At 38.5% G+C, this 60948-nt stretch overlaps 2 protein-coding genes across 12 annotated transcripts; both read left to right on the top strand.

Annotated features, from left to right (window-relative positions):
- The first annotated feature begins 693 nt into the window (after positions 1-693).
- LOC149812935 (protein SOSEKI 4-like) lies at positions 694-20598 on the top strand. Of its 4 annotated transcripts, none has more exons than XM_089992035.1 (5): positions 694-862; positions 1228-1319; positions 1408-1477; positions 1723-1844; positions 19935-20598. In XM_089992035.1, the coding sequence occupies exons 1-5, from the start codon at positions 792-794 to the stop codon at positions 19997-19999; spliced, it is 420 nt and encodes a 139-aa protein (XP_089848161.1). In that variant the 5' UTR covers positions 694-791; the 3' UTR covers positions 20000-20598. The 4 variants fall into 4 exon arrangements, 3 of the variants coding, with proteins under 3 accessions (XP_089848161.1, XP_089848164.1, XP_089848163.1); XM_089992038.1 differs by lacking the exon at positions 1723-1844 and adding an exon at positions 942-1129; XM_089992037.1 differs by lacking the exon at positions 19935-20598 and adding an exon at positions 2656-3764.
- Positions 20599-24757: 4159 nt separating this feature from the next.
- Positions 24758-36970, top strand: LOC149812934 (uncharacterized). 8 transcript variants are annotated; one of them, XM_089992143.1, is made up of 12 exons: positions 25022-25280; positions 25396-25487; positions 25576-25645; positions 25890-26011; positions 30837-30874; positions 33750-33831; positions 33908-34037; positions 34117-34246; positions 34331-34657; positions 34740-34844; positions 34946-35296; positions 36685-36970. In XM_089992143.1, exons 3-12 carry the CDS (start codon positions 25614-25616, stop codon positions 36769-36771), a joined length of 1404 nt encoding a protein of 467 aa, XP_089848269.1. In that variant the 5' UTR covers positions 25022-25280; positions 25396-25487; positions 25576-25613; the 3' UTR covers positions 36772-36970. The 8 variants fall into 8 exon arrangements, with proteins under 8 accessions (XP_089848268.1, XP_089848271.1, XP_089848269.1 ...); XM_089992142.1 differs by lacking the exons at positions 25022-25280; positions 25396-25487 and adding an exon at positions 24758-25013; XM_089992144.1 differs by lacking the exon at positions 25396-25487.
- Positions 36971-60948: the final 23978 nt, after the last annotated feature.

Raw genomic sequence — 60948 nt, 5'->3', positions numbered from 1 at the left:
ATTCCTCACATATTGTAGCTAGGTCCGATGACGAATTTAGATCTCGAGAAACCATGATCCAGTATGTTGAGAAACGTCTAAGACATGCCGTATGTTGGGTGCCAAATCTATTGTTACAATTTTATAGGGGTGTCAACCCGTCGGGTTTGGTTCGGATCCAGGTGAAACGAGACTTGAACCAGATTTTTGGGTATGGTATCAGGCTTGGACATGAGTATAATCGGATTCATTATAAAAAAACCATACCCAGATCCGATAAGAACTACATGAACCAAAACCCGGACCATTGTCACTAAAACCTTTTTTTTATCATTTTTACATTGAAAAATTCTGGGTCTTAATCGAAATTTGGGTCAGGTCCCGGTCTGATATAAAATTTCACACACTATACCTGGATCCATGTATTAATCGGACCTTTGGGTCCGAACCCAGGTCTTAATCGGGTTTTCTTATTTGTCGACCTTTGGTTCGGGTCAAGTCCTGGTAAACCAGGCCCATCGACTCCCCTACAATTTTTCTTTTACCTTTTTTTTTCAAACAAAAGCCTCCTTAAATTTTCTAAAATAGAGTTCTTTAAACAATTCATGTTGGAAGAAAAACGATAAAAATCTAACTTTTCTTTTCTTTGGACAAACATCTGGCCCATTCTTTTAATAGCGGCAGCTGCTAAATGGTACTGTGGGCCAATGAACACAGACTTTTCTTCTCACTGATCGGAAACACATGGTCACAAGAGCAGCGATATCTTATCTGCTTCAAAATTATTCATCACCACCGCCTGTTCCAACGCCATGAGGAGCTCTACTAGCTATTTCTCAAACGCCTCTCGGATGAGATCCATCCATCACTTCTGCTTCAAACGGTAAATTCTGGTTGAAACCATCTCAAAGCCTATCTGTTCTTTCGTTTCTTTTTAATTGTCATAATCTGGCTCCTCATAGATGGAATATACGGTACTCCTGTTGGGAAACTGCCAGTCGGAGAGCGCGAGTTGATTCATTTAGAAAAGTAGCAGCTGCCAAATCCTTCGCTGTGATTAGGGATGGCAGTGGACCGGGGGAAAGCGGGGCCCCGCCCCGTTTGGACCAGGGATGGAGGACATGAAACGCGGATGGAGGCGGTGATGAAGGTTAAAATTCATCCCCCTGCAGGGATGGACTGACACTTTCCCCCACCCCGCCCCTTCATATTTTATCTTCTATTACTAACCCTAACCCTATTTATCAGTCAGAGCCATCGTCATTGCCTCTTTCCCTTCCCCATTTGCATTCTACTACCTCTGCAAGAACCGACATCTCGAACACCCGCACTTCATCAAGGTCCCCCTTTCCCAAGATGGGTTTCTATGTTTTTACTTTTTTTTTCTTTCAAGATTCCTGATTCTTACCCGTGGTTATCTTGTTTCAGATTCTGTAGACCGTCTGGATGTGCTAGGAGGGAAGGGGATGCCTGCATTATACTCGTGGTCCTGCAAAAGGTATGAAAATGAACACACATAACTGGGATTTCTTTGGTTGACACCATTTCTTTCTCCATTCTTTCATCTTTTAAATGTAAAATTCCCATACCCACTTAATGCTATTCTCAGACACCTCTATTTTCTTTGATTTTGTGGCTAGCATTGCTAATTAGGTATTTTTGTCTCTCTTTTTTCTCTATTAAATATTGCATTGGAAAGATTAGGGTTTTGTGAATCTTTCTCTTGTTGTTGTGAAAAAATAGAGGCTATAAGAACGGGTTCGTGTGGCACGATCTCTGTGAAGACGATTTGATCTACCCCACAAATGGGAACGAGTATATTCTAAAAGGCTCTAAACTATTGGAAGAGATTATGTCCGCTTCTGGTAAGAATTCTCATTTTTTTATCGGTTTAACTTATATGTTGTTTGCGATTCATCTTTTTTCTTCAAATTCTTGGTCCGCATATTCTTTTTTCCTTCAAAATTCAAACTACCAACATCATTTTTTTCTTCAAATTCATGACCTCCATCTTCAAAGTTTCGACTCTCTATTTCATAGATCACCAACAACACCCGCCACCCATTGCCCAGACGAAGCAACACCGATAATCCTCTTCCTCGGCATCCACCTCATCCTCCTCTCCCGACTCCAAAAAACTTATTAGATTACTTGTGGCCAACTTATTAGATGACTTGCAGAAGTAGGAGATGGGGACGGGGATAGGGCGGGGGCGGGGCAGGGACGGGGGATGAGGCGGGGGTGGGGCAGAGACGAGGCAAATGTGGGGACGGGGACGAGGATTAGTATTTTGAGATGGGGTGGGGGTGGAGGTCCAAAGTCTCCCCACCATGGGCATGGACCGGGGATGAAGGTTACATTTTAGAGACGGGGCGGGGGTGGAGACCTTGTCCACCGCCCCACCCCGGTCCACTGTCATCCCTAGTTGTGATGACTGCAGCTACCACCTATAGGAAGTGGTACTTTATCAAATCTAGGAAAAGTGCCAGTGGTTGCACGTGTTGGAGTTAAGGTGTCCTTATAGGATAAGCCCAACGAATTTTTTGAGGTAACAATTATAAATAAAAGGAAACTATTACCTAATAAATCTCTTTACAATATAAAAGGGGATGATGAGGAACCCCATATGGTAAAGCAAATATCTGAAAATTGATACTTACCTCACCTGGGATTCAGATCCTACTTACCATCGCTGGAGCGTCTGCACTCATCAAGGGTTGTGACTAGCTGAGGAGTCAGAAGTCTTAGAGCCGCAAGACCCCATTTGTTCAACAGCCATCTGCAAGCTACCATGGCTGCTACAGGTATGTTTTTGCTCTTTTATTATGCGCAGGCTCAACATTAGGTTATAGACCCACGCTTTCACGTTACGCGCTGAGTTTATGCCTTTACCGATTGCGGTTTTTCGACGGAACCGCCTTCTGAACGGCGATGCCCCCCTTACCGCCCTCATCTGGGTCATTTTCTTAAAGAAGGGAGGCACAAATGTTGTATTCGGATCAGACAGGCGATCCTCCACCATTTTTCTGAAAATTTGGCCGTTGAGTCGGCTGTTTTCCGAAAATGCCAAAAAAAAAATCTTTTACCACCAGTTGGGCGTTGATCGGGGCCTTCATCCGCCGGTTGGGCCATCCCTGTCTCTCTCCCTTGTGGGGCACTGCTAATCTGTCACTCTATCTTGCTGACGGTGTCACCGACATGGCAGTCGTCGGCATCTCTGCAGCTTGTCGGGCTGCCAGAGATGTCGCCTCCCCACCGTCGTCGGTCATGGCCATCGATTACAGACAAAGGTGATGGATGATGCCATTTGTTTTGCCGATGGGGACGCCGACGATTTTTCGGTTGCTGGACCGTCCGAGACGGTGGCGGCGCCCTCTGAGAGGGGAAAGAGAAAGTCAGAAGACGGTTTGGATTTTTTTTAAACCCTAACTCATAAAGAGAGTTTTTATACTCTCGGGTCTGGTCCATGTCTGGACCCGACCCTGCCCCATTCGTATTGATCCATTAAAAATGGATCTAGTCCAAGCTTTGGGACAAGGATTCAGTAATTTCAAAACCCGATCCAATGAGTTTTGGATCCAGATTGGGTCCTTATTTGGATCCCAACCCAAATTACTTGATTTTGATCCATAAAGTTTTACAGATCGGATTCAGGTTTCGAATAAGACTTCCAAGGTTCTTGTGACCCATATCTATTTTGTTTTGGATTCTGTTGTGGTTTGTGAAACCTAATCTGGGTTCTAGATCCATACTTGATCCACTGTGTTCTTTTGGATAAGGTTATTGTTCGGATCTGAATGTGTTGAACCGTACCAACTCATAATGATTACTGGGTTGGATCCGGATATGGGGCTACGGGTCTCAGAACCCGAATCTGAATAGCCCTGAATATCTAGATTAGATACATGTAAGCTAGATCCAATTTTGTCTGTGATAGATCCAGAATCTAGTTAAAACTAGATTATTTGGTTATGGATCTGATAGCATGACAGAATTGGGTCCACTGCACTGTAAGAGTGCCAGAGAACCATTTCCTCTGATTCAGATTAATTTTGAACAGATTCAAGTCTCTCTGGAACCGGTTTTCAGTCATCTAAGAGTGGCTCAGTGTTACAGGAACCGGTTCAGACTATTATAGACCCAATTCAGTGATTTTTTGAACCAATTCTGAGGTTTATTTCATTGATTCATACGTTTTAGGATCGGTTCAGGGGTTTAATAACCAGTTCATACAGTTTTAGGCTCGGTTCAGGGGGTTTTATCACCAGTTTGTGAGGTTTTATAACCGATTATGGAGTTTTGATCATTGGTTCATAAGGATTAAGAACCGATACAGTTAATTGATGATTGGTTCATCATATTTTTGATATGGATTGTTACTTTTCTTCAGTTCACGAGCATAAACATTAAGTTACAGCGTGTTAAAAGCTTTATTTTGTCATGTTCATGTATTTTATTTGTAATTATGCATGCATAAATGAATGTATAATATTGGCTTTAAGGATAGTTCGATAACTTAATAAATTCATGTTACCAAAGTGACTAAATACACGTATGTTGTCAAATTTTGTTCTTTCATAAAGTTTTAGCCAATACTAATATTGTACTTAAATTCATGAAACGATAAACGACCCAAAGAGAGTTTTATCGTGTTTGAAATTTAAGGTAAAATAAGGCAAGTGTATTGAGATACATCGCACATGTGTATCCAAAGGTACCTTGTGTTGATGGTTTAGCTTCACATGAGTCTTAGTTTTACCAACTATGGTCAGAAGGTGTAGTGGTTATGCGTATTGAAGTTCTTACCAAAGTAAGACTTTAATGACCCCCTTCACTCGCCCGAAAATAAGCATATCAAAGGCCTTTCATTTATTGCTTTTTTCATCAAGTTTGTCTCTTATAAATATTTTTTTATACATGTTTTTTGCCATGCAGTTACTAGTCCTGTGATTTTAGATGGCTTAAGTTCTATTCCTTTTCTTGACAGATCTAACTTTAGTGATTGAAAAAAAAACTGTTCTTTTCATATTAGGGTATATGGATCTAGATCTGGCCTTGAGAAAGGATGAACCTTCTGCCCTAACAGATCAAAGCACTGCTAAACAAAAGAGTGTTTTTGAAAAGTGGGAGTGCTCGAATAGGCTTAGCATATTGCTTTTGCAATCTAAAGTGAATAATAATATTCGTAGTGCTATATCGCAATGCAGGACAGTAAAGGATTTTCTTAGTGCTATTGAAGCACAATTTGTCAGTTCAAATAAGGCTAAAGTTAGTACCCTAATATCGAAACTCATAACTATGAAATATTCTGGAGGGGGTAACATTTGCCAACACATTTTGAAAATGAAGAACATAGCGTCTCAACTAAATGACATGAAGCTGGCCATTTCTGACTCATTCCTAGTGCATTTGATTATGACATCCTTACCTTTACAGTATGGATCTTTCAAGATCTCTTACAACACATATAATGATGAATAAACATTCAATGAACTTATGTTCAAGTATGGTGAAGAAGAAAAAAGATTGAAATGAGAGAAGGTGCAAAGTGTACATATGGCTTCTCATGGATCCTAGGTAGGACCAAACAATTTGGACGTGAAATTTTGGATAATTTTTTTTTATTGAAACAGTAGAAGTGAGAAATTCAAGTGTTGGGCGAATTACAGATGAGATAGAGAAATACTGAACAATTCATTACTTAATCAAAAGTATCAATTACATCACATAAGTGAAAATCAAAACAACTAATCAGAGTCAAAACATAAAATACTGAAATAAATGAGATCTCTTAGCCACATCCGTAAGTGACATCCCGATGCTCCATTTTACTTGCTACCTGAAAAGATTTAAAGCAAAAGGGTCAGACTCCCCTATTTGCGTAAGAAGCATTATATTTATATGTTGTGTTCAGTGCCCCGTGTACAAATATGTGCAATAATTTAAGTTCTGAGCTATCATGTAATCTTGGAATATTCTATTGAATTACGCATGCTTTCTACATCATTATACATTAAAGAAAATAGTGATATAGCTAAATTCATTCACACAAGCATGATCTTATTTCTATCATTTCTACAGATTCCATGTCACTAATTTTCATGTTTACACAGAGACTATTTACTAGAACAATTCAACACTTTTCTTTTGTTTATTTTACTCTTACCTTGTGGGTACGCACAAGCATTCAACATCGTATCAGACCGACACCATACGAAGGTCTATTATTTTGTAACCCGTATGACTAGCCGTACAAATATCTAAAGGATACGGTCCATGATCGAGAGAGGGCTCCCCAGAGGCTAGAACAAGAAAATTAGGATGCACCCCTTGACACTTCTGCAGAAGACTTGGATCTACCACCTAGGACGCATTGGTAGTTTTGCCTCCTAACTTCGTGGACTGAGGACCGGGTGAGACGCCTAGCTCTCACAAAAACTCGAATGTCCCACGGAGCTTGTACCACCTACCCATTCCAAGGTAGATCATGGGTCTGGTAACATACATCATCTTTCAGGTGTACCCAGAGCACGGAGAATCCGGTAACATACACCTTCTTTCAGGTGTACCCAGAATCTTGAAGTTTTTTTTTTATATTTATGTTTTCATTTAACCTTTTCTTTATAATCATGTGCGAGCCATCGCACCACGAGGGGTCCAGTAACATACACCATCTTGTAGGTGTACCCAGAGCCTTGCAAGCCTTATGATTTTGCATACATTTTTACTCTTTGTTTATTTTCCTGTGCAAGTCATCGCACCAGAGGGGATTTCTAAAATCCCAAACCTGGCCCTGGGTTCACATATATTATATGCATTTTTATAGCCAGGGTGCCATAAGCACCACCAAGGAGTGAACCACCCAGAACATGGCTCAACTCGAAGCCCACATTCACATTGAAATCTTGAGCGAGGGTGTATGCACCCGCACTATGCCATCCACGTGGCACACATATATTTCTTTCTTTCTTTTTCCTTAGGTGCGCTCATATTAATGTTGCATGGACCTCTCCCATCACATCGGGCTGCCATAAGCCCTCCCATAGTGTAGCCGTGTGGTTGCCACCTAACTAAGGTATGCGATCCTCTTCTTGGTTGAGGTTGATCAATTAGGGCTGCAAAATAATTAACCACAGCTAGGAAACAAATCAACCACAAGGTCAACTCGGTTCGCAGTCATGGGTGTGACCGGAACAAGGCTAGGGTCAAACCGGCCCCTGCCCAAACTCATGTGTGGGGTTCTGCTAGCTATGGCGGACCCACACAGGGTCACAATCGGTAAACATCAGCATCCCACTGGTAGCAGCAGCAACATGCTTGCTGCTCCAACAACATGCTGGCGATGCCAGCGTCGCCAAAAGTGGATGATCCATGATTTCATTTCAGCCGAACAACGCCCATCGACAGCAGGAATGCCACGCCACCATGCTGCTGTCGATGTTGCGAAGATCATCCGATCATCTAGCAGGCCCTGTAAGCTCGCAGCCTATGCACCACAGCTCCAGCCCAGCAGAGCCAATGGTGCCACAGGCACACGTGGTGTTGACAGCAACTGTGGAAACAGTGTGTGCTGCCCAGCGAAACGGGTCACGTTTCTGACCTGATACACTGGCACACACTGGTTCCACTAGATCAGGTTAGGACCAGTTGGTAATAAGGTCCGCACAGACCTTGTAAATGGTTGGTCTTAACAGCAAATAAACTGGCTCAATCGAGCCTTCGTCGATTACCATTTTCAATCACCCTACATGCCATTATAAATTTCCATTTCATAACATTACTTTCTGTTATTCAGGGTATGTGATATCAATGTGTGCATACATACCTATGCATGCTCCATCATGGTTCTTCACGTATGATGCAACCTAAGGTAAGTAACGGTGTACTAGGTCCAGAACAGTGTTCAGAATTGTTTTACCCTACAACCTAATGAGGCATGCAATACACGGTTTCCTTTCTCTTAGCTTTCTTATCCAAATTTCTGAAGACATAATGAAATAACAAGTAAAAACTTATATCAAGTCACACAACACATTCCCAATGTTAATTCCAGTGGTTTCTTAGCTACTGTTTAACCACTTGCTGATACTGTGAAACCAAATAGTAAAATGATATCGCATGAATTTTATACTTCTGCTCATTATATTATACTAGAGTTCTTATTTGGAAAACAATAACAACTCATGTTATGAATATTATCAAACACTAACGTGTATGTAAACGTTTTCATATGCTTTACTCATTGTACCAATCCTGGAAAATGTAACTTAATATCATGCACATCACTTCATCTATAACTATAACCTACCATAGTTTACACCTACGTGTGGTGGAAAGTTTTGAGCAGTTGGTCGGATTCATACTAACATCTGAAAGTTCAAGCGGAGAGCTTTGACATGCCCATGTCGCACACACGTCTGAAGTCGCCATAATTGACCTTTGCATCGACCACAACAAAGGTCCGACCTGGTTGAACAACCCTCCACATCAGACCCGAATGCCCTGGGGTTGACGTTGTAGGCGTTCATCACTTTAGGGCTGCAACATTGAGAAGGAGTGCAACACAATTTGGATGGTCAGAAACCCATTTACGATGGGTTCCAAATAATCCACACAAAAGAGCTTTGACCCAACGCCATCAAAGGCTATGACCATGGCTTGCGACCACCATAGTAGGTGCATTTTTTCTGCTAGAGTGCAGATGGTGGGATACACCATACTCATACTACATGGCATCGCGAAGGAGCAGCACGCCATTGCGAGGCGGACTAGATTCAATGTCTAACAATGGCAGCCGATCACCAGAGAGAGAGAGAGAGAATTCGTGATTTATGATTTGACAAGCCCTCTTTTTCCTATTTTATCTCCACCTACTTTGGTGGAGTTCAAAACTTTAAATGCATGGAACGTCTCCCCCTCAATCCCACTAATTTTGGTGGTTTACTACCTTCTTCCCATAACACCCCTCTCCTCTTTACTTCATTTTTTTCTAACTTCCTCAACCTTTTTCTTTTGTGGTACCCCTCCTCCACTTGTGGTGGGATTTTCCTAAAAACATGAAAAAGTAAAAAGAGTAGCATCTTTGCACACATTTTTCATTGGAGATGGCTAAAATGTAGGGGTTCTTTGTACCCACGTTTTACCTTTTTCTAAAAAGGTAAAAATTGTAAGTGGTTTGTGCAAAAAGACTCCACACATAGGGGGTTTCAAAATGGGGTCATCCACCAAAGGGGCAACAAATCCCACCACTTGTGCTATCTTCAATTCCATTGCAAAGAGTGTGGAATTAATTGCCTTTAACCTATTTGGTTGAACTCTGGTTTCCATGTAAAAAGGAAAAAAAAGATTTTTCCTTTCTACCACACCTGGGCACACAATGGGTTTTGAATTGGGATTGTGGCTCTACACAACCGTGTGTCCTACCACAACACCACTTCACTACTTGTTGTTCAATTTAGTATAATAAATTCCTATATGCTTACTCTGGACGTTTGCCTATTCGGCAAATTTTCGTGTTTCCACTCGAGCTTTCTTGATTCTTCTTGTCTCCGCACTAACTTATATTTAATATGCTTTGGATCTCACGCTATAGTCCTGGAATATTTGAATTCTTCGAATTAACTTGTCAAACTGGGGCAGATTTAAGTATATATATAAGAGAGAGAGAGATTTTAATAATGATTTCTCAACACGTATCAGTTTGAGGGTAGAAGAGGCTTGATTATCCAGTAACCCAGGAACAGAAGTATAACCCATGCAATCGACGCCCATGCAAGGCAGGAAAGTTTTAATCGTCTGCATCCTGAGAGCACATCCAGTACTTGGCGAAAGTGGCCAGTTAAATCCACATTCTGCGCCCCCGACACAATACTCGTAATAAAGATAGAGAGAAGAAAGCCAGCAATTGCAATAACAACGAACAAGAGTGTTGTGACAGGGCTCTTGGTAAAGGCAGTGATGAGATTGGTGCCTCCTAGTGTTAGGACGATCGTAAATAAACTTAATCCTAATGGCACGACCTCCATGAAACGTCTTAACACAGCAGCTTCCTCCTCATGCGGATTCTTCGCCGGCATCTCAGCTTCGACATCCCGATTCTCCGCCGGCATCGTGGTGTGTCCTTTGATGGTTAATGACGAGAAGGGTCACGACCTTTTAGAGAATGGCGAATGTGTTCCTGTACATGGACATGGAACCCAGTCAGACCTGGATCTAAAATGCACACCCAACTTAATAAGCACAAGATTCATATTTACACATGAATGCTTATTAGAAAAACCATAAAACTTAAACCATGTACTTAAATGAATCATGCATGTGAGAAAAAAAAAAACATTTACCTCTTGCAAAGATATTTAACTAGGTGTATTGCGTTGAGAAATGAATGGGTTGGATTATGTTCATTTGTAAGCATGCTCTTCCGATCAAAATTGCAATCTTTAAGCGAAGAGCTACTTTTCCAAGAAATCTACTAAGTACTAAGTACGTTCTAGTTGCATTTGTAACCTCTGTAACCAATATCACGAGATTTATAAAAATCTCATGATAATATTGCGAGAAATTGCCTGAAAGTTTGAAACGACAATTTCTCACGAGATTTTTAAACAGTGACAAATATAGTGATATTTACCATTTTAGCAGATGTCACACTTTGAGTGTGCCTTTTCACGTGGCTGCTCTCCATCTCTTGTTAGGACCCCAAGCTGATGGGCCGTCAGCCAACGATGTTGGGCGATCAGGTACAACGGCACAATCAAAGCATAAAATGTGATTGTACCTGATCTGATTTTGTTTTGAAAATCCTCAAGGAAGGAGGTGCCATGAATTTAGTTAGGGATGTCAATGGATCCGATATTCAACTGATTTTGTTTTCATTTAATGAGATTTGGAAATCCAAAATCATAGTTGATAACAATGGAATGTCGATATGGTTTTAACTTTTTTCTACTACCAATATCTAAATTAGTTTGATATGTTTGCAAACCTGATTACATGTAAAAAGGTTTATTTGGGATGAGCTTTTCATCATCCATGCCCAAATCCGAACCTGAATCCATTTAGACAACATCTAATATGATAGAAATAATTCTTACCACATTCATCTTGACCCTCCCTCTTCTCAATGGACTCCAAGCGTGTCATCCATGTTAAAACAAGGAAGTTGTACACGACAATTCAAGCACAATATTTTGATGATGAATAAGGAAGTTGTACACGACAATTCAAGTATAAGATTTTGATGATGAATAAGGAAATTGTAAACATAGCATTAGGGACCCTAGTCAACTATTTTTCTGCTCTTATATAGCAAAGTGGGGAGCAATCAACATATCAGCTGATGGTTTTGTTTTATGGGGTATCAAGGTATTAGACTAGACCTGAGGGGTTAGCATAGTTGTAACAGGCCTGGGCTGCCATACAGGCAGCCCGTGTTCCATTCCCAGAGTTATCTCCCTTGCATAAGCCGAAGCAAGTACAGGCCCTTGGGTCAGGGATACTAGCCTTGGCGCTTCCTCCAGCCAGACAACGACTATGTCTCCCCGTCGGGGGGGGGGGGGGGGGGGTCCACATGTTAAGTATGAGAAAAAAAACTAGTAGGGGTGTCAACGGGTTGATTCTGTGGTGCTGGTACTGCGCCAGACCCAGTTCGGATCGGGCTCACCATAAGAGGGTCCTGTGAGGATAACATAAACCAGACCCGTCCATAAGAGGTAAAATAATAAATTTTATATTTTTTACATCAAGAAATTTTGGATCTTAAATTGAAACTTGTTGGACCCAATCTAGAATGGAATTTCATAAATTATACCACCTCTATATATAAATCGGACCTTGTGGGTCTGACCTGGATTGTTAATCAGTCTTAAATCAGATCCTACTAGATCCAATACAGGTGAAAGCGCTGACAATCAAACTCGCACCCTAACTAAGTGAATGGGCCAGCAGTGAACAGTAGTCTCTGCATTTATATCAACCAGTTGGGTTTGGTTCGAATTCAGGTGGAACTAGACCCAGACCTGATTTGAGATGCTAGTACGGTATCTGGACTCAGGTCCAATCAGACCCACTATAAGTGAAACCATACACGAATCTTATAAAGATTACATGAACTAGACCCGGTAAAATAATATATTTTAACCTTTTTACATTGAAAATTGTGAATCTTAGTCAGAACTCGGGTTGGGCCCGGGGTTAGTATGAATTAATTTTTACAAACCATACGCGACTTCTTATATTAATCAGACCCTCCGGGTTCAACCCAGATTCTAATCAGACCTTATTATTTATCACCAAACCCTAGCCCTATATGGTTTGGTATGGGTTGGGCCCAGGTCAAACCCGACCCTTTGACACCCCTAATTAATTTATATGTCAAAAGTTGCAACACATTATAATGTTAGCATCAAACCCATGTACTTCCATTATGATCACCTAAATACCGCCATATTTTGTTCAACTCATTTCAGTGCGTGATTATATATTAACTGGGATCCGTGCCTATCAAGAAAAGCCAAACTCCATAAAAAATTTATGTGAAATAGTAGTATCTAGATCGAGTTTGTTCTTTGAACCAGACACTTTTAGCAACAAACAGTGTTGGTGTAAATGGATTTGAGAAAACAATCCCCACTAGACTTCATAGCGGGATTAAGGCCTTGTAATAATAGATGTGGATGAAACTCTTATCTATAGTAAATGGGATGAACTTGCATAGTTGTTACTAGATCCAACTGCATCTGTTTCAGATCCAGCCAATAATATGTTCTGAGACTACAGTTAAAGTCATAGTGGCCGAGCCTTGCAGAAGACACTACAAATCGCTATAGTGAGATCGAACAACACTATAAATCGTTGTGGAGCTCATTGGAGACCCAAAAATACTATAAATTGCTATAGCGATTTGTAGTGTTATTCAGTAAGCAAATCACTGTAAATCGCTACCCGAATTAGGACCAACTTGTGAGGGCCATATCTCTCTAACCGGAGGTCATATTCCAAATCCGTAAAAAGTGGTGTCTTCATTTTTGAGTCTAGTTTATTCCTGTAAATTTTCAACAATTTCTATTGCCATTTCATTCTCCATTTTAACTAAAAACCAGACCCCTATTATTCTGTGTTATTTGAGTTGCACAACACCATTCTCGCTTGACATCCACATCTTGATTCTGACATGCTCCTTGTTGGATTTTCTATTGATTTCTTCTAACCTTGCTTGGAACAAACATATGTCTTTCTCACCACGACACCCTATGCATTTTTTGACCACGACACCCGGGACCTGTGCTGGGGGGGAGCCCCCGGACCCCCCTCCTGTAAAGGCAAAAACTCTAAATCAGGCTCCATAACTCATCAAGTTGAATGATGTTACCCACGCTGGGAGGAGCCCCCAAACCCCCTCTTGTAAGGGCAAAAACTATAAATCAGGCTCCACAACTCATCAAGTTGAATGATGCTATAGTCAGTGTGCAGGTCAGTCACTGTTTGATGGAGCAATGTAGGATCGTCTGTTGGATGTGCATAGAAGTAGAGAGAGAAGGAGGAGAGAGTGAAAGGGTTGATGTTCATGGCCTTCTCCAGGGAGAACTCTTTGCCTCCCTTGATTTCTTCTCTAGAGAGAGAGAGAGGGTTTTACAGTGTTTTACGGAGAAAGAAGAAGAAGACTTTGAAGAGTCAACATCATCCTCGACTTTCTGGATGGAGGACATGTTTGTCTATTTTTTGAATTGTTTGTTTTTTCTTTTTTGAATGAAGGACATTTTTGTCATTTTCTCAAACCATTGCTTTATGAGAAGAATAGCAAGAAAGGGTACTGAAGTCTTTGCAACCACACCAGACTTCAATGCTAAGTGATGTCAACATACACGGGAATACGAGCCTCATGTGCTTGTATACGTGGTGCTCATTCAGACCCCCGAACACAGACGTGGGATTCAATGAATCATCGGGGGGGGGGAACATACACCACCCTCTCATGAAAAAGGGTGTGAGAGATGGTGGAAGATAGTTTAGTATAATTACGGGTGATTTTCATGTCATTGACTCACCTATTTCATGGTCTCCTACTTTTGCACCAACCATTGTTACCCAACCAACTATAATCACCCGTAATTATACTGAACCGTCCACTTTCAGAACCGTGACTTCCCAAGACCACCATTATGCCCAAACTCTAGGATCCGCAACATTAGAACTAGAACAACCTTCTTCACTGACTCCAACACCTAACTCTCCTTTACCTTTGGCTTCTTCTGCAAGAAAAAATTATTGAGCATCCGTCACATGATGGACGCGTGAGTGTGCTTTTGTTAAGTAGCTATGGATTAAGCAGCTACCTCTCTCTCTCTCTCTCTATATATATATATATATATATATATATATATATATATATATATATATATATATATGATAACTGAAATATGTAATCTAACAAAATAAGTAAACTGATATGCACTGATATTTTTATAGGTTTTTTATTATTATTTTTCTAAAATTTCACTATTCAAATGTGATCTAGTTGCTTAGTTTTATAGAAACAGACTCTTAGATTATCCTATTAGGATGCATAAGAAGGATCTTTTAAGGCATGAAAATCAACAACTCAGATTTTTATAAATATTCAATCATACAAAATCGCATTTTTTAATCTGATTAGTATAATCCAGTAGTTGATTCCCAGCAAACGTACCATGTCGAATGCATTTGCAGGGTTAGATTTGCAAAAAAAAAAAAACTTATAAAAATCTCAATTCATAATAATTTACATATTTTGCTAGTTTACATATTCCAGTTTTCCTATATATATATATATATATATATATATATATATATATATATATATATATATATATATATATATATGGTGCTATTGAAAGCCCAGAATTTCTCAACTGAAAATCATAGGTTCAAGCATTATTGACTCAATCTTACCACATAGATATGTTCCGCATTGTTTTTTTGTCAAGGATCAAACCTTAGTTTGTCTGTCAAGGAATTTTGGGATTCTTTATTTTGAATTAATGTGGAAAATTCAAGTTTTGAATTTCCTTTTGGGTCTCATCAAATTCAATTTATTATGAATATTATATTTTAATATAATATATATTATATTTAATATGATTCATTTGGGTCCTGAATGGACCCAAATCATTTTTACCTTCTTGAGATCCATTTGGGTTTTAAATGAATCTAAATTTATATATAGCTTTAGTGAAATCTATTTGGGTTTTAAATAGATCAAAATTTCTGTTTGGTATTAGTGAGATCCACTTGGGTCTTAAATGGATTTAAATCCCTATTTAATTTCAGCAAGATCCATTTGGGTCTCAAATGAATCCAAAATCCTAGTTTTCTTTGAAAGATTCATTTGGGTCTCCAGTGGATCCAAGTCCTTAGCAAGACCCATTTGGGTCATAGATGGATTCAAAATTCCTCTATATCTTTTATAAATCTCAATATGGGTCTAAACTCGATCCAAGCTCATTTAGGTTGACCCAAATTATCTGGGATCCAAACCTAGATATCTTAAGATCCAGTGGATCTTACGTGCTCATTTAGACAATTTGAACTCACGTTTATGTCGGTTGATCATCTTGGATCTCTATTGAGGTCCAAATCCAAACACCTTATATTGAACCTCATAAATTCCCAATTAAATTTGTTAATTAACAATTAATCACTATAAATAGTAACAACTCGTTAAATATTCAAAATTACTAGTGTCGTCTAAAATTTGAATCATTATAATTATCCATATTTTATTTAAATATTATAAAGCCACCTAGAAAGCCAACCAATAGGAGACTTCTATATCAACTTCGAATGAATTCGAAAATGTAGATCTTGGATATTCAAGAAATGTATCAAGATTCATCAGAAAAAACTACAAATAAGAGGTCACCCCTCATTTCAACATCTAGTATTCAAGTCCTAGTTGCACCCTTATCCTATTGAAATCTCTGTACAACTAGACCTAGCTTAGTTGAGTCCACATATCCTAGCCTATGACCCAGTTCCCCTATCCCACTTTTCTTTCTGATCCCGCAGTTAGTTGGAGTGTTGCTTGAGTTTTTCTACACTCACCAATAACATAGAAAGAGCTACCAAAGCCTGATGTGAGATTTAATATTTTTTTGTGGTTCATTTATTTTGTTTTTTATAAGTTTTGAACTTTCAAACTTTTGCATATTGTGTTTATGTCTATCTTTTTTTTCTTAGTTTTGGTAGTCCATTCTACCAAGCTCGCTTTTTCTTTATGATCTGTGAACGAAGTATATATACTCGCAAGTTACAGACTCACAAATAAAGACTTTAAACTTTAGGTGCTGCTCAACGGAGGAGAAAAGGAGTGCAAACTTTGCAGAACGGACCTCAAAATTCTCAAATTCGGATCTGGTTTTCGAACACCTTCTCTAAAAAAATTCTCGCAAAAACCCTTTTTTGTTTCCAAAAATTTGGGATCCACGAGGAGCACCTCGACCTTGGGCAAACATTGCTGCACCTGATTCAGGAACATTTTGTTTACTTCCCTCGATTGATTAACTAGAATACCCAAGAATGTCTGCTTGTTAGATATCCTGGGCATCATTCGTCTCTCTCTCTGAATTTAAGTTGTCAAATAGAGCATTATCTTATCGTATTTTTTACATAAAAAAAACTACACATCTTAATCACAACTGGTGTCATAAAATTTTATAAAGCTATACCCGACAACATGTACTGATCAGAACCTTTGGATCCAAACCTGTATCGTCCAATCAGATCTGTTAATAAGTGGAAGTCATATCCTATCTATGGACACCTGGTCAAAAAGTGGGGCCGAGGATGCATGGGATGAAGCATTGCCTGGTGGCACTAGTAAAAATTTAACAAAAGCCAAATAATTCCTTGTCATAGTTACAATCTCATTACGATCTAGAAATTTCTTTTCACAAAAGCCAACTAATCTGAAAAGGGCATGGCCACTATATATTACAGAATGGAGTGGAGGAAAAGCTTAATCATACTGTTGCATTAGACAGAGTTGCAACCAAATAACTAACGGCCGATTTGGATGACATCCAAAACCTAGTGTAACCCCCCTGCTGCTTTTTCAGGGGGAGAGCATTCAACTATCTTCCACCATCTCCCTCACCCTTTAATTAATGTCTTGAGCCTCCCTCTGAATGACTGGTTCAACCATTTTTACCTGGATAGTGGCCAGAAATTATTATTTTTTTTATTTTTCTTTCCAAGTTTCATGGTTGTTCGGTCATTTTTCATTTTTGGACACTCTAACTAATTTTGATTTGCTACTTTCTCTAAAAAGAAACCTAATTTTGACTAGCTACTAGCTATGAAATTAACAGGAAGTCATGGCCGGAACTCTTCATCATAGCATGGGCAGTACCAGCCATTACTTTCCAAAACTATTCTTGGCTGTGATACTCATCAGTATAGTGAGTTTTTTTTTTTTATGGTTGTTCATCTCGGGATTTTGTGCTGATAGCTTGACTTTTGGATTGCCGTTGAAATTCTTGTTGGTTGCACTCATTATTAGCTATATCTTGATAATTTTCCAGCATATACAACATATTTGTTGTTGGGATTGCTGTGTTTGGTGTTTTATATAACCTTTGAATGTTGTATCTGGGGGCTACTGAATTGAAGGCATCGAGGCAAGAAAATAATCCTATTCAAGATTTCTACACAGAAATGCAACTATGCGATTCTTTTGCCTTGATAAAATCCAATAAGAAGGGTGAAAAGTATAAAGATTGTAAGCCGTGTGCATGAATGGATGGTACGGGATTCTCTTGCTTTAATAAAATCCAATAAGTGTGAAAAGTGTAAAGATTGTAAGAAGTGTGCAAAAATAGATACTAAGGCCAAAAAAGGAATCAAGGTGATAAAGCTTTTCGTGGCACTAAGTTTTGAGTTTGATAACGTGAGAAACACTATGATTCATAGGGACACTCTTCTTGCTATTAAACACGATCCTTTAGAGTTTATTGATGAAAAAAGTAAGATGAAGTCTTTTGGGACCAGCCTTTCAGAAGAGCTCAGCTGGATATGGTGAAGAAAATTGGGTTCAACATGCCCACATAAAGGTGACAAGTTGTGTGACATGCCACTACTATACAAAATCAGGACATATAAAGCGAACATGTCTATCAATGAAAAAAGGGTACTTCATCCAATGAGTGAGAAGGGAACTAAAAAAGAAGACACTCTTTTGATACAGTGACTACTACTTTTGATGCACAACTATCTATCCATTTAAGGTACCATAACATATTAGCTTCTTGCCCAGTTATCCATCTCAGTTGCATTTGCCTTTGTAGCTGCCCCTCCTATACAAATGAATGACTAAATGTAGAATAAAAATATAACATATTTGATATAAAATTTGTGTTTTTATTTATAAATGCCACTGATATAAGATTCTTTTACTGAATATATTGTAAGTCATCATCTGTGAATATGGATTAATCGTAGGTACACATTCACGACAGAAGTTATGAACCCTTAAACATTTAGAATCGATCGATTAATTAAAGCATCACGTGTTCATGTCGATTCTGCTGGTAGAATACAATGCCCAGGTTGAGACTACAAGAATAAAAAATATAAAGTTCTACCATTGATTAAACTACACTTGATTGGGCATGGTTTTACCATAAAATATATTCAGTCCCATACGAGTGTAGCCTAAACCCACGTACATGTAGTGCATGTACATCATGATGAGAGCCAGGATACGATATATGTTTGTGACATGGTTGAAGAAATGTTGAACGACGTTATTATGACATGATGATGGACTCAGTATGAGCGAATGCTTTCATTGCTGAGACATATATTTCAACAGAATATGCAACCTTTTGCTGAATTTATCTTAGTAGTATTGATTCTAGATTTAACAATCGAGATCAACATGATCGTAGGCCCAACACGATAATGACTCTCGGTTTGTCTGTGTTCTCACATGACATTCATATGAATGCCGGAGGCGATTTATTACTTATACTTTTGTATTTGAAACATGCGAGCGTTCATCAGTATTTACTCAGCAACTGCATTAAACATGAGTTATATCTAAGAGAACACAGATGAATAATCCATAACTTGTACAACAATGTTTAGGAAGCTGCAATAGGACATGACTTGGAGTTCACAAGTTAGTTTTCATAAAATCAGGAAGATGATTTTCCAGAATTATGAATTCTTGTAAGAAGATCTGAGAGCGAATCACAGTCCTATCAAACTTGTGATGTTAATAGAATCATATTTCATATACAATCTCATGATGAAAACCGTAGTTCTCAAAACAGTGGGGTAATGGTTACATGTGAAGGCAATATAGGAGAGCCTGATATAAATTATTATAATATTCTAAAAGATTTTATCGAATTTAAATATATAGCACGAAATTGGATGTATACATTTAGATGTGATTGGTTTGATAATATGCACATACATAAGGACGAATATTTTACACGTGTCAACATGTTTCATTCAACATACTAGGAAGATCCCTTTATTTTAGCCTCTCAAGCTATACAAGTATTTTATGTTAGATATCCCACAAAGAGTGAATTGCATATAGTACGGGAGAAAATAATAAGAGATGTGTATGCGAATCTATCATCTTTATTTAAACAAAACGAAGAACACGACAATGATGCACATTAGGAGGACAATTACGAAGGGGTTGATTCATTACTCGCTACACCAAGAACCCATGCTATTACACCAAGATGATCGAGGTGCGCATGCACCACCGTTATTATTTTTTACCTGATATGTCTTTGTACCTCTAGAGCTATCACACAAGAATAAGTTTATTATTTTTTATGTTTATTTTTTTGAGGTGCGCATGCACCACCGTTATCTTCTCAAGTACATCAAGGCTTGCTCAACTCCCATCTTTATTTTGTTCTCTTTGCAAAATCAACTCACCATCAGTTTCTTTACAGCCATGGCCGGAATCATTAGGAGGGCAGCAAGTAGGGTCACAGTGGAGGCATCCAGAAGGGCTTGAGAGCTTGGTTCCTGCAAACGCCGACCTGTATTTTTTTTTTTGGTGATAGAAACAATGATCAACTTATTAATGATCGATTTCTGTTGGGTAGACAATGAGCAGTCACCTAGCCAACACTAAAAAACTTCAAAGAAAAATGCAGAGCAGAAAGCGCCTACCTGAATGAATTACGACGTAGGAGAACAATGTGCCCATGGTAGCTAAAATAATGTAGAGGGTGAAGGGGATGGAGGGGAATGTGAAAACAGTGCTGAAAGTTGCGGAGTAGAGTCCAATGCCGAACATCAGGTTAATCTTAGCCATCTTGATCACGGATTCGAATGGCGTGCTATGAGACCACCTGAGCCACTTGAGCCCTTTCTTACCAATCGCAGCTAAATCCCGAAAAAACTGAAGCATCTTTCCTTCGGAAGGAGAGCTGCGATCTCCACCAACACCCTCAGCTTCAATCATTGAAACAAGTTTCAAGATGCCTTTTCAGACTAACGAAGGATGAGAGAGAGAGAAGGGAAAAAATCAAGTCACCATGAAATTGCGACTGCCTCGTGCTGCTGCTGCTTCCTGTCTCGATGTCAGAGGCCCCATCAAATTGGAAGGCCACCTGCTGGGCCTAATATGTTCAGTTGTCATATATATATATATATATATATATATATATATATATATATATATATATATATATATATATATATATATATATATATATATGAAAAGTTTTGCAACGCACAACATTAGTGCATATTAATATCATGCACAAAAAGCTCTTGAACAAAATAAGCCCCTGAGAAGGAAGCAGATCAGGTCATGCTGAAAATGAGCGTTTTTGCTCATGCGGACATCTTGGCCGTCTGTTTGCATTTTGGATGAATGCCACGTGGTTTTGTTGACTTTTGAGCTTTTTAAAATGCAAATCGGATGGCCACGATGTCAGCATGAGCAAAAACGCTCATTTTCAGCATGACCTGATCTGCTTCCCCCTGAGAATGGCGTGCCAATAGTATATGAGTTGAGTTTTGTTATCTTCTTGTAAAATATAGTATTTAATTTTTAACAGTAGTTACTAGTATACCTTCCCTAAAAGCCACAAATCTCTTCCCTAACCTTTCTCGTCTTTTTCACCCATTGTCCTATTCTATTAGCATCCCACCGGAATACCCATGTGCAGCCGGAATCCAGTGTGAATGCTTGTCTGAAATAATATTGTCCATTATCATAGCACAATTCAAGACTTCAAAAATCACAATTTTATCATGTAGGTAATCTAGAATTAATTGTTTATGTTAAACGAAAACATCATTAATTATCATCATCAAGCCTCATCCCAATTGCAAGAACTCTGGGCATTGGTTGTACTCGAGACCAATTTTTAGAAAAAGTTGGTACAATATACTCTATCTCTCTCTCTCTGTCTCTCATTGGTTGTCATTGGTTCAAGTCTCAAATATACTCCCATTGACACCCTTTATAATGCCAACCAATGAGAGAGAGAGAGAGTATATTTCAGTCTTGAACCAGATCTATTATAATGCCAACCAGATCACTGCTTCACAACCTAACTATCTCTCCTGATCAACGGCTGTACTTAACCCAATCCAACAGGTAGGCAGTAACAAACTAACAGGGGGTGATGGCTTTTAATAAGAGGACTTGGATGATGTTTTTTTTATAAAAAGCATATTTTTTTTAGCCTTGAATATTCATGAAAATCTTAAATCATCAATTTTTAAACCTTTATGAAAATCTGACTGCGTCTTTTATTCCTATAGTATCAAACATGAATGTCATATTACATGTATATGTACTTCCCTCATAACTGTGTACTATAGTGACAAAAGTTAATACCGGATCTCGGCAGGCAAAAAAACTAGAGAGATTTTGACATTTTTCACAAATTAAAAAATATAAATAATAATTTTTATAAGAAAATATAAATAAAACACATTTAGAAATAAAAAACTTGGGGGTTTTCACGATGAACATCTTTTAAAAATATAAATATCGTGATATTTGTCACAGTTTGAAAATCTCACGAGAAATTGTCATTTTAAACTTTCAGGCAATTTCTCGCAATATATCCGTGAGATTTTTTATAAATCTCGCTATATTTGTTGCAGAGCTGTATACATACCATTTTTGTAACATACTAGTCAACTATTTTTCTGCTAAGTGGGGAGCAATCAACATATCAGCTGATGGTTTTGTTTTATGGAGTATCAAGGTATTAGACTAGACCTGAGGGGTTAGCATAGTTGTAACCGGCCTGGGCTGCCATACAGGCAGCCCGTGTTCCATTCCCAGAGTTATCTCCTTTGCATAAGCCGAAGCAAGTACAGGCCCTTGGGTCAGGGATACTAGCCTTGGCGTTTCCTCCAGCCGGACAGCGACTATGTCTCCCCGCCTGTGGGGGGGGGGGGGGGGTTTCCACATGTTAAGTATGAGAAAAAAAAAGTAGTAGGGGTGTCAACGGGTTGATTCTGTGGTGCTGGTACTGCGTCATTTCGAGTCAGATAATTCATCTGGATGACATGGTTTTCGAGACAAAAAAAAAAAGAAATTATGAAAGAAACATCAATATATCTCTAACGAGACTGTAAATTGAAGAACCACCCACCCAAGGACAACAAACGGTTCGGCCAAAACAAACGATGATGGTAAACGTGGAAAAAGGGGAGGACGAGAATTAGATCAAGAGAAAAAGAAAAGCGGGTGCATTCGTCTCTGTCGCTTTACCTTCTTCCCGAGACCGGAGGTCCCAGGCTTCTGGCCATCGAAGGGGGTTGTTTCCTTCCTACTGATGTTGAACACCGCCATCTTCTCCAAGGAGCTCACCTAGATGGAGAGAGAAAGTGTTAGAACGAGCAACGGACGGTGGCAACACAACGCCCCTTTTTAACACCACCCATGAGAATCATCCCCCAACACGCACGCAGTTATGATACATTCGGATCTGGTTCTCTCACGCGGAACCGTTCTAGAGAAAAGCAGGTTCCTTATCCAGACGAGGCAGAATCTATTAGATTCTGAAATAGATTAATATAAGGAGCCGCGTATGGTTTGTGAAATTAATTCATACTAACCCCGGGCCCAACCCGAGTTCTGACTAAGATTCACAATTTTCAATGTAAAAAGGTTAAAATATATTATTTTACCGGGTCTAGTTCATGTAATCTTTATAAGATTCGTGTATGGTTTCACTTATAGTGGGTCTGATTGGACCTGAGTCCAGATACCGTACCAGCATCTCAAATCAGGTCTGGGTCTGGTTCCACCTGAATTCGAACCAAACCCAACTGGTTGATATAAATGCAGAGACTACTGTTCACTGCTGGCCCATTCACTTAGTTAGGGTGCCAGTTTGATTGTCAGCGCTTTCACCTGTATTGGATCTAGTAGGATCTGATTTAAGACTGATTAACAATCCAGGTCAGACCCACAAGGTCAGATTTATATATAGAGGTGGTATAAATTATGAAATTCCATTCTAAATTGGGTCCAACAAGTTTCAATTTAAGATCCAAAATTTCTTGATGTAAAAAATATAAAATTTATTATTTTACCTCCTATGGACGGGTCTGGTTTATGTTATCCTCACAGGACCCTATTATGGTGAGCCTGATCCGAACTGGGTCTGGCACAGTACCATACCAGCACCACAGAATCAACCCGTTGACACCCCTACTAGTTTTTTTTTCTCATACTTAACATGTGGAAACCCCCCCCCCCCACAGGCGGGGAGACATAGTCGTTGTCCGGCTGAACACCACAAGAAAAATGCCAATTAGCGACGGATATTAGCGATAGATTTTTCCTGTCGTCACTTTGCGACGGATGTAGCGATGAAAACTTATTCATCGCTAAGTTTTGTAATATTGACGGATGTAGCGACGGAAAACATTCGTCTCTACATCCGTCGCTAAGTAGCTACGGCCCGTTTTTGTTGCAACACACGCGAGGATTAGCGACAGATAGTTTTTCGTCGCTACTTAGCGACAAAATTAGCGACAGAAATATTTCATCGTTACAGAGTCATATAAATTTACAATGGAGTTGCGAAGAAGAAAGATCGTATTCCAAAGCCATAGATCGATCCCAACCGTCCAGGTGAATCCATGCTGGCCATTCACATCCATCAACATTCCTCACATATCGTAGGTCCGATTACGAATTTAGATCTCGAGAAACCATGATCCAGTATGTTGAGAAACGTGTAAGACATGCCTTATGTTGTTGGGTGCCAGATCTATTGTTACAATTTTTTAGGGGTGTCAACCGGCCGGGTTTGGTTCGGATCCAGGTGAAATGAGACTTGAACCAGATTTTTGGGTATGGTATCAGGTTTGGACATGGGAATAATCGGATTCATTAATTATAAAAAAACCATACCCAGATCCGATAAGAACTACATGAACCAAAACCCGGACCATTGCCACTAAAACCGTATTTTTTTTTTATCATTTTTACATTGAAAATTTCTGGGTCTTAATCGAAATTTGGGTCAGGTCCCAGTCTGATATAAAATTTCACACACTATACCTGGATCCATGTATTAATCGGACCTTTGGGTCCGAACCCAGGTCTTAATCGGGTTTTCTTATTTGTCATCATAACCGAACCCTATAGGGTTTGGTTCGGGTCAAGTCCTGGTAAACCAGGCCCATCGACACCCCTACAATTTTTCTTTTGCCTTTTTTTTTTCAAACAAAAGCCTCCTTAAATTTTCTAAAATAGAGTTCTTTAAACAATTCATGTTGGAAGAAAAACGATAAAAATCTAACTTTTCTTTGGACAACATCTGGCCCATTCTTTTAATAGCGGCAGCTGCTAAATGGTGTGGGCCAATGAACACAGACTTTTCTTCTCACTGATCGGAAACACATGGTCACAAGAGCAGCGAAATCTTATCTGCTTCAAAATTATTCATCACCACCGCTTGTTCCAACGCCATGAGGAGCGCTACTAGCTATTTCTCAAACGCCTCTCGGATGAAATTCATCCATCACCTCTGCTTCAAACGGTAAATTGTGGTTGAAACCATCTCAAAGCCTATCTATTCTTTCGTTTCTTTTTAATTGTCATAATCTGGCTCCTCATAGATGGAATATACGGTACTCCTGTTGGGAAACTGCCAGTCGGAGAGCGCGAGTTGATTCATTTAGAAAAGTAGCAGCTGCCAAATCCTTCGTTGTGATTAGGGATGGCAGTGGACCGGGGGAAAGCAGGGCCTCGCCCCGTTTGGACCAGGGATGGAGGGCATGAAACGCGGATGGAGGCGGTGATGAAGGTTAAAATTCATCCCCCTGCGGGGATGGACTGGCACTTTCCCCCACCCCGCCCCATCCCCGCCCCTTCATATTTTATCTTCTCTTACTAACCCTAACCCGAACCCTATTTATCAGTCAGAGCCATCATCGTCGCCTCTTTCCCTTCCCCATTTGCATTCTACTACCTCTGCAGGAACCGACATCTAGAACACCCGCACTTCATCGAGGTCCCCCTTTCCCAAGATGGGTTTCTATGTTTTTACTTTTTTTTTCTTTCAAGATTCCTGATTTTTACACGTGGTTATCTTGTTTCAGATTTTGTAGACCGTCTGGATGTTCTAAGAGGGAAGGGGATGCCTGCATTATACTCGTGGTCCTGCAAAAGGTATGAAAATAAACACACATAACTGGGATTTCTTTGGTTGACACCATTTCTTTCTCCATTCTTTCATCTTTTAAATGTAAAATTCCCATACCCACTTAATGCTATTCTCAGACACCTCTATTTTCTTTGATTTTGTGGCTAGCATTGCTAATTAGGTATTTTTGTCTCTCTTTTTCTTCCTTAAATATTGCATTGGAAAGATTAGGGTTTTGTGAATCTTTCTCTTGTTTTTGTGAAAAAACAGAGGCTATAAGAACGGGTTCGTGTGGCACGATCTCTGTGAAGACGATTTGATCTACCCCACAAATGGGAACGAGTATATTCTAAAAGGCTCTAAACTATTGGAAGAGATTATGTCCGCTTCTGGTAAGAATTCTCATTTTTTTATCGGTTTAACTTATATGTTGTTCGCGATTCATCTTTTTTCTTCAAATTCTTGGTCCGCATATTCTTTTTTCCTTCAAAATTCAAACTACCAACATCATTTTTTTCTTCAAATTCATGACCTCCATCTTCAAAGTTTCGACTCTCTATTTCATAGATCACCAACAACACCCGCCACCCATTGCCCAGACGAAGCAACACCAATAATCCTCTTCCTCGGCATCCACCTCATCCTCCTCTCCCGACTCCAAAAAACTTATTAGATTACTTGTGGCCAACTTATTAGATGACTTGCAGAAGTAGGAGACAGGGACGGGGATAGGGCGGGGCGGGGATAGGGCGGGGGCGGGGCAGGGACGGGGGATGAGGCGGGGGTGGGGCAGGGACAAGGCAAAGGTGGGGACGGGGACGAGGATTAGTATTTTGAGATGGGGCGGGGGTGGAGGTCCAAAGTCTCCCCACCATGGGCATGGACCGGGGATGAAGGTTACATTTTAGAGACGGGGCGGGGTGGAGACCTTGTCCACCGCCCCACCCCGGTCTACTGCCATCCCTAGTTGTGATGACTGCAGCTACCACCTATAGGAAGTGGTACTTTATCAAATCTAGGAAAAGTGCCAGTGGATGCACGTGTTGGAGTTAAGGTGTCCTTATAAGATAAGCCCCACGATTTTTTTGAGGTAACAATTACAAATAAAAGGAAACTATTACCTAATAAATCTCTTTACAATATAAAAGGGGATGATGAGGAACCCCATATGGTAAAGCAAATATCTGAAAATTGATACTTACCTCACCTGGGATTCAGATCCTGCTCACCATCGCTAGAGCGTCTGCACTCATCAAGGGCTGCGACTAGCTGAGGAGTCAGAAGTCTCAGAGCCGCAAGACCCGATTTGTTCAACAGCCATCTGCAAGCTACCATGGCTGCTACAGGTATGTTGCTGCTCTTTTATTATGCGCAGGCTCAACATTAGGTTATAGACCCACGCTTTCACGTTGCACGCTGAGTTTATGCCTTTACCGATTGCGGTTTTTCGATGGAACCGCCTTCTGAACGGCGATGCATCGCTTACCGCCCTCATCTGAGTCATTTTCTTAAAGAAGCGAGGCACAAATGTTGTATTCGGATTAGACGGGCGATCCTCCACCATTTTTCTGAAAATTCGGCCGTTGAGTCGGTTGTTTCCCGAAAATGCCAAAAAAAAAAATCTTTTACCACCAGTTGGGCATTGATCGGGGCCTTCATCCGCCAGTTGGGCCATCCCTGTCTCTCTCCCTTGTGGGGTGTTGCTAATCTGTCGCTCTATCTTGCCGACGGTGTCACCGACATGGCAGTCGTCGGCATCTCTGCAGCTTGTCGGGCTGCCAAAGATGTCGCCTCCCCACCGTCGTCGGTCATGGCCAATGATTACAGACAAAGGTGATGGATGATGCCATTTGTTTTGCCGATGGGGACGCCGACGATTTTTCGGTTGCTGGACCGTCCGAGACGGTGGCGGCGCCCTCTGAGAGGGGAGAGAGAAAGTCAGAAGGCGGTTTGGATTTTTTTTTAAAGCCTAACTCATAAAGAGAGTTTTTATACTCTCGGGTCTGGTCCATGTCTGGACCCGACCCTGCCCCATTCGTATCAATCCATTAAAAATGGATCCGGTCCAAGCTTTGGGACTAGGTTTGAGTAATTTCAAAACCCGATCCAATGAGTTCTGGATCCGGATTGGGTCCTTATTTGGATCCCAACCCAAATTACTTGATTTCGATCCATAAAATTTACAGATCGGATTCAGGTTTCGAATAAGACTTCCAAGGTTCTTGTGACCAAATCCGACCGGCATGCAACCCGGCTTTTGGAACACTGATATATTTTAATAGTTTTCCCAACGGGAATTCCAAAGCGGAGGAAGAGCCCTTCTTTGAGTTGGGACACCACACACTCATACACACTCATCCGCTTTGACCGAACCCAGAAGGGAGGAAGTTGCACTGTCAATCACACTCATACACACTCATCCGCTTTGACCGAACCCAGAAGGGAGGAAGTTGCACTGTCAATCACTGCAATTCCACGTTCGGAAGTATGGATGTCATACGCTTCCTTTATGAAGTATGAGGGCGCCCTATGAAAGGCAGCTTCTTGGAAGCTGCCAATTTTCATCGCGATTTTCATACTCACCCAACGGGAATTCCAAAGCGGAGGAAGAGCCCTTCTTTGAGTTGGGACACCACACACTCATACTCACTCGTCTCTCTCTCTCTTTGAAAATGCAGTCAAGCGAGTCAGTACTCACATCCTCTCCCTCCCCTTCCTCCCCATCATCTCCAACACTTGCTGCTCACGCTCATGCTCCTACTCCCATTGCCTCTCCTTGTGCTGCTTGTAAGATCCTTCGCCGCCGATGCGCCAAACAATGCATCTTAGCCCCGTACTTTCCACCCTCTATGGCTCACCGACTTTTTGGTGCCAGCAATATCATTAAGCTCCTTCAGATACTTCAATTTATCTATCTTTACTACATCTTTAAATTTCCAGAGATGCGCTTGAAAAAAAAAACTTGGATGGTTTTTACCTTCTTGGGATCCAAATGAATCTTTCAAAGAAAACTAAGATTTTGGATTCATTTGACACCCAAATGAATCGCACTGAAATTAAATAGGGATTTAAATTCATTTAAGACCCAAATGGATCTCATTACTTCCAAACAGAAATTTTGATCCATTTAAAACCCAAATAGATTTCACTAAAGCTATATATAAATTTAGATCCATTTAAAACCAAAATGGATCTCAAGAAGGTAAATGATTTGGGTTCATTCGGGACCCAAATGAATCATATTAAATACAATATATATTATATTAAAATATAATATTCATAATGAATTGAATTTGATGAGACCCAAAAGGAAATTCAAAACTTGAATTTTTCACATTAATTCAAAATAAAAAATCCCAAAAATTTGCTCCTTTTTCATTTGGTTCCCCCCCCCCCCAAAAAAAAAAAAGGTATAAAACCCGTGTGGGGGATGGACTAACACTTTCCCCCTCTCCGGCCTATCTTTGTCCTGATCCTCACCTTGCCTTGCATGACACTGTCCCCAATCTGGATGGCAATGGATCGTGGGGAAACAAGGCTCCACCTCGCCTCGCCTCGCTTGTTTGGACCTGGGATGGAGGACATGAAACGGGGTTGAAGGTTAAAATCAAAACCCATGCAGGGATGGAGTGTAAAACCTGTAAAATTTTAAAATATTAAATAAATAAAGAATTAGACTTATCTTCAAGTTAAAAATTATGCTTCTATTTTTTTAATGTCAATTTTGGGTATTTTATATACTTAATTATATCTTTCTGACCAATAAGGATAAAATGGTTATTTTAAAAATCTCTTTAGATAAAATATTGTTAAAATATTCAAATTATCATGAAAATTAATTGTTTTAGAGGGTTACAAACTCATCTAGGTGTTTTCAATGTCTTTTAAATGCAACTAGATGCAGTTTGGCGATTTTCAAAAGAAATTCTAATAAAAGGTATTTGGGTTATAAAATAAATTATGAGTGTATGAGATCTCATGGTTGTCTGACTGGGAATCCACCGGCGATGATTGGGAAAATGAGAAAAACAGGGAAAAAAACACTACAAGAAAATACGTTGTTCGCGACGGATGTTAGAGACAGAATCTTTCCGTCGCTAGTTAGCGACGGATTAGCGAGCGACAAACATCCGTCGCTATAATTAATGAATCTTATGAAAATAACGACGGAATATAGTCTGTCACCTAGTCCATCACTAATTAGCGACGTACTGTTTTGTCGTTACGATCGCACCATTTACCGACGACGTTCGCGACGGAATCTAGTCCGTCGCTACGTAGCGACGGATGTGGCGACAGAATATCATCCGTCGCTATTTTCGTAAATTTGATTTTACGTTGGCTTAGCGACGGAATTTATCCGTCGCTAACTTTCAAATAACCCTAATCCCAGACAGCTTTTCCTTTTCTTCTTTCGCTGCTCACGCCGTTCGACGGTCCCGCTCCCGCCGTTCGCCGGTCCCACCGTCCGCCGCCCGGAGAAAGGTAAAGGACGCCCCCATGCCATTTCCGGCAGGGGGTTAACCCCCGTTTTCACGCAGGGAGTTAACCCCCTGCCATTTCCGACAGGGGGTTAACCCCCTCCCGGTTCACGCAGGGGGTTAACCCCTTGCCGTTTCCGGCAGGAGGTTAACCCCCATTTTTATGCAGGGGGTTAACCCCCTACCGGAAAACGTAGAGGATTAACCCCCTGCGTGAAAACGCAGAGGGTTAACCCCCTGCGTGAAAATGCAGGGGGTTAATCCCCTGTCGTTTCCGGCAGGGGGTTAACCCCCTTCCGGTTCACGCAGGGGGTTAACCCCCTTCCGGTTCACGCAGGGGGTTAACCCTCTGCCATTTCTGGCAGGGGGTTAACCCCCGTTTTCACGCAGAGGGTTAACCCCCTGCCGGAAAACGCAGAGGATTAACCCCCTACGTCCCCTACCGTTTTCGGCAGGGGGTTAACCCCCTGCCGGAAAACGGAGGGGGTTAACCCCTGCGTTTTCCGGCAGGGGACCCTTGCCCCGTGCCTTTCCGGCAGGGGGTCGACCCTGGCAGGGGTTGACCACCTGCCGTAATAGGGGGTCAGTTAACTCCCTACGTTCCGTAAGGGGGTTAACCCCCTATGTTTCGTAAGGGGGTCGACCCCCTGCCGGAACAGCAGGGGAGTCGACCCCTTGCCAGAACAGTCTTTTTTTTCGTGGTGACTTCATTTTAAAACAGTATTTTTTTGTGCAGATTTTTCAACGAAACCAGCTCGTGCTCAGCCACCTGTGGTAAGTAAGTGTCAAAAACAATGCAAATCGGGTAAATACTCGTGGTGAGTAAGTAATGCAAGCGTATCACATGTTATTTAATTTATTAGATGTAACACTTTATTGTTCACACACTCACTTAGTTATTGATATTTAGGGTTGCTTCATTGGAGTTCGGAGATTATGCTGAGCATGATTTTATTGTATGACTATTGAAGTGTTCTTATTTTTGGAGTACGGAGTCCATGCTAGGCATGGTAGTAGTTGGTGATATATTGAAATGTGTTTGCTGCAGGTACATGTTTGCCATTTGTTTGATCTGAATGATTACGATGTATTGCAATGTTTGATGTAATTGTATCCATGCTTGCATGTAACTTTCAATTTGATTATGACTTCCATGTGAAATTGTATAATGAAAGCATGTTTCAAATGATTGTATCGTGTCATGAATAGTTTGCACATGAAAATATTAAGTTATCAATGCATGCATCAAAATTCTTGTTATTGTATGACATCATATATTGCATGATAAATTTGATATGTTCTTCATCGTAGCATTCTGATTGTTATCTTTTAATTCGTTAGGCTATTATTCGTAACATCATAAGAAAATGACTGCAAATCGTGAATGAATGTACCGTAGGATAGTGGACAATGAGTTATCGCATGAATATATGGATGGTGTTGACAGTTTTATTGAATTTGCAATAGCAAGTGTCAGTACAGTGGATCCCACAGGTCAGATTAGGTGTCCCTGCAAGATTTGTAAGAATAATCAATTTTTAGAAGCTCATGGCGCTAGATATCACCTATACAGGAAGGGTTTTGTGAGTGATTATCAGAACTGAACGTTTTATGGAGAAGAATTTAGAAACGATTTTGATGCACGAGTGAATATGGTGCACGATAATCCATATACGAATTTGATATTTGATGCCGCAGAAACAGAACTGGGTTCTGCTATGAGTTCTAGTGATGTAAGAACTGCCGTAGATGAAGAATCACCAAACGATGCAGCTAGTAGATTTTATGATTTACTTAGAGATGCTGATAAGCCACTTTGGAACGGTTGTGAGAGTCACACTATCTTTTCTGCAGTTCTTCAACTAATGAATTTGAAGTCCGAGTATAATTTGAGTCAATCATGTTTTGACCGTTTGTGCATGATTGTGAAGAGTATGTTGCCCAAAGATGAGAAATTGCCACAAAATTTCTATCGTGCGAAAGTTATGGTCAACGCTCTAGGTATGGGTTACAAAAATATTGATGTTTGTCCAAATCACTGCATGTTGTATTTCAAGGAGCAGGAAAAGAACATATCATGCCCGTCATGTGGGCATCCTCGGTTCAAGCCAAAGACAAGAGGCAATGGTAGCACGAGATCAAAAGAAGTTTCATACAAGTCGCTCCGCTACTTTTCTATCACTCCTAGATTGCAGCGATTGTATATGTCTTCAAGGACAGCTAAACACATGAGATGTCATGCAAATAAAGTTCGACACGATGAAAACAAGATCACTCATCCTGTTGATGTTGAAGCTTAGAAGCACTTTGATCGTACTCATCAGAACTTTGCAATGGAAGTGCGAAATGTTAGACTCGGTCTATGTACAGATGGATTTAATCAATTTGGGGGTAGATCAACTCCATACTCATGCTGGCCAGTATTTGTAACTCCATACAACCTTCCACCAAGCTTGTTTATGAAACAAATCAACGATAAATAGTGGCGTGTGTGTCAAGGGTAGCAGCTATGGTGAAAATGAACATGATTACTACGGTGTTATAGAGGAAATAATGGAGTTGACTTACTTAGGCATGAATAACAGGGTTACTTTATTCAAGTGTCATTGGTTTGATCCAACTGCAACAAGACTTGACAAAGTTTCAGGCATTGTGGAGGTGAATCATAAATCCAGGTTTGGAACATATGAACCATTCATATTAGTCTCGCAAGCTTAACAAGTTTATTATACTTCATATCCGAGTATAAAAAAGTCAGATAAAAATGAATGGTGGGCAGTTTGCAAGGTGAAGTCCAAACTATACCCCGAGCATGATCAGTTACAGGAAGATGAGTTAGCTGAAGACAACGATTACTATCAATCAGATGATGTCTATGACTTCGCTTATGGTCACGATGTTGCGCATGATATGCATGTCATATCTCCATTGGCCGATGAAACATTCATAGAGGAATGTGATCCAAATGATGTACCAAGTGGATGGGCAAACAATGAAGAAGAAGAAGAAGAAGAAGAAGAAGAAGGAAGTCAAACTAGTGACGAGGAAGAATTCTCAAGCTAGTGAGCAAAATCTTATACTACAAACCTCTATTTAAATGCATTGCAGTACTTGATGTGAGTTGTATTGCAATACTTGGTGTGAATGATTTCAATTATTTGAATGTATTGTAATACTTGATGCGAATGCATGAGTTGTATTGCAACACTTGATGTGAATGATTAAAAATTTTATTTGAATGTATTGTGATATTTGATACGAATTATTTGAATGCATTGTAATACTTGATGTGAATGATTTGAATTATTTGAATGTATTGTAATACTTGATACGAATGATTCGAATGCATTGCAATACTTGATGTGAATGAATGATTTCAATTATTTGAATGTATTATAATTTATGCAATGAATGATTTGAATTATTGCAATACTTGATGTGAATGATTTGAATTATTTGAATGCATTGTAATAATTGATGCGAATGATTTGAATGCATTGCAATGCTTGATGTGAATGACTTGAATGCATTGTAGTACCTGATATGAATGATTTGAATTATTGTAATACTTGATGTGAATGACTTGAATGTATTGTAATACTTGATGTGAATTATTTGAATGTATTGTATGACATATGTTATTTGTTAGAATATGGTTCGTAGAGGTTATAGTGGTCGCTCATCCAGTAGTAGCCAGGTTCAACCTTCATCTTCACGGGCTCCTGTGATAGGTATATCATATAACTAATTGGATGCTTGATTAGTTCAAATGCACATTCTGAGAATTTCTAACGTATTTTTTTACAGATGATGTTGCGCCTGTACACGACCCACCTACACCAGTTGATCACACAAGTCAGGAGCCAACATTGGAAATAGGGTCTTCTCAGGCTGGCACAAGAAGACTCATTCGAATAGTGTATATTGATAATCGACCGTAAGTATTTTGTTTTCAATTATTGCATATCTTATAAATATTTTATATTGATATTTACTGTGTAACAATTCATGTGCAGCACGAGGTTTGAACCACAAGAAGTAGTACGGGAGATTAGGAATTCACTTCTTCAACATCTACCAGGACCGGTTGTTCAATGGAAAGAGTACCCAAAGGAGGTGTTAGACAGATTGTGGTCCTCATTCATGGTATACAGTTGTTTCTCATAGTTAATGTGTTTCATATTTAATTTATTTAAGTAATGTCTACTAACTTTCTGAAAATATTTGTAGGCTTCGAATCGCTTCGCAACTACGGTGGAAGAAAATGATGCAAGAAAGGTGTGGCAGAAGGTGGTTGTCAATCGATTTGCAGACATGCTGCACACTATGAAGACTGTAGCAAAAAAAACACCTGGCGTAGTAGATGATCCATTACTGTGGAAGGGCCATGGCCCTATTACTATCAGGAGAGATTACTGGGATGAAATGTGCGATAAGTGGGCGGGAGATGCATTTAGAAATCGCTCTGCGAAGGCTGCACAAAATCAATCGAAGATGCCCGAAGTCCATCTACACACAGGTGGATCTAAGACATTTGGGAGCCACCTGAAGAAAATGGTAACTCATCAATATATAATATTAATTTTATAAGTATTGTTGCAAACTTGTGTACTAAATCTTTTGTTATTTAACTTCGCAGGAAGCAGAAAAAGGAGGCAGTGTACCATATAAGGATGTGTTTGTTGAAACACATAAACGAAAGACCACGGGAGTCTTCGTATCAGAGAAGGCGAGAACGACAACGGTATGTATTTATTCAATTAATAATCATTGCAATATATATGCAAGTTATCATAATGTTATCATTAATTATTAATGAATACTTTAAACATTATTTTGTACGAGGCATATGAGCAACAGATGGTAGAGCGATATGGCGATGACGCTACTCAGCATCCATCATTTGATCCTACAACATGGGTGACTGCAGCAGGTGAACCCAAAAAAGGTCGCGTGTTCGGGTTTGGGAGTAATATGAACACTTCACCAGTTATTGCTTCTTCTAGTTACGGCTCACCGACTTCTTGCGCCGACATAAGCTCCAAGCAGCAGACTATTCTTTCCGGTGATGATGTACGTCAGATCGTTACGGAATCACTGAATAACTACTTCCAATACACCGTCGCCGCCTTTCTCCGAAATGAGATCAACAATCTTGTTCTGAACAGGGGATCTTGGATTCCAGGTCCCTCTCAGGTATAATCACATATTCAGTTTTTTGTCTGCCTTAGAACACATATGAGCATAATCGAATCACATATATAACTTTTTGCCTGCCTTAGAGCACATATGAGCATGATAGAATCACATATAGAGTTTTTTGCCTGGCTTAGAGCACATATGAGCATGCTATAATAACATATAGAGTTTTTTAATTGCCTTAGAGCACATATGAGCATGCTATAATCACATATAAATTTTTTTGCCTGCCTTAGAGCACATATGAGCATGCTATAATCACATATTCAGTTTTTTGACTGCCTAAGAACACATATGAGCATGATAGAATCACATATAAAGTTTTTCTGACTGCCTTAGAACACATATGAGCATGCTATAATCACATATTCAGTTTTTTGACTTCCTAAGAACACATATGAGCATGCTATAATCACATCCTTAGCACACATACGAGCATGCTATAATAACATATAGAGTTTTTTTATTGCCTTAGAGCACATATGAGCATGCTATAATCACATATAAAATTTTTTGCCTGCCTTAGAGCATATATGAGCATGCTATAATCACATATTCAGTTTTTTGACTGCTTAAGAACACATATGAGTATGATAGAATCACATATAAAGTTTTTTTGACTGTCTTAGAACACATATGAGTATGCTATAATCACATATTCAGTTTTTTGATTGCCTAAGAACACATATGAGCATGCTATAATCACATATTCAGTTTTTTGACTGCCTAAGAACACATATGAGCATGTTATAATCACATATTCAGTTTTTTGACTGCCTTAGCACACATACGAGCATGTTAGAATCACATATAGAGTTTGTTTATTGCCTTAGAGCACATATGAGCATGCTATAATCACATATAAAGTTTTTTTGCCTACCTTAGAGCACATATGAGCATGCTATAATAACATATAGAGTTTTTTTATTGCCTTAGAGCACATATGAGCATGCTATAATCACATATATTTTTTTTGCCTGCCTTAGAGCACATATGAGCATGCTATAATCACATATTCAATTTTTTGACTGCCTTAGCACACATACGAGCATGATCAAATGACATATATAGTTTTTTGCCTGCCTTAAAGCACATCTGAGCATGGTAGAATCACATATAGAGTTTTTCTGTCTGCCTTAGAACACATATGAACATGCTATAATCACATATTCAATTTTTTGACTGCCTTAGCACATATATGAGCATGATAGAATGACATATATAACCTTTTGCCTGCCTTAGAGCACATATGAGCATGATAGAATCACATATAGAGTTTTTTTATTGCCTTAGATCACACATGAGCACATGATAAAATCACATATAGTGTGTAATTTATTTCATTATATTTTTTTATCAATATTGACTGTTCTTTTCTTGTGTAGGCTGCTAGTGATAATCAGCGTAGCGGAGCTGAAGGGACAGATAAAGACAATGAACAAGAAGACGCACAAAATCTTGGCGATAATTAGAAAACTGTGTTGAAGAAGTTCTAGTTTTTTATGTTTACTAATTGTAATTGTAAATAATTAAACTTGTTAGTTTTAAGGTAGAACGATTAATTATTGTAGAATCTTGTTATATGGAATTTTTTGTGTGGTTGTTTTTTATTTACAGGAAATATAAATTGTACCGTTCTCGGTATTTAATTTTCAAATAATTTTTTTTTTATTTTTTTTCATTTTTGCGACGGATTAGCGACAGGGATTATGACTCCCAAGTTTTGAATTTGATGAGACCCAAAAGGAAATTCAAAACTTGAATTTTTCACATTAATTCAAAATAAAAAATCCCAAAATTTCCGCCCTTTTTCATTTGGTCCCCCCCCCCCCCCCCCCCAAAAAAAAAAGGTATAAAACCCGTGTGGGTGATGGACTTACACTTTCCCCCTCTCCGGCCTATCTTTGTCCTGATCCTCACCTTGCCTTGCATGACACTGTCCCCAATCTGGATGGCAATGGACCGTGGGGAAACAAGGCCCTACCTCGCCTCGCCTCTCCCGTTTGGACCTGGGATGGAGGACATGAAACGGGGTTGAAGGTTAAAATCAAAACCCATGCAGGGATGGAGTGTAAAACCTGTAAAATTTTTAAATATTAAATAAATAAAGAATTAGACTTATCTTCAAGTTAAAAATTATGCTTCTATTTTTTTAATGTCAATTTTGGGTATTATATACACTTAATTATATCTTTCTGACCAATAAGGATAAAATGGTTATTTCAAAAATCTATTTAGATAAAATATTGTTAAAATATTTAAATTATCATGAAAATTAATTGTTTTAGAGGGTTACAAACTCATCTAGGTGTTTTCAATGTCTTTTGAATGCAACTAGATGCAGTTTGGCAATTTTCAAAAGAAATTCTAAAAAAAGGTATTTGGGTTATAAAATAAATTATGAGTGTATGAGATCTCATGGTTGTCTGACTGGGAATCCACCGGCCATGATTGGGAAAATGAGAAAAACAGGGAAAAAAATATGTCTGAGATGAACAACCAGAGGAGAGGAAGGAGGACATTTAAAGAGAGGAATCAAAGGTTACTGAAACTACGTACCAACCTCCCTTTTCAAGTGCTAATGATGATGAATCCTCGGTGTATGAGATCTCATGGTTGTCTGATTGGGAATCCATCGGCGATGATTGGGAAAATGAGAAAAACAGGGGAAAAAATTATTTGTCTGAGATGAACAACTAGAGGAGAGGAAGGAGGATATTTAAAGAGGAATCAAATTTCAGACAAAAAAAATAAGCACTCCATTTTTCCTCCACGGTGAACAATTAGCCTTTTCCATGTTAGTCTTTGTACATGTACTAAAAAACTACTGGAAAAGGCTAACTTGGAAAAGGACAAAGCAAGCACTCCATTTTCCTCCAGTCAGACAACCATGAGATCTCATACATGCGTGGACTTCCAATTTGATCGGGCCTCTGACATCGAGACAGGAAGCAGCAGCAGCACGAGGCGTTTGTTAAATTTTTACTAGTGCCACCAGGCAATGCTTCATCCCATGCATCCTCGGCCCCACTTTTTGACCAGGTGTCCATAGATAGGATATGACTTGATATCTCCACTTATTACCAGATCTGATTGGATGATACAGGTTCTGATCAGTACATGTTGTCGGGTATAGCTTTATGAAATTTTACGACACCAGTTGATTAAGATGTGCAGTTTTTTTTATGTAAAAAATATGATAAGATAATGCTCTATTTAACAACTTAAATTCAGAGAGAGAGAGACGAATGATGCCCAGGAGATCTAACAAGCAGACATTCTCGGGTATTCTAGTTAATCAATCGAGGGAAGTAAACAAAATGTTGCAGCAATTTCTATGTTTGCCCAAGGTCGAGGTGCTCCTCGTGGATACTAAATTTTTGGAAACAAAAAACGGTTTTTGCGAGAAATTTTTTAGAGAAGGTGTTTGAAAACCAGATCTGAATTTGAGAATTTTGAGGTCCGTTCTGCAAGGCTTGCACTCCTTTTCTCCTCCGTTGAACAGCACCTAAAGTTTAAAGTCTTTATTTGTGAGACTGTAACTTGCGAGTATATGTACTTCGTTCACAGATCATAAAGAAAAAGCGAGCTTGGTAGAATGGACTACCAAAACTAAGAAAAACAAGATAGACATATACACAATATGCAAAAGTTAGAAAGTTTTAAACTTATAAAAAACAAAATAAATGAACCACAAAAAAATATTAAATCTCACATCAGGCTTTGGTAGGTCTTTTTATGTTATCGGCGAGTGTAGAAAAACTCAGGCAACACTCCAGCTAACTGTTGGATCAGAAAGAAAAGTGAGATAGGGGATCTGGGTCATAGGCTAGGATATGTAGATTCAACTAAGCTAAGTCTAGTTGTACAGAGATTTCAATAAGATAAGGGTGCAACCAGGACTTGAATACTAGATGTTGAAATGAGGGGTGACCTCTTATTTGTAGTTTTTTCTGATGAATCCAGATACATTTCTTGAATATCCAAGATCTACATTTTCGAATTCATTCGAAGTTGACATAGAAGTCTCCTATTGGTTGGCTTTCTAGGTGGCTTTATAATATTTAAAAAATTTATCAAATATTTTAATAAAATATGGATAATTACAATGATTCAAATTTTGGTTTACACTAGTAATTTTGAATATTTAACGAGTTGTTGCTATTTATAGTGATTAATTGTTAATTAAAAAATTCAATTGAGAATTTATGAGGTTCAGTATAAGGTGTTTGGATCTGGACCTCAATAGAGATCCAAGATGATCAACCGACATAAACGTGAGTTCAAATTGTCTAAATGAGCACGTAAGATCCGCTGGATTTTAAGATATCTAGGTTTGGATCCCAAATAATTCGGGTCAACCTAAATAAGCTTGGATCGAGTTTAGACCCATATTGAGTTTTGTAAAAGATATAGAGGAATTTTGGATCCATCTATGACCCAAATGGGTCCTGCTAAGGACTTGGATCCACTGGAGACCCAAATGAATCTTTGAAAGGAAACTAGGATTTTGTATTCATTTGAGACCCAAATGGATCTCACTGAAATTAAATAGGGATTTAAATCCATTTAAGACCCAAATGCATCTCACTAATACCAAACAGAAATTTTGATCCATTTAAAACCCAAATAGATTTCACTAAAGCTATATATAAATTTAGATCCATTTAAAACCCAAATGGATCTCAGGAAGGTAAAAATGATTTGGGTCCATTCGGGACCTAAATGAATCATATTAAATATAATATATATTATATTAAAATATAATATTCATAATGAATTGAATTTGATGAGACCCAAAAGGAAATTCAAAACTTGAATTTTCCACATTAATTCAAAATAAAGAATCCCAAAATTTCCCCCCTTTTCATTTGGTTCCGCCCCCCACCCCACCAAAAAAAAAAGGTATAAAACCTGTGTGGGGATGGAATTACGCTTTCCCCCTCTCCGGCCTATCTTTGTCTAGATCCTCACCTTGCCCTGCCTGACACTGTCCCTAATCCGGATGGCAATGGACTGTGGGGAAACAAGGCCTCGCTCCGCCTCTCCTTGCCTCACCCATTTGGACCTGGGATGGAGGACATGAAACGGGGTGGAAGCTTAAAATCAAAACCCACGCAGGGATGGAGTGTAAAACCTGTAAAATTTTAAAATATTAAATAAATAAAGAATTAGACTTATCTTCAAGTTAAAAATTATGCTTCTATTTTTTTAATGTTAATTTTGGGTATTTTATACCCTTAATTAGATCTTTCTGACCAATAAGGGTAAAATGGTTATTTAAAAAATCTCTTTAGATAAAATATTGTTAAAATATTCAAATTATCATGAAAATTAATTGTTTTAGAGGGTCACAAACTCATCTAGGTGTTTTCACTGTCTTTTGGACGCAACTAGATGTAGTTTGGTGATTTTCAAAAGAAATTCTAATAAAAGGTATTTGGGTTATAAAATAAATTATGAAAAATATTTTAATTGAGTAAATTATTTTATAAAAATACCAAAACCCTTGAACTATTTAAAATTATATGAGTAATTAGTGTGAATAAAATGTAAGAAACAAATTTGGAAAAAAATGAGGATTTTATTGGGGACCCGAACATAAATTTTTTAAAGATTTTTCACAATAAAACAAGTAATATATTCCGTTTTTATCATGGCATTGTTTTAAAACAGTTTTTTATCAAAAAAATAATTTGTTATTCGTTCAATAGGTTTAAGTTTTTATTTTTTTATTATTACTATATAACTATTTTCCTCTTTTGGTTTGGGACCAAACCGAACCCAAACTTGCCCCGATCAGGACCCAACACACTTCACGGATTAGATAAACGAGAGAGGCTATTAGGGTGCCCTCTCTCCTTCTCATCTCGCCCTCTCGTTTTTTTCTTTTTCCCAAACCCCAGCCAACACCCCACCCCTCTTCTCCTTCTTTTCTTCCCTGTTCGGGCGCTGACCAGAGGCCAACCCTGTGCCACCGCCGTGACCCCCATCTCTCTCTCTCTCTCTCTCTCTCTCTCTCTCTCTCTCTCTCTCCGCCTCCACGGTCAATGTAGAAACTCCATCGTCGGATGCCCTCCTTTACAACCATCAATGGACGCCCTCCTCTTCATGACCCTTAGCGCTCCATCCCTCTGATGCTGGGCTCTGCCTTTGGTTCCAAACGATTGGCCTCTGCTTTCTAGAGCTCTTTCTGTAGCCTGCATTCTCGCTGATTTTTAGGTAATGACCGTCTCTCATTTATATGAATTGTTCGACCCGCTTTCTATTCATAGCAGACGTTCCTTGGTCTTTGGTTAGTGGATCTCGGATTATTGATCTATCGTTGTTGGTGGTCATTTTTATTAAGATTTTGGTTTACGGGTTTGTTGGTGATTGGTTTGTGTGGTCATGCGAAGAATCACAGTGGGTTTGTTGTCCTCAAACTTCGTTCAACAGCATCTGGGTTGAGTTTAATGAGGATTTGGACGACTTTAACATGTGCAACTTTGTTGTTAAGCTCTTTTTGGTTAGTCATTGTAATAGAGGAGAACATGGTATCTGATCAATTTGAACACACCTTCAGGAACTCATCAAATTTTCCACAGCTAACTGTTGTTGTTCATTAGTGCTTCCATTTCCATGCCAAGTAAAAATTGAAGATCCTAATTGCAGCACAATCTGTGGTGCTCAAGAATGAAGCTATCTAATTATATCTTGCTCTCAAGAAAATAGTGAGGAAGAAAAATCTCATGCTATATTAAAAAAAAATGTGTTTTCTCAAAATGTGTTGAATCAGAACCTTTATTATCGATTTTCAGGTAATGATCGTCTCTCATTTATATGAATTGTTCGATCCACTTTCTATTTATAGCAGATGTTCCTTGGTCTTTGGTTAGTGGATTTCAGATTATTGATCTATCGTTGTTGGTGGTCATTTTTATTAAGATTTAGGTTTACGGGTTTGTTGGTGATTGGTTTGTGTGGTGATTCGAGGAATCATAGAGGGTATTGTTGTCCTCGAACTTCATTCAGGTGCATCTGGGTTGAGTTTAGTGAGGATTTGGACTGCTGTAACATGTGCAACTTTGTTGTTAAGCTCTTTTTGGTTAGTCATTGTAATGGAGGAGAACATGGTATCTGATCAATTTGAACACACCTTCAAGAACTCAACAAAATTTCCACAGCTAACTGTTGTTGTTCATTAGTGCTTCCATTTCCATGCCAAGTAAAAAATTGAAGATCCTAATTGTAGCACAATCCGCGGTGCTCAAGAATGAAGCTATCTGATTGTATCTTGCTCTCAAGAAAACAGTGGGGAAGAAAAATCTCATGCTATATTAAAAAAAACAATGTGTTTTTCTCAAAATGTGTTGAATAAGAACCTTTATCGTCTATTTTCATTGATGCTAGTTTTTTTCATTTTGTGTGCCTGATTCTCAATATTGGGAATTATGCTAGACTGTTGTCGGCACCGTTGTTAACCATGTCAGCACGTGTTCTCTTCGCTTTGCTAACATTTTTCTGTGTTTTCCTTGTTTTGGATTTAATTCCCAAAGAAATATAAATTTTTTTCTTGAAATTGGGTGCCTCGATTTTTTTTGCCATCACCAGGGTGATGCATTGGACAACGTGCAGCCCATGGTGATGCTCCACACAGCTGCCCAATCTAGTTTTGGACTCTTTAATTGGTTGTTTCATGATTTTTGCCAATCGAACGAGTGATTTATGTTATAAATTTTGTCGCTCGTGTGCAAAAGTGGATTTCGATAGGTTTCTCGTTATGTGAGCAATATTGTAGCATTCTCTCTCACTGTGAGAGGAAGGTTAGCTGATCCATTCTAGAGTTTTTTTGCTTGGTGTTGCATGTCGTAAACCAAGTGTTTGGTGTTCTGATTACGCAGCAAAACAGTTGTAGTTTTTGCAGGACTTCTTAGTTTTCGAGTTTCGCTATATTTTTCATCGCATCACAAATGTAGGATTCCTAAACTAAATTTGCAGAATGTAAATTCTTGTTGTTTGGTATTAATCTCATGTATTTCAAGTACTATGTTGAGTAGGAATCCCAACATAATACAAATTTAGCAACTTAAGTTAGAATTGCCTAATTAGATGGTTTAACATGAATTAAATTTGCAATTTTGTTTATCTTCTCATTAGTATGATTAGTGCAGTTTATTAACATTGTTAATCATGTTATATAATACTGAAGTTGAGTTTTCTTGATACATGTATAAATAGACTTTTAATTTTGTAGTTTGCGTAATAAGCATGCACTTGAGAGTGCGTGATAGTGCGTAGTTAACTATGTTAACACGTACATCACTAGTGGGGTCCTTACATATGCACATGCAGGGTTTGCGATCGCAAAGAGAAATACTTAGATGTAATCTAGTTAGTGAATATCATAATTGCTTACCGTTATATGTATATTGTATTGTGTTAATTGATTTGCAGGTAAAAAAAAGGAAGAAGATAAATGATATTTATTGCTAAGTATCGCTTGCGGTTAAAATGCCATGCGTAATGAATGCAATTCATAAGAATGCAAATCGGGTAAATACCCGTGCTAAGTAGGTGGTGCAAATGCATCACACACTATATTTATTTTATTGTATGCAATACTCGCCTGCTCACACACTCACTTAGTTATGGATATCTAGGATTGTTGTGACTGTAGTTCAAAGATCATAGTGAGCATGATTTGAATGTATGGGGATAGAAGTGCTTGTATGCCACACTGTGTAATTCAGAGATCATGCACATCATGATTGTAGTTAGTAAAATATGAAGTGTGTTTATTATATGTAGATATTTTGAATATGCATTATGTAAAATATACGTGCATAAAATAGTGTGTTTGTCCTGATCACCTTGAATGCTTGTGTGAATTAATAACTGAGTGAAGCATGTCATGTATAATGAATGCATATCTTAAAATGAATGTATCATGTATGTGAATACGAATATGTGTTAGTGCACATCCTATTTGTGTGCTAATTATAATGTAAAAGAATTATGCATAAGGCGTGTTGAAATCGAATCATACATGACCATGGCTATGACCTATGACTTAATAATAAAGATAACCCTAGACCATGGGTTCATTCGAGGCACTGGTGAAGCTGGGCTTTCTGAGATGGTTGGGTCTGTTCCAATCTCTTGTCCTTCCGAGAGAGGTAAGTGTGGTACAAGCCTCGTAGGATATGTTGAGTTTTTGAGGGCTGAACGCACCTTTTGTCTTCATCCCACGGAGATTAGGGGACAAGTCTATTAATGAGTCCTAGGTGGTAGTACCACAACTTTGCAAAGTTAGGGATGCATGCTCAAATTTTTGCCGACAATTTTGGTTTTGCGTAGGCCAAGACCTGGGAGCATGAGTCCGTTCTCCCAACTGCTGCATTGTAGGGTTGAGTAGCTAAAAAAAGAACCAGTTAAGCCATATGAGGGCGATTAAAAAACATAAAACAATAAATACCCCTATGGTTGTTTTTTAATGTCTATACCCTCTTTTATACCAGATAGGTCTGAATAAACAAAAGAAACAATGAATTAGATTTTTAGAATAACTGCTTTCATATGCATAAGCATATAGATGTGAATATGTAGAGACTACTAAGGTTTGCATGGTTATCGCATATAAATTATTACATGTGAATGAAAAAGACATGTTTATGTTGGTCATGTGATTGACCTTTTGATACAAGCCACGAGCTTGGTTGTTGCACATGAGGTACTTGTGTGTGTGTGACACACGGGAAAGGTCAAATTAGGGCATGTTCCATGTATATATCTAAATGCAAAGGTGCATAAATGTTTTTTGAATGGACATTGGAATTAATAATTTAGATAATGCATATCATAGTCATGAGTTGGACACGAGTATGCTCTTTTGAAGATAAAGAAAGTGGAAGTTTACATTTTCATGAACTGATATATTTTACTTTACTTTGAAGCATGCTATGAATTGTGAATTCTCGTTCATGTATGAAAACACCTGTTATAGATATAAATTAATGTAATGTTTAATATCATGATTGAGAATCAATGTGAGCTTGAGTTTCATGCCTACAACTTACGCAATTATAAATGATATACAATGAATGATGATAAATGTGGTTGAATGTTATGTGCATGTGTTGTTGTAGATTCCCTTGACTCTCATTTTTAAAATGATGAGGATCACACTTTGATTGTTTCATTACAACTTGATTTATAGTTTATAAGTTTAGTTTGTTTTTCTACGGGCAATTGATTGATGCCTTATAATATTACAGATAACCTCATGGAGGACTGAAGCAAAGTGCGGGTTGCTATGCGGCTGAAGCCTCCACTCTTACCTATTATGATTCTTAGAGGACTCAGGCAAACATTAATAGTTGTAAACTTGTAACAATTTAACTTTTTATATGGATCTTTATGTTTTAAGAATTGCAATATTTTGGAATGAGAAAAATTCTGAATATTGCCATTTCATTTCCGCAATGTTTATGCTTGTTGTTTAGAAAACTTTAAATCCTTACGTAACTCCTCAATTGTCTTAAACCTTAAATAAATTTTATCTTCCACATTTTTCCACGTGCGAGAATCCTTAAAGTAATGACCCCAATCGAGTTGTGTTTATAGATGATTTCGTACTGGATTTGATACTGGGATGCTAATATACACTCGTGCTTGCGCTCAGGTGAGTCGTCTAGTATTTAGAACGGTTGGAATGTGGCCATAGATGAAATTATTGGCATATTACTTTCGAGAATCATGCACTTTTTATAATAAATAAAAAGTTTCAATTTTTTTTCAAAATTTTGGGTTTGGAAAAGTTTAAAAAATATTAGATTTTTTAGAGACATTACAGTTGGTATCAGAGCTAAGGTAAGAGTGACCTCAAGTCGTGAGCAAGACCGCATTCGCAAGTATGATATCTGTTATATAGATGTTGATATGCACTTATGTCATATGTGGTTATAAATTGTGAAAACATATGATGTTTGCTGAAAAACCTAGAAATATGCTAGAACTCACTATTGTGTTGTGTGCGGTTGCTTACCTGTCCAGATGGCATGGGCAGGGCGAGTAAACGACCTCAAGGACACTTTGTCCACCGTAGTTGGAGTAGTGAAGAGGCAGTCCACAACTATGGATGCCATATGGGCCAATCTATAGAATTTGGCAGAACATCGACAGGCAGCAGAAGGAGAGATTGGATATAAGAAGTTTATGGACATGAATCCTCCAGTGTTCAAGGGCAAGCTAGACCCTATTGCAGTTGAGAATTGGATTAAGAAAATCGAAAGGATTTTTCGTGTTCTCTGAGCTCTCAAGGATTGGAAAGTAGATTTTGCCACCTATTGACTGAAGGAACAAACTTTGCAGTGGTGTGAGATACTCCACCAAGTCAAGTTCGAGAGCAAAGCAATCACATGGGTGCAGTTCACAGACGTGTTCTCAAAGGCTTACTTTCCAAAGCACAAGAAGGCCAAGAAAATATGGGAATTTCTGGAGCTCCAGCAAGGAGCAATGTCCTTGTCAGACTACATCTCTAACTTTCGAGAATTAGAGTGTTTTTGCCCTCATGTGTACGTCACCGACGAGGAGAGAGCAACAAAGTTTATACGAGGTTTGAAGTTTGCACTTCGAACCAAGGTACTTATCCGAGGACATTAGACCCTCGCCAAAGCCTTTGAGGTGGCTAATGTGTTTGAGAAGGATTGGGCATCCGATTCGAAGGTCCAAGGCCAGGCTGTGGGACATCAGTTTGGGGGAGGACAATATCATCAGAAGAGGAGGTTCCATGGCAAGCTGAGATTCACACCACCTGCAAAGAAGCCATATATGAGAGTTGGAGGTAAGTAGCAGCAAGCTCAGAGGCAGCTTGTTAGTGACGAGAGGTGCACTAGATGCTCGTGCATCCATGTGGGCAAGTCGTGCCTCGCAGCTTCAACTACTTACCATTACTGCGGCAAGGGTGGGCATGTCATTCAGAACTGCTTCAAAAAGCAGAACGATGAGAGAAGAGCAGTTGGACAGGTAGCGAAAGGTAAGCAACCTCATCATCACCTCTCCAACTACCGAGCCTGACCTCTTTGATCTCCAACACCTGTACCAGACCTAAACACAATTCTACCTGATTTAGCTAGATTAACCCAGTAGCCTCCCGTACCTTCTAAACCATCACAATTACAGACCTTTGAGTTTACCACATAATATCAATCAGGGTACAACATCTCAAACGTGTCAACCATAGCCTCCCGCATGACCCTTTCGCTTACTTTGGGCTCCAACTAGAGTACTCGTTTGTTACCAGTACAAAGCTCCCTTTAGGTCCAAGTTCTGAACAATCAAATTCGATTCTTAAGGAGGTTGAAAGATAGCTTGCGAGTAGTCATACCTTGTATGCAAGTCCTAGAAAGAAAATAAGCTCAATGGTCTGAGCTACCACCAAGGCTTGAGAAAAGTACTAAACACAAAGTATGCAAAAGGAAGAAAATATTATTTTTAAAATAACAAACCGAATGAAATAAAACACAAAAGAGACTGAATCTCACCTCCGGCTTGGATAACCCTTTTTTATGATAGTGACAAGCGCAAAAGAACTCAGGCAACACCTCGAGTAGGTGCGAGTTCTAAGAGGTTGGATGAGATAAGGTATATGGGTTCTAGGCTAGGTTAGGTAAGTTTAGCTAGGCTTGACCCGCTTAAACAAGGCTAGGGTGCTAGGTTCTATAAGGCTAGGGCATCTAGGTGTTTTTGCAGGGTAAGGTGGCTTATAGATCTCAAGTGTCAGCTATTGAATTAGGGTGACCAGACCTCTATTTATAGATTTTCTACTAGATACCAACATCATTCCTACATATCTAGGATCCATACATAAATGATATGGCAAGATCTACTTGGTTAGGGTTTAGGTGGTCTCTTTTTTATTAGTTGAAGTTTTCCTTGCCTAGGGATTAGGAAAGTGATAAGTAGAGTGTTATTTAGGATTCTAGAAATGGGGGTTGGTTCAATGAATCCTATCTCACGAATTTGTGAGATAAGTACAATTCATGGGGAATGTTGCCGATACAAATTGTGGCTAGTTGTTATCGACAAGAAAAAGTGAGGACGAGGAGATGAGCGGTCCCTCTAGGAAAGTAGAGACATATGCAAGAGAGAGAAATGGGGGAGAAGTCACCCTGTAGAGAGAGAGAGAATCCTTATAAGTAGAAACATAAAAGATTGAATCCCTCTACTCTCAAACAAAAAAAATTAAAAAGAATTCCTGGAGGTTTTGCAATAGACCCTCAATTCTCTGAAAAATCCAAAAAGAAAAAAGAAATGCAATTGGAATCCTAATTCCGCAACATACGGCTCCACAAATTCCCACCGTCGATCTTCTTAGACTCCATCTAAGAAAACCACTGTAAAGAAGAATTCTATCGCAGCGATCTTCGTGACAACATAGACAGCGAGAGAGAAATGGAAGGTACAGGAATAACAATCGAGGAAGAAGGCATTGATGTTTCGTGAGAAGCCATTGGGAGAGAGAGAGAGAGATCACTCGCACGGTTTGCATTCGGTACTGAGAAGGTGGCGGAACCTTTTTTTTTTTTCTACAATCAGTTGGTAAATACAATCTATTTTTTATTGTCTTTTTCTTACATCTAACACCATAGATATGATGTACATGTAAATATATGCTTTATTTACTAGGAACCAACTTTTGAATCCCAAGAATCCTACTTGTAAACAGGTCCAAAAATCAATGGCGTTTGGATCATGCCTCTCTCTTTCTCAAAGTAAAAAACAGAAATGATCGAATAACTCTACTCTCTCGAACAAGAGAAAAATAAAAAGAATTCCTGGACGATGCGCGATAGACCCTCAATTCTCTGAAGAAACCAAAAGGGAAAAAGAAAATAAATTGGAATCCTAATTCCTCACGTTACGTTTCCAAAATCCCACCGTCGATGTTCGAGATTCCGTCAAAGAACTGCAGAGAAGAAGAATTCTGTCACAAGAAGCGTTGAGTCTTCCTCGTTGTTTCCAGGAGTTGAGAGAGAGAGAGAGAGAGAGAGAGAGAGAGAGAGAGAGAGAGAGATCACATTTATCACTCGGTATGGCATACCTCCGGTGCTTCAAGTGAACACTCAAAACCACCATCTCTTTTTCTAAAAACAAAAAACAAAAAAGAAATGTTATCTGAACTAAAATTTTCCCCGAAGCAATCAAATTTTATCTTTGAGTAAAACCAGAAAAAGTTATCACTGAAAATTTTGAAGGTGGAACAAACAGCGGGCATATTTTTTTTACAGTGAATTTGTTGCTGGTATTGGCCTGGGGATGATTTCAATCAAGAGCTGGAAGCAGCCTGAGCAATCTGACAGCAGGTTTTTCTTTTTTTTCCTCAGCCAAAAAAAACCCCTTCATACCAGTTGATAAAACCCTGGAGGTCCCCATCTTCACAAGAGAACACACTCAATTTTGACTTTGCAGTAAAAAAAAACTCCCTTTTAGGTTTTGAACTTGTGATGCCCACTCAACTTGGTTACACAAGCCGCCCCTACCAAGTAGAACAGTGTTTGTGGGCAGTTTAAGAGCTACTTTTGTTCCAAATTTCTAACTGATGTAGCAACAAGTTCGAAACAATTTCCTACCTCAAACCATGTTCTTAGTTGAACCCTACTTATTCGCTGTAAACTTAAATGGGCTGACCTGAATGTTTCACTCTTGTAAGACCTCTCTGTTTTTAGAATGAGCTCCATTCTGCTAGAATGAGCTCCATTCTGCAATACTTTCTATCTGAAATGAAATGAAACAATATTTTTCTCTGGAAAAAAATTAAAAGTTGTACCCAACTCCATAATGCCATTGCCAGTATTCCCCCCGTACTGAGACTTGCGAGTCCATTGAAGTTGGACATCGCAGGCCATCAATCTCTTGAGCTTGAATCTGATTCTTTTGCAAAACACCGGATCTTGTTGTGCATGCTCACATCAGGGACATGTTGAAAATATCACGATGAAAAAATCGTATCATTTAAAAAAATGATAAAATCCTAAAAGGTCTTCCTAGAAATCATCCGTTTTTGCACCATAATTCTATTGCAATATCGACAATTTTTATTTTTTATTTTTTGCATTTCCGTGAGCTTTCTTATATCTTAAAAACTTAATATACCCTATTGCGATATCAACACTTTTATTTCTAACAACTTTGTGTATTTTCTAATTACTTAAAAACTATAATTTTTAGCAAGTCTCTCTCTCTCTCTCATGACTGCTCCAAAGTGATGGACAACATTGCACATCGTCTTCCACTATGGATTTGAATCCTTGACTTGGGTCCAGAATTTTTGTCAAAAGAATTTTTCTTGAGTGTCGAAAAATATTTAGAGGGCTAGCTTATTGATATAGATCAGTGCTACTTGGATCGTTGAAACGATGTCCAAGTAAACCAGTGAATCCATCAGCTAATCAACCTTTTTCTGATGGCTAGAACAAGGTTCATATAGCAAAACGTGTGTGACAAAAATATACAGTTCAAAGCACTAAAAAGGATCACAATCATTTTGATACGCTAACATCTATTCGTAATAATGATAGGGAACTACAAGATGCCTAGAATCCTCAATTTTCTAAATAGTCAGTTCACTATCGTGTGTGTTTCTCATTTACCACCAAGGACAATTGAGAATGTTATTGTCATGCAAAGCAGAAACCAAGTGAATCACAAAACATGATAAAAGAGAAATGGGAAGAGAGAAGGCATGACATTTACGTGGTTCAGCCTTTGGCATAAATTTATGGGTGAATAAGGAGCAAGAAATTCACTAGAAAAAGGAATACGACTCTGCAAAGATGGCTCTTAGAGAAATCCTAAAACCCCGATATGCAGTTGAAACTCTCACTGAAGGCCTATAAATGAGGTGGCTCACTTTAAGATACAAAAGAAAGCAAAGCACCAATCTTTTTTTTTTTTGAAAAAAATATAGTTTTATTTTATTTCATATAGGAAGAATTACGACTTGGAGTGATGAGATGTCCCTTAACGAGAAAATCAAAAGAACCCCAGGTTATGTAAGAATGAGACGTTCATATCTGCCCATTTGAATTTACATTGGATAAGAAGTTCTCAAAGGGATGCTTTCTCAATTAGAATGTGGTGTTGGTAGTCTTCCGTATGCATTCTCTGATTCTGCTGCAGCCATATAAGATGCCATAGTATAAGAACAAAATACCACCAAGCATATATGAACTTTGGTCCTCGCATTTACAGATGTGATGCAATAAGAACATGTCTAGGATTATTTGGTGTGTTCAAAGCTATTTTATCAATAGAGATTTGTTCCTTGGAATGGGTGATGATCTCCCAAGAAACCAACTGCATCTTTTATTTTTCTAATTTTTTGAACCAAATAAGGATTTCAAAGACTATTGATTTGTTGCCGCGTCTTGTTTGGGATATAGAATATTTGGGCAAAATGTATAAGGTAGCTAGTGAGGACATAATTCACAAGTGTGATCCACTCCGCAATGGTGAGGTTGAACCTGATCCAAGAGTTCAATCTAGATGATATTTTATCTTCAACATCTTCCCAAAAAACGATCTCTTGTTATTCCTTGGTGAAGGGGCAAACCAAGGTATTTAAGTGGGACAACGAAAGAATGTTGAAGGAAATATGTCAATCCTACCTTCACCGTGGAATGAGATAAAGCTCATTTTAAGGCCATTGATTGAGAGTCTGACTAATTTAGAAAGCACATGCAGCAAGACTGCCGAATATGAGAATGTCATCGACAAATAGAATATGTGCAAAGTTGGGGAAGTTTGATAACTCCACTCCATCGAATAAACCTCCCCCAATCGTTCAGTCAATCATGGAGGTGAGGGCCTCCATAACAATATGGAAGAGAAAGGCGACAACGGGTCACCTTGCCGCAAGTCACAAGATAATTTAAAGAACATACCTTGGGTCCCATTGATGCCGATTGTTGATGCCAAAATGCGATAGTCTATGTTCAACATCAGTCTTCTACTCAATTATAGCATGGTTCTAGTGTTCTTCTCAACAACTTGCGCCATCAAAGGAAAACAAAGCCCTTTAAGTCACCACTGCAATTCCTTGAATCTATCTAGCACACACTAGAAATTTGCTAACTCCAAATGTTTATCTCAAGCACCTGACGATTATTCATCTTAATAATCAGGAAACAATATATACCCTAATCCAAATTGCCCAACTATTGCATTCTCAAGTAATAACTTCTCCAACTTTTATTTAATGTAATTGAAGGCCCCAAATAATAACTCTAATGATAAGATTACATCCACAAATCAGCATGCATTCATCTCGGGGAGAAAACCTACATGAGGGGTTTGTTTTTTCACATGAGGTCGTTCACTCTATCCACTCTTCACATGTCAAGACTTTCTTGTTAAAGTTAGACCTTTCTAAAGCCTTTGACACGGTTTGATGGGATTTTCTGATTGCATGTTTAGAGAGGACAAATTTTGGTGATAAATGATACATCAAGGTAATGGAATTCCTTAGCATTTCAACACGACAATTTAACAGAACACAAGGTACCTACTTTAACTTAAATAGGGGGTTACAACAAGGTGATCCCCCTTACTTTTCCTTATCGTTATGGAGGCTCTATCCTAACTGATTGATTCGGCCATCTCAGGTGGCTTGTTCTTTGGTGTGTAGTTGTCAAGTTTTACCAAATTTCTCACATATCCTCTTCGCCAATGACATCCTAATTTTTGGCAGTGCATTTAAGAAAATTATTAGAAATTTATGAGTCTTGCTGTATATTTTTCTAAGATGTGCCTTTTCATTAATGGCCTCAAAACCAGCTATATACCCTTTCATGGAGGAGAATCGATTGCATCTTTCACATCAACCATCTTTGGATGTCAAGTTGAGAGCCTACCTCCAAAATATCTAGGAAGCCCCCTTCATAAAGGTGTCACAAGGGATTGGTATTGGAAGGAAGTTGAGGATAAGGTGCTAGCAAAAATATCCGTGTCTCCTCTCGCTTCCACTGTGGCAACCGGTGACCCGCACCGGAGCTCTGGTGAGCCACCCTCTCCCCCTTTTTTTTTTGCCAGAGAGGGGCCGAGCCCCTCCCTATCTCCCTGTCTTATGGGATGCGCGGGAGGGGCTTGGCCCCCTCCCCTATTTTTGTCCACTAATTACTGCAAACACTATTTTGTCCATTCTTGCAGTAGACTACCCTGTTGAAGAGGTTGCTTATTATGTTTCTGATAATGGTGCTGCAACGTTGACCTTTGAAACATTATTAGAGACATCAGAGTTTGCAGGGAAATGAGTCCCTTTCTGCGAAAAAAAATATATAACACCGAACCACAGGCACTAGAGTGATATTTTTCACAGAAAGTTAACTATATGAAAGATAAGGCCTTTGACACAAGCATAACAATCTGATTTCTGGGTTTTTCATCTATAAAGTAGACATTGGGTCAGTCTTTTGATTTGAGAAAAAAGAGGTTCGGTTGAGGTCTTAACATCTTGCAGCAAGATAACTTGCATTGCAGCTATGATGCTGTGGATAGTTTGCAAAGTCCTGTAAACTTTTGCTTTGCATTTCCATAACTTTACACCAGGTTGTTGTGGTTAATCATTGCTGACAAATATGAATATGAAGGAAGCCTTGGTGCCATTCCAAGAAATTGATTAAAGACTTGAAAGGAAAATTGATATGCTACAAACAGGACTGGATCAGAAGCTTCACTGCGGACAATGGTTTTTCCTGCTTTTGCAAACACCTTTGCATGTCTGTGACAAAGTTATTGGTATTCCTACATCTTATACATTGCATCACCTACTATCTTCATCTTATACATTGCTGCACCTACTATCTTCATCTTATACATTGCTGCACATTCACATTGCCATCTGAGGCACTTGCTAATCACTAAGCACTTCACATTTTGCATGTTAGCAATACATTTGCACTTGCTAATCACTGAGCACTTCACATTTAGCATGTTAGCAATGCATTGGCACTTGCTAATCATTGAGCACTCCATATTTTGCATGTTAACAATGCATTTACACTGGCACAACCCTTCACTGTCCAACACTTCACCTCCAGCACACCACTGGCTCCCTCCTTCACAGCATCAACTGTTACATTCACTACAGCATCACCTGCACTCTTCAACACAGCACATGCCATTTCATCTACCTATCAGCACTATCTCTACACCTTCAGCACATCCGTTGGATATGCAATGCAAAAGGCAATAAGAAAAAAATGAAAACGCAAAAGCAATTCAAACCGGGTAAATACCCGTGGTAAGTGATGCAAGCACATCACATGTTATTTAATTTCTTGGATGTAATACTTTCCTGTTCACACACTCACTTAGTTGTAGATATTTAGGACTGCTTTGATGGAGTTTGGAGATCATGCTGAGCATGATTTTAATGTATTAAAACAGAAGTGTTCTTATTTTTGGAGTACGGATTCCATACTAGGTATGATAGTAGTTAGCGGAATATTGGAGTGTGTTTGCTGCAGATACATGTTTGACATTGTTTTGATATGAATGTATTACAATGTTTGATGTGTCTGTATCCATGCTTGCATGAAGTTATTTTTGATTTGATTATGCCTTTTATGTGAAATTATTTCATGAAAACATGCTTCAAATGAATGTATCATTTTATGGAATGTGATTTCATATTTCTAAATATCCTCGTGATGTGTATAAATATGATGTGATGGTGTTACACACGAAAATATTGAGTTTGTAAGTGCATGCATAATAGTTCATGGAATTACATTTTATGTTAAGCATGTTTGTGGTATAGAGTGGAAGAAAATTTACGCATTAATTGAAACAAAAAATTGCTCACAAACAATCACCAAACAAGAATTAATAGATAAATTAGATATTTTTTTCATCATAGCATTATTAAGATTCTCTTTTAACTGGTGATGATAATATCTGTAACATTACAGGATAAAATGACTGCAAACCGTGAATGGATGTATCATAGGATAATTGATAATGAGGTGTCACATGAATATATGGATGATATTAACAGCTTTATTGAATTCACATGAATAGTGGCATGTACGTCAAGGGTAGCAGCTACAGTGAAAATAAATATGACTACTACAGTGTTATAGAAGAAATAATGAAGGTGACTTACTTAGGCACAAATAATAGTGTAACTTTATTCAAGTGTCATTGGTTTGATCCCACAACAACAAGAATCGACAAAGCATCGGGCATTGTGGAGGTGAATCATAAATAAAGGTTTGGAATATATGAATAATTCATATTAACCTCGCAAGCTCAACAAGTTTACTATACTTCATATCTGAGTATAAGGAATTCAGATAAAAATGAATGGTGGACAGTTTGTAAGGTAAAGTCTAAACTATACCCCGAGTATGATCAGTTACAGGAAGACAAGTTGATTGAAGAGAGTGATTACTATCAATCAGATAATATGTATAACTTCTCTTATGGTCATGATGTTGCACATGATATGCATGTCATATCTCTACTGTCCGATGACACATGCATGGAAGAATGTGATTCAAATGATATACCAAGTGGATGGGCGCCCAATAAAGAAGAAGAAGAAGATGTCGAAGAGGAAGAGGAGGAAGAAGAAGAATATGAACGTCAAACAAGTGATGAGGAAGCATTCTCGAGCTAGTGAAATACATCTTGTAATACATACCTCTATTTGATGTGAATGATTTGAATGTATTGAAATGTATTGCAATGATTTGAATGATTTGAAGGTATTGCAATATTTGAATATATTGCATAAAGTTATTTTCGATTTGATTATGTATCTTCGATAGGTATAGAGTTATGATTTGAATATATTGTAACGTGTTTGAATTATTTAAATGTATTGCAATATTTGAATGTCTTGCATGAAGTTATTTTCGATTTGATTATGTATCTATGAAGATATAGAGTTGTGTAACTGATCCAATTGTATTGCAAGTTAAGGATAAGTTATCCATGATTAGCAAGTGATGTCATATCTTATGTTTTAATATATTATAATATTTGATGTGAATGATTTGAATGTATTGAAATGTATTGCAATGATTTGAAGGTATTGCAATGTTTGAATATATTGCATGACATTTTTTATTTGTTAGAATATGGTTCATGGAGGTCACAGTCGTCAAGCACCTAGTGGTAGCCAGTCTCAACGTTCATCTTCACGGGCTGCTTCGATAGGTATATCATTTAAATAATTATATACTTGATTAGTTTAAACGTGCATTGTGTGAATTTTTAACTCATTGTTCTATAGGTGATGTTTCACCTACACATATCCCACCTACACCAGCTACTCATACACATCACGAGACAACGCCGGATGCAGGGTCTTCTCAGTGTGACACATGATGACTAATTCAAATAGTGTATATTAATAGTCGACCGTAAGTATTTCATTATCACTTGTCAAATACTTATCTTATAAATAGTGTATATCGACAGTCGATCGTTAATGTGTATCAATTCATATGCAGTGCAAGGTTTGAGCAGCAAGAAGTAATACGAGAAATTAGGAAGTCACTACTGTAGCATCTTCGAAGACCGAAAGCGCAATGGAAAGAGTACCCGATGGAGGTGTTGGACAGATTAATGTTCTTATTCATGGTATGCAATCGTTTATCATAACTAATGTGTTTCATATTTAATTTTTTGGTATACTCATGCGTGCTAACTTTCTGAAAGTATTTATAGGTTTCCCATCGCTTTACGACTGCAAACGAGGAGAGAGATGCGAGGGTAGTGTGGTAGAAGGTGGCTGCCAATCGATTTGTCGACATGCTACACAATATGAAGACTGCAACAAAAAAAACAGATGGCGGGATAGATAATCCACTACAGTGGAAGGGTCATGGGCCTTCTATTATCAGGAGAGATTATTGGGAGGACATGTGCAACAAGTGGGCGAGCAATGAATTTTGAAACCGCTCAGCAAAGGCTGCACAAAACTGAGCGAAGATGCCCGATGCCCATCTACACACAGGTGGATCTAGGACTTTTGGGAGCCACCGAAAGAAAATGGTAACTCAGCAATATATATATATATATATATGTGTGTGTGTGTGTGTGTGTGTGTGTGTGTATTGTCAAATTTGTAAGTATTTTTGCATACTTATTAATCGATTTTTTATCATTTAACATTACAGAAAGCAGAAAAAGGAGACATTATGCCTTACAAGGATGTGTTTGTTGAAACACATAAATGTAAGAGCACGAGAGATTCTGTATCAGATAAGGCAAGAGAGACATCGATATGTATTTATTATATTAATAAACATTATAATATACAAGTTACTATGAATTACGTTATCATAAACATTGTAATTTTTAATTATTAATTCATATTCTAGCCATTACTTTATAGGAGTCATACGAGCAACAAATGATACAACGATATGTTGATGACTCTACTCAGCATCCGCCTTTTGATCCTGCAGCATGGGTGACTGCAACCAGTGAACCCAAAAAAGGGTCGTGTGTTCAAGTTTGGGAGTAACATGAACACTACAATAGTCGTTGCCTCCTGCAGCCATGGCTCTCAGAGTTCTCCCGCCAGCATCAACTCCTAACGTCCGATTGACTCTGCTATGTTTTGGGATGGTGTCTGTTAGCGTCTTGAAGACAAAATGCAATACTTTTTAAATGAAGTCATTCCCAACATTATTCGTAATGAGTTATGCAACTTTTTTTCAGGACAGGAGAACTTCGTTTGTATTCAACATGAGCTCCGGTGCCAGTCAGGTATAAAGATTTATGTCATTTATTTTATGTCGTTAGATTTCAAGCTAGTATATGCATGATTGAATGCATATATGCATGATTGTCTCACTATGATTTTTTTTGACACCTTATAACACATATATGCATGATTGATTTACTATACAATTTTTATGACACCCTTTTAACACATATACGTATAATTGAATCACAATAAAAGTTGTTTTACAACCTTACAACACATATATGCATGATTTCATCACTATAAAATTTTCTTAGTGCCTTATAACACATATATGCATGATTGAATCACTATGAAAGTTTGTTGACAACCTTAGAACACATACAAGCAAGCTTTTATCACTATGACAACCTTAGAACACATATGAGCCTGATATTAGCATATATGAAAGTTTTTTAATGTCTTATAATACATATATGCATGATTGAGTCACTATAAAAAATTTTGACTGCCTTAGAACATAATACACATGAATGAATCATATAAAGTTTTTTGACTGCCTTAGAATACATATGAGCATGATATTAGCATATATACAAGTTTTTTTACTACCTTGTAACACATGTATGCATGATTGAATCAATATCAAAGTTGTTTAACAACCTTAGAACACATATATGCATGATTGAATCAATATGAAAGTTTTTTGACAACTTTAGAACACATATATGCATGATTGCATCACTATGAAATTTTTTTGACAACCTTAGAACACATACAAGCATGCTTTCATCACTATGAAATTGTTTTACTGCCTTAGAACACACATATGCATGATTGAATTACTATAAAATTTTTCTTAGAACACATTTATGTATGATTGAATCAATATGAAAGTTTTTTTACTGCTTTAGAACACATATGAGCATGATTGAATCACTATGAAAGGTTTTTTACAACATTAGAATACATATAAGCATGATTTCATCACTATGAAAGTTTTTTGACTACCTTGTGACACATATATGCATGATTGTGATACATAACACATTTATTTGACTGCCTTATAAACCATATATGCATGCGTGAATCACTGTGACATTCTTTGACAACCTTAGAACACATATCTGCATGATTGAATCACTAATTTTTTTTTTCCAGTCTTAGAACACATATCTAAATTCTGTTAATGTTTTTCAGTTTATTGCTAGTCTATGTGTCATTCAGCCATTTACTTTGTTGCATTAGATTAGGTGCATTACATATAATTTATTTCATTATATTTTGTTTATAAATACTAACATTTTTTGTTCTATTGTAGGATGCTGGAGATGATCGGCATAAAGGAGTTGATGGAGACATGAAGGGAGGGGCAGGTCGAGAAATTGAAGAGGATGATGCCCAGAATCTTGGCGAGGATTAGATTCATTTGTTTAATTTGTTTGACGTACTTGTAACTAATTATAACTGTATTTGGTTGTTAAAGTTTGTTTAACTTAGAACTTGTGTTAAATTTGTTTCACCTGTATATGTATTTTTTATATGTACTTTGTTTTTTATAAGTAGGTTATATGAATTGTATAACGAAATTTTTTTCTCAAGTTTCAAAATAATTCAAAAAATTTTTATTTTTCTTTTAAATTTGGCGACAGATAAAATTTGTTGCTAATTCGTCGCCAATTTAAAACAGTCGTTGGTTTGCGACAGATACGTATCCCTCGTTATAGCTTAGCGACGGATTAAATTTTGTCACATAACCAAATCAATCTCTATTTAGCGATGGATTAGCGACGAACATGATCTGATGCTAATCTATCACTAAGTAGCGACAGATTGGCGACAGAAAAATTCTGTCGTAGTTTAGCGACTAGGGTTATGCGATGGACGCTATCCGTCGCTAAGTCGTCACTAATTCATCGCTAAACACATTAGCGACGGATTTTATGATGGATTAGCGATCGATAGTGTCCGTCGCTAATACACATTTTTCTTGTAGTGAGGCCCGACCGATGAATGAAGGCCTCGATCAATGCCCAATTGGAGGTAAAAGATTTTTTGGGGGGTGTTTTCGAGAAACAACCGTCTCAACAACCGACTTTCCCGAAAAACGATAAAGGATCGCCCGTTTGATATGAATACAACATTTGTGCCTCTCTGCTTTAAGAAAACGACCCAGTTGAGGGCGGTAAGGGGGGTGTCTTTGTTCACACGACGTTTTTGCTGAAAAACTGCAATCGGTAAAGGCATAAACTCAGCACACAACATGAAAGGGTGGGCCTATAACCCAATGTTGAGCCTGCGCATAATAAAAGAGCAGCGACATACTTGGAGCAGCCATGGTAGCTTCCAGATGGCTGCTGAACAAATGGGGTCTTGCGGCTCCAAGACTTTTGACTCTTCAGCTAGTCGCAGCCCTTGATGAGTGCAGACCCTCCAGCAACGGTGAGCAGGATCCGAATCTCAAGTGAGGCAAGTATCGATTTTCAGAGATTTGCTTAACCGTATGGAGTTCCTCATCATCCCTCTTTTATACTGTAAAAAGATTTATTAGGTAACAGTTTCCTTTTATTTGTAACCGTTACTCAAAAAAGAATTCTTAGGGCTTATCCTACAGGGATACCTTAATGGGAGTCCTTTAAAGCTGGTGACTCCCACATTAAGTGGGTGAACACGTGCAACGGCTGTCTCTTTTCCTAGATCTGATAAAGTACCAGTAGCTGCAGTCACAACGAAGGATTTGGCAGCTGCTACTTTTATAAATGAATCAACTCTCGCGCTCCGACTGCGAGTTTCCCAACATGACTGTATTCTATCTATGAGGAGCCGGATTATGACTACTAAAAAGAAACGAAAGAACAAATAAGACTTTGAGATGGTGTCAACCAGAATTTACCGTTTGTAGCAGAGGTTACAGATGGATCTCCTCCGAGAGGCGTTTGAGAAATAG

The sequence above is a fragment of the Nuphar pumila genome, chromosome 16 (assembly GCF_984573655.1).
Source record: "Nuphar pumila chromosome 16, dmNupPumi1.hap1.1, whole genome shotgun sequence".
In the NCBI taxonomy this organism is placed as follows: domain Eukaryota; kingdom Viridiplantae; phylum Streptophyta; class Magnoliopsida; order Nymphaeales; family Nymphaeaceae; genus Nuphar; species Nuphar pumila.
The sequence above is the reverse complement of the archived record's forward strand: the minus strand, read 5'-3'. Positions and strand labels throughout refer to the sequence as shown.

What these genes read in the sequence shown, in the direction of transcription:
- LOC149812934 (XM_089992142.1), top strand. Translation starts at nt 25,614, where the DNA reads ATGCCTGCATTATACTCGTGGTCCTGCAAAAG. An exon ending in TTCACGGGCTCCTGTGATAG is followed by an intron (nt 33,832 to 33,907) that starts GTATATCATATA and finishes ATTTTTTTACAG; the next exon opens with ATGATGTTGCGCCTGTACAC. An exon ending in GTGTATATTGATAATCGACC is followed by an intron (nt 34,038 to 34,116) that starts GTAAGTATTTTG and finishes ATTCATGTGCAG; the next exon opens with CACGAGGTTTGAACCACAAG.
- LOC149812935 (XM_089992035.1), top strand. Translation starts at nt 792, where the DNA reads ATGAGGAGCTCTACTAGCTATTTCTCAAACGCCTCTCGGATGAGATCC. An exon ending in CATCACTTCTGCTTCAAACG is followed by an intron (nt 863 to 1,227) that starts GTAAATTCTGGT and finishes CCTATTTATCAG; the next exon opens with TCAGAGCCATCGTCATTGCC. An exon ending in AGAGATTATGTCCGCTTCTG is followed by an intron (nt 1,845 to 19,934) that starts GTAAGAATTCTC and finishes GTTTCTTTACAG; the next exon opens with CCATGGCCGGAATCATTAGG.